This window comes from Ochotona curzoniae, unplaced genomic scaffold (assembly GCF_017591425.1).
Source record: "Ochotona curzoniae isolate NIBS_2020 unplaced genomic scaffold, NIBS_Ocur_1.0 scaffold_4505, whole genome shotgun sequence".
Lineage (NCBI taxonomy): Eukaryota > Metazoa > Chordata > Mammalia > Lagomorpha > Ochotonidae > Ochotona > Ochotona curzoniae.
In genome coordinates, this window is record NW_024467118.1 from 30,147,349 (window position 1) to 30,218,853 (window position 71,505).

Here is a 71,505-nt window from a genome sequence, read left to right on the forward strand (position 1 = left end):
ATTTGGGGAGTAAACCTGTGGATGAAAGATCTCTTTTTGTCTGCATCTCTCATTCTGTTAACTTTGCCTTTCAGATAAATCAACTTCAAAATAACACACACACACAGAAAATCAAGCCCACGATTTTCCAGGTGTTCACCAGAGTGAGCTAGCAATGAAGACTAACAGAAGAAATGACAAAACCAACAAGCAAAAGACCTGGACTTTGAAGAAAACAGGTCTGTTTTAATGTCCTCTTGGCTTTATTTTGTTCTTGTTTGTTTTGAGTCTTTTTACAAATACCACTGCTGCAGCTCTCTGGAGAACTGTTTAAGTCAGTGGAAGTCAGGACTTCTGAGGCAGCCCCACAGTCCTGGGGTTCCGAAGCCAGGGCCTCAGTAACAGCACAGCTGTGTTGGGTGGCAGGCCAAAGGTGGCCAGAGAAGGTGGTTTCCTGGAGAGACCACTTCTACAACTATACCTGGAAGCTCCGAGGCTGGTCTGTGGTTGTGGCATGACACACAGTTGTGTTCCAGCTTCAAGTACAGCAAGGATGCAGTATGAAGAGTAGTTTCCAATCCACAAACCAACTAGCTCAAAGCAACACATTCACCTACTCTAACAGCAACTTCCCCAGGGGCTGTATCCCACATACTCAGTGTTCAAGTTAGGAAGGCAAGTTCTGGGGTGCTGGGGTGGGAGTTCATCCACAAACCCTCCACCCCAGCAACCTTGGGATAGGGCAGATGGATATCAACCTAATTTGCATTTATTTCCAACCCACATCAAGCTTAACTCAGTCTGGTCCTGCAGATTACCCCTTTAAAGGTGACCACTAGTCAAGTACTGAAGAATAATTCTCTCCACTGCTACATGACTGCACCTGGCATTCAGTGACTTTGTCAAAGCTAAAGCCATGACTGTACGGGAACGGGAGAGATTGTACACACAGCCATGCACTCAACACAACTTCACTTGCTCCACTAGACCATCACTTATTCTTTTTATTTTAAAGAATCTATTAATTTTTTAAAAAATATTTATTTTTATTGCAAAGTCAGATATACAGAGAGGAGAAGAGACAGAGAGGAAGATCTTTAGTCTGATGATTCACTTCCCAAGTGACCACAATGGCTGGTGCTGTGCCAATCCGAAGTCAGGATCCAGGAACTTCTTCCAGGTCTCCCATCCTGGTGCAGAGTCCCAAGGCTTTCCTTTCATCCTCGACTGCTTTCCCAGGCCACAGGCAGGGAGCTGGATGGGAAGTAGGGCTGCCGGGATTAGAACCAGCACCCATATGGGTTCCCAACAGTGTGTTCAAGGTGAGTACTTTAGCAACTAGGCCATCATGCCGGGTCCACCATCACTTACTCTAAGGTGCCTGAGCAGCTACTCACATACCCAGTCTTCCCTCAGCCACTTCTCAACCATTTTCTATTATATCCCGTTTGGTGGCAACCTGATCTTCTCTGGATATGCTTGACTAACGGAAGCAACACCAAGTTTGGTGGGCATGGATGCCAAACAGCACAGTTTTGTGGGACGGACACGTGCTAAGAAGAGTTGAGTCCAGGCTGCTGATATTGCTATTACTTTGTTCTGAAAGTCATTACTAAGGGGAAGCGGTAAGATGGTTTCATCGGACAATCAAAGGGGACTCTTGCTCGCTCACTCCACATACAGTTAAATTAAAGCATCTGAGCAATTCTGTCTCCTAGGAAGGTGAAGACAAAAATGAACCACAGAGAGAAAGTTGCAGTCTCCTCTCTCCTGGGGTGCAGCAGCATCTGCCTCTGTTAGGGGACCAACCATAAAGGAAAAGTAACAAGGGCTGCTCAGGACTCCTCGCCAACACACAGCTTGAATTGGGTGGGCCTGGCAATGAATTCATTTATTCTCTGTTGAATGAATTCTCCAACCCCCTCCCTCCACCCTTTCTGCAGGGCAGCTCTAAAACTGCCCTAATTGTTCCTCAAGGAGCCTTAGTCAATGGTCAGGCCAACCTACTTCTAAAGCCCCAGGGTGACCTGCCCAGAGTCCCCTGTAGGTCACTGGCGGGGTTGGCAGAGTGTGCTTTTCCCCACGCTCCCACAGAGGAAGTCCTGGCCAGCTGCCAAAGGGGGACACGGTGGAAATGGACTTCTAAAGAAGCCCACCAATCGGTCTGTGGACAACAGCATTCGCCCCTGAGGGAGGAGAAAGCAAAGAGGAATACAGATAAATTTATTAGTTAAATACTGATTTTACAGCCATTTCACCTTAAGACAATGTTAACAGGTTTCATGGGGACAGGAAGGAACAAGAGGGTGGCCTTCAGGAAGAAAACAATGTAAATAATGATTAAAACAGATTCTTGGTTTAAAAGATCTTCTCTGCTACAGCCAGTAGGATTGGGGTGGGGTGGGTGGGGTAGGACGTAGGAACACCACAGTCTGCTTCAGCGCTGCCGACAACGGGAACAAGGACAGAGTAGTCTTTGCGGAAACCAGTGTGTGCAGAAGGCCAACTCCGGGACAGCACAGAGCTGTCCCACCTGGTCCCCAGCCACTTCTTTCCTCTGTCCTCTTCTTTCTTTCTGAGAGCTTTGCTTTGCTGTTTGTTGACTCTGAGTTTATGTTGCAAGATCTTTGCTCTTTGTCTCTGGGATACCCGGTTTCTGCCGGGGAAAGCTTTCAGGACCCAGGTGCTTGTGGATGCAGGCCACTGTCTGAGTCAGGGTCCCAGGAGAATCCCCTGTCCTCCGCGCAGGATGCTGTCCACCAGACACCATCTCCAAAAAGGTCTGAGATCTCACATGCATGTTTGCCAAACTGAAGCAGCAGAACCTCTTGTCCTGGCTCAGAACAGCTGTGTGAGCAACGGGGTGGATGGAGGACGCTGGGCGGGTGTGTGCTGTTTGGCTCAACTATCGAGCTCTGTTTTTGCAAAGGGAAGAGACCTGTACAGGCTGCAGGCAGAGCTGAATCACTCAGAGCAGGAGGGGTTTTATTTAAGAGGCCTTGGGAGTGAAGAAAAGGAGCGAAGGACGCAGCCCTCAGCAAGGCAAGGCACTCAGGAAAGGGGGTGCTGCCACACTGTGATTTGATGAAGCTGTGGCAGGTGGCAGGTGACACGGGCCTGCTCCATCGTCTCCCCAGGAAGCGCTCAGTAAGCACCCTGTGCTTTTGGAGTCAGATTTGTACGGGGACGGAGGGGAGGATGCAGAGATGTGCCAGGCCTCCAGGGGAGTGTTGGGCAAGGGCAGAGGGCTGCCTGGAGGGGCCTGCCACTTTCAAATCCAAGTCAGACAGGTGCCTTCATTCAGGTTGCACAGGGACTCCAGGCCCTGCCTCCTCTGGCTGCCCTCAGGGCTCTAGGGCTGGGAACACAGTGGAAAAACTACTACCACAGGTCATCACAATGAACAGGAGAGGAGAGAGACCCCTTGTCTCATGAGGGGTGGGGTGGGGTGGGGTGGGGTGGAAAACAGGCAAGCAGTCTCCAGCTCCATGGGAGAGACTTAGTGTGCTTGTGGTGGGGGGCAGTCCCAGCACCCCCACTCTCACTTTGAAAAGGCATCAGAGGAAATCCAGCACCTACATCCCCGAACCGAATCGTCGACTTCAAGTTTCTTCCCAGTTGTTCTTCTGGAGTCATTACCAGACACGGGGGCCAGCCCTGGGGAGTCCAGAGCCTTGCTCTCTGCTGGCCTCCAGGTCCCAGGTCCATGTGGGATTTTGAGGCGGGAAGGAGGGGGCGATTATGCAGTGATGATGTCCCCATGACTGTCAGCCAAGACCAGGCTGTTCCAAGAGTCCTGCTTGGAGCTGGCCTGTGGGGACTGGCTGACAGGAGATGCATAGCCCTGGGGGGACAGCTTCAGGGCCGAGAGGACCGGGTGGATGGAGGGCCCGTGGCCAGACATGGCGCTGACTGAGAACGTCTGAAAGGCAGAAGGCACATGGTAAGACAGGCAGAGTGGCTTCTACGGGGTCAGGAGGGGATTCCAACCCTGTGGGGCATGGCCAGGGGCCCAGGCAAGCCTCTCGCTGTGCCTAATCCCTGCCATCTGGAAGCTCATCAGCTGCGTCTGACACAAATAGGCCAGGGCTGTGCTGCTCAGAAGGCTCCCGGAGTTACATGAGCCGTGCCCTAAATCTCATCACCTCTGCCTTCCAGCAGCAGGTGTCCTCCCCACCCTGAAGGTTCCTTACATCCCTGGCTCCCAGACAATGAGGTGCCCCAGGGCTCATTAGGATGCAGCCTTTTGCATTAATTGCAGAGAAGATACAGGAATGGGGCCAGAAAAGGGAGTGCACGATGAAGCTTGGAGTATCCTAACACCCAAGGAGGCCAGGAGGCAGTGATGCCATTGTGTCACCCATAAGAGGGGCACAGCTCTGTCATTGCTGGATGTGATGAGGGCATCATGGAAATGGCATCCTGTGTTTCTTCCTTTCCCAGCCCACCCTCTGCATTTGCCCTGCCGTGCCCTAGCCGGGAGGATCCTCTTTCTCCTCCTTCACCTGTTAAAATCCTTTAAGGCCAAGGTTCAACAACCCTGTTCTAGAGAGATAACATTGTCTTGAGAAGTGCCCCTCTGCCCCCAACCCCCTCATCCCAACAAAAGCAGGTCGCAGGTGGGGGTGGTCTTCACACCCCACCCCCAGAGTGGGTGCCAGCCCCAGGACTCCCTTCCTGTCTCCACAAGCCAGGTACACAGGAGCTACCAAACACCTGTGTGCCACAGTTCTGTGTCTAGATCACCGAAACTTGGTGAGCTGTGCTGAAACCTAGCCATGAACCCCTGCCAACAGCCTTGGGAGGAGCCCCAAGGGCACCAGGTAGCTCAGAGGCCTGCCTAGGCAGTTCAGCAAGGGCAGCTTGCCACTGGCCACCTGGGACTCTGCAGTCAGTTTTCCCACACATAGTCCTGTCCTCACCCGTGAGCATACCTGGGACATGGAGCTGCTGTGGCCATAGTGAGAGGACAGCCCGGGCTCTGTCTTGATGGGACGCATCTCTTCACTGCTGCTGCTGCTGGTGGCATTGCTGGAGGTGCTGGAAGCGCTGCTGGTAGGAGGAAGGCTCTCATTGCCCGCAGGACCTGGAATAGAGCAGAGTGAGGACATTAGATCAGGGCAGGGACAGATGGAGGGTGGCCCTTTGTGACAACTTCTCTGTATTTACTGGGGAGTGAGGCAGGGGTCTATACCAGTGGAGCAACAGTTTTCAAAATGGGGCAGAGGTGGCAGAATTCCAAGGAGACTTTTTCAAACACTGTGCTCACTCCCTTCCCATCCAGATCCCAAACCCTTGAGGTCTTGTATTTCAGCATTCAATAGGAGCACAAATAGGAGTGAGAGCTTAGCCTACCTGGGGGGGCCGGTACTTGGCACAGTAGGTGGGGTCACCGCCTGCAATGTCAGTATCTCATGTGGGTACTGGTTCAAGTCCCAGTTACTCTGCTTCCGATCTAGCTCCCCGCTAATACACTTGGGAAAGCAGTGGAGGATGGCCTGAGTGCCTGGGCTCTTAAATCTACATAATAGCCCCAGTCAAAGTTCCTGGCTCATAGCTTCAAATTAGTCCATCCCCACCACTGCTGTCATGTGGGGAGTGAACCAGTGGATAGAAGAACTCTGTGTTTCTCTCCTATTCTGTGTTTCAAATAAATAAACACATCTCAAAAAATAAAAAAGCCTGTATCCTATGCCAGAATGTCTGGGTTCAAAATCCAGCTCCAGCTCCACTCCAGTTTTTGCTAATGCAGAGCTGGCATCAGTACTTGAGGGGTCAAGTAATTGGGTTCTTGTCACCTTGACTGAGTTCCTGGCTCCCTGCTTTGGGGCAGCTGAGACAGTTGTGGGCATCTGGGGAGTGAAAAGGCAGATGGGAGCATGCTCTCTCTCCCCCTCAAGCTCATGAGAAAAACCAAAGAGCAAATGCAAAATATTGTATGTTACAGGCTACTTCTAGCAGGGTACCCATAATTACATTCATTAATATTGCTACAGTAAGATGTAAGCATCTATAGTAACTGAGATAAACAGAGACTACAAAGAACTTTGTGTCTGTTCTGAATAGGTTGGCTCTCAAATCTAGCTTCCTGGAGTTGGGAAGGGGTCATTCACCCTCACTAATTGTGGCTCTATCTTTGGGTAAGGAAAGCAGGTTACTAAGGGGCCTTGCTGTGCTTGTAGGCAGCAAGACAGGTGGAAGTCCCCAGGCTTCAGACACTGGATGTTCTTGTTAGAAACAAACCTGCCAGAAGGAGCAAGCCCTAGGTGACCAAAAAGGCACGACCCTGGTCGTCATCTTGGTCGTAGCAGTGGGTCATGTACCTGACTTTGTCATGCCTTTGATTCAAAGATAAACGTCCTATAAGGTCAACAGATTGTCTGCAACAATGGCATTGATGAGTTGAATTTTGAATTTGGCAACAATACTGACTAGGGAATGCTCTTGGTAGGGTTGGTAGCCCTCATTCTTCTTCTTTAAAGGTTTATTTATTTTTATTGGAAAGGCAAATCAGATTTATAGAGAGAAGAGGCAAAGAGAAAGATCTCCCATCTGCTGGTTCACTCCCCAAATGACCACAACAGCCAAAGCTGAACCTATGCAAAGTCGGGAGCTTTTTCCAGGTCTCCCACAGAGGTGCAGGGTCCCAAAGCTTTGGGCCATTCTCTACTGCTTTCTCAGGCCACAGGCAGGGAGCTGGATGGGAAGTGAAACAGCCAGGACTTAAACTGGTGCCCATATGGGCTGCTGATGCTTGCAAAGTGAGGATTTAGCCATTGAGCCATCACATCAGGCCCTGGCAGCCTTCATTCTTTCTGAAAATGCAACTACAGAGGAAAACCCTCACTTTATTCATGTCTTTTTTCTCTTAATTTTACTTACTTGAAAGGGAGAAAGATCTTCCATCCATTGGTTTACTTCGCACATAGCCTACCTAGGATTAGGCTAGAGTGAAGCAGACACCCTTCAAGTCAATCTGCTCTTTCATATGGGCGGTAGGGACCCAAGCACATGAGCCATCACCTCTGCCTCCCAGCATGCTTAGCAAAAAGCTGCAAAGGAGAGTGGAGCTGGGACTCAGCCACTCCTTCTGGGATGCAGGCATCTAGTGGCAGGCAGTTTAACACCTGTATCAAACACCTGCCCCGTCCTCATTCTTAAACATAGACGTTAAGAGAGCCATGTGGTAGATCACACTGAATATGAAAACAGGTTTTGACTCCAGATCTACCCTTGGACATGACTCTGATTTGCACTGTCCTCAATAAGCCACAGTTTGTCCGTAACTAAAATGGGGATTATAGAGATTGCTGTTGTAGTGCAGTAGGTACACTGCTGTCTACAAAATTGGCATCCCTTATGGACTGAGTCCTGGCTGCTTCGCTTTCACACAGTTTCCTGCTAATGACTTGGGGAAACCAATGGAAGATCTGCATGGTGAAGCTCCTGGCTCCTGGCTTCAGCCTGGCTCAGTCCCGGCTATTATGGCCATGTGGAGAGTGAACCAGTAGATGGAAGATTCTCTTTCAGTACCTCTGACTTTCAAATAAACTAATCTTTTAAAAAGAGTTATTATTTTAATTTTTTAAAAAGATTTATTTATTTTTATTGCAAAGTCAGATATATAGAGAGAGGAAGAGAGACAGAGAGGAAGATCTTAAGTCTGATGATTCACTTCCCAAGTGGCCATAAAGGCTGGAGCTAAGCTGATCCGAAGCCAGGAGCCAGGAGCCTCTTAGGGTCTCCCACACGGGTGCTGGGTCCCAAGGCTGTGGGCTGTCCTCGACTGCTTTCCCAGGTCACAAGCAGGGAGCTGGATGGGAAGTGGGGCTGCCAGGATTAGAACTGGTGTCCATATGGGATCCTGGCGCATTCAAGGTGAGGACTTTAGCACCACACTGTGCCCCACTATTTTAATTTTAAAGGTGGATTTTATAAAGAGGAGAAAGAGAGAAAAAATCTTCCATCTGCTGGCTTACTTCTCAAATGGCTTCAATGGCAATAGCTGAGCTGATCTGAAGGCAGAAGCCAGGATCCTTGTCAAGGTCTTCCACATGGGTGCAGGGGCCCAAGGGCCTGAACCATCCTCTGCTACCTTTCCAAGTCACAGGTAAGGACTTGGATTGGAAGTGGGGCAGCCAGGGTATGAACTGGTGCCCATATGGGATGCCAGCATGAAAAGCAGAGGATCAGCCCACTGAGCCACTGTACTGGCCCAAAATTCATTCATCTTTAACAAAAATGAGTAAAACACAAAGCGGGAATAATAAATTGATTCTCATAGCAGTTCTCTAAGGATTGCTGAGGTAGTGTTTGTCCAGAGGCTTGCTAAAGCACAAGACACAGCCTGATATTGGCTATGCATTGATCCACAGTTCAGTCTGCTAGGAGCATGATTAATAGGTCCTGGCGCCTTGAGCCCAGTTAGCCCAAGGAGACAGAAAGCAAATTGAGTTCCTGGGTGATGGAATACCGAAGAGGAGGGAGTAAATAGCATTCCTCTTTCCTACAGGCTGGGCCAGTCCACCTGCTGCAGTCTTTGCGATGAGCAACAAGCAGATGACAAGGTGAGCTGCCCTAGTCCACACCACAGGGATGCCACTTCCTGGGCTATCTGCTCTGACCTGCAACACCAGGGCTGGGCGGTATCATCATTACACCTCTCTGCCTGTGTTGCAGCTCACACACTTTCCCAGTCATCACATTCAGGTCTTTTCCTCACCTGCTGGTGCCTTGGATTTATTGAGATTCTTGGGCTTCCGTTTTCTAGTTTGAATCCCCTCTTTCCGCATTGCAAGAGGCCTGGGGACCTGGAGGATCATAAATCAATACGTCAGGGTTTCCATTTGTACATCATCTGCACACAATTCCAGTTAAGCAGGTGAGCGGGCACACCCACACTGCGGGGAAGGTACTACCTGTGCAATCCCTCCCCATGCCATCTCTCTACAGATCTTGGGGTTGAGACGGCGGGCACAGGATCCTGCCACCATTGCTGAGAAAGAACTCAATGTACTAAGTATCTAGGTTACATGATGGACATTTTATTAGGCCTTGGAGAAGTAGACAATTAGATTTAAAAGTTCATCGTCCAGTGAGAGAGAGACAGATGACTAGAAATAATGGGGCTCTGTTAGGTAGTACTGGAAACAAAGGAGAAAATAATCAACTCTGTCCCTGTGCGGGAAGAGGCTGGAGTGAATCCAGGAAGGCTTCACTGAGGAAGTGACACGTGGGTAGATAGAACACACTCATTTCGGGCAGCAGGAACACTATTGTAAAAGCAGTTGTGCCCCTTCCTGAAGCTCACCTTGACCTCACAAAACACCTGCCTCTTGCTTGCTCCCATACACTTCAGTATAGCTTTTCACAAAAGAGAAGCCATGCTTGAGCAAACTGTCAGTAGTGCTAAGCACACACTCATACTGATCTGTAACCATCACCAGCATCCCTCCCCAGAACTCCTTTCATCTGATGAACCCCAAACACAGAGCCCATTAAATAACAGCTCCCAGGCCTCCCTCTCCTGACCCAGGCGACTGCCTTCCCACTGTCTATGGGTTTGACTGGAACCCTCATAGTACTAGACTCAGACTCTTTTGGTATCTGTCTTTTTGTGACTGCTTTATTTTACTTAGCATAATGTCCTCAAGGGTCAACCATGTTATATCATATGTTAGAATGCCCGTCCTTTTTAATGCAAAACAATATTCAATATTCCCAATGTGTGTGTATATCACATTTTGTTTAGCCATCCATCAGTGGACATTTGCATATTGTGAATGATGCTGCTATGATCTCGGATGCACAAACATGCCTTGCAGCCCTTGCCTGCATTTCTTTTGGAAACACACACACACCCAGAGGTGGCACTGATGGACCATGTAGTAACCTGATTTTTCTTTTATTTTTTGAGGATATAGCGTGTATGTTTCCCTACCAGTTTCTCTTATCATTTCCTTACTAATAATAGCAACACTTCCTTTAATCATTTTCTTCTTGAAAACGGTTTTCTCCATTTAAGTGATTTAGCAAACATCCTATATAAACTTTTTTTTTAGTCTGTCTGTCTCTTTCTCTCTTTCCCTTTCTCCCTCTCAACTTCATAAATTAAAAAACAAAATTTAAATAATAAAATATTATATAATGGAGATTGTTCCAAATCAGACAGTAATGTGGTTTGCAAAAGCTCTTTGTTTTCTGAAAACATAACCCTTTCCTGACATTTGCTTTTACTTTTCGCTGTAACTTTCCATGCTCTAACATTAAATGTTTGTAGAAATCTATTTAACTTAGATGGCTTACATTTTTTAAAGGATTTATTTTCATTGCAAAGTCAGATATATATACAGAGAGGAGGAGAGACAGGAAGATCTTCCATTCAATGATTCACTTCTCAAGTGACCACAATGACCTGAGCTGCACCGATCTGAAACTGAAGCAGGAGCCAGGAGCTCTTCCGGGTCTCCCATGTGGGTGCTGGGTCCCAAGGCTTTGGGCCGTCCTCGACTGCTTTCCCAGGGAGCTGGATGGGAAGTGGAGCTGCCAGGATTAAAATCGGCGCCCATATGGGATCCTGGCGTGTTCAAGGCGAGGACTTTAGTCGCTAGGCCACTGTGCCAGGCCCCGCTTACATGTTTTTAAAACCTGCTTAAGAAGTTCTTTTTCCACACCCAAGGTTATCTAAAAACTCCTTGCATTTTCTTTTAGTATTTTTTACCAGAAAAATATTTACTAAATAAAGAATATTTACTAGAGAAAAAATACTTTTTTATTAGAAAATTATTTATTAGAAAAATATTACTATATTTATTATTGCCTAGAATTTTATTTCAAAAATGTTTTCCATTTAGTATTTTTTTAAAAAGATTTATTTTTATTGAAAAGTTAGATACACAGAGAGGAGGAGAGTCAGAGAAGACGATCTTCCATCTAATGATTCACTCCCCCAAGTGACCACAATGGCCGGAGCTGCTCTGATCCGAAGCCAGAAGCCAGGAGCCTCTTCAGAGTCTCCCACACGGCAAGTTTGAGGACTTCACCCACGAGGCTACTGTGCCAGGCCCATTTAGTATTTTTAATTCAACCAGTTGTGAGGTAGGAAGTGGACATAGTCAATATGCTTAAACAAGCTATTGTATCCACTGAAACAAACCACATGAATTATGAATTAAACTCATACAACATTAAAGATGGAGGGACCAGTAAATTTACTAAGAAATCACCCAAGTCTAAGTGTCTTCGTTAGGGAGGGCGACATGGATTCGAGCCTGAAGGGCAGACCAGTGAGGACTAGGGACAGCAAAGAGAGCTGGCAACCTGCCAGATGGCATCTGGGGATGTGGTGGGTGGCAGGAGGTGGCATTCACTTACACCATGGAGCTTCATGTAGAGGCCGCAGGCGTTGCAAACTGGCTCCCCCTCGGCATTGCGGCGCCACAGTGTGGTGGTGGTTGTCTGGCAGTTGGCACAGGAGAGGCCCACCCGGCGGGAAGCGGACTGCAACACAGAGAGGAGAGCCTTGGAAGCTGCTTCTGCAGAGCTGGCCTCCCTGAATAGGCAGCAGGCTCCAGCCAGGCCCAGTCAAGCCATTTCATGGCAGAAGAATGGCTATGCCAGCAGAAAAACAGCTCTGTAGGCAGAGAAGCATCTGCCAGAGTGGGAATTCACATAGACTGCAGGTGTGGATGGGGAATCACTATATCCTCGTGGCTTCAAAGGCAGAATGGACCTTGGGATTTGAAGAAAGGGATGTATTATTTGACTCCTCTATTCTTCCTCCATCCCCCATCTAATATCATGAAAGGCAGTGGTGCTGATCAAAACTAAGTTACCTTTTAAAGGAGCATGGAAACAAGAACCAAATTTCAGTTCTAGTCAATGAACCTAATGCAAATTGCTTAACCTCTGGGCTTGGGATTTTAGCAACCTTCCTCATGGGGCTGCTGTGAATGTAGGAGACCTTCAAGTCAACACCGGCTGGGGAGCCAAGGAGTCTGGGTCCCGACTGCACGTGGGAGACTCCCTGTTGCTGTGACTGTGGGGAAGCTTCACTGGCTTTCTGAGTCCTACTTCTCACTTCGCTATGTCAGAGGGGTTGAACTTGAAGGTTTAGTACACCCTGGTAATTCATGCCAAAACCAAAGGTGGGAGAAATTACTTACTTCCAGACCCCTACCCAGCCTCTCAACCCACACCCTCAAGCCCCCAAATTCAAAAGCAGAGGCTGTCCAGCTAAGGTGAGAGCCTTGGAGCTAGGTGCTGGGAGGAGCAGGGTGCAGAGGAGCCCCGCTGCGGAAGACTCTGCTTACCAGCCGGCGCTGTGGCTTGATGAGGGGCCTGTTGATGCCGTTCATCTTGTGGTAGAGGCCACAGGCATTGCACAGGTAGTGTCCCGTCCCATCCCGCCTCCACAGCGGAGTGGACATGGCCCCGCAGTTGACACATTCTCTGCCTTCCGAGAAGTCATCAAACATATCTACTGGATGAGAGAAGACAGAGGGGGAAGACACAGAGGATTAACTCTCTGCCGATGTCCAGCAACCTTGTGTTTGAACATCTGGAAACCACAGAAATAAGGCCCCTTTCACAGGAGGAGAGAAGGACCACCTTGCGTTGCCTGCCGCTCCCTTCTTCTCACTCTGACAGACAGGACAGCATTTCCATGGACTGCGACGGGAAGTGGGCATTTCGCCCCAGTAGCTGCGGGTGTAGCAGGCTTTTCAGAGCCGGAGAGGTGTGAGCAGGTAGCAGCCACCAGCAGCCCATGCTGGAAGGCAGGACAAGATTTCACCCAGCTCCTGCCTTCAGGGCTCAGAGTCCCCAAGCCTGAGATCGAAGGACCTTCTCCCACCCTGTCCCCAACTCAAAATTAAGATTATTTTCCCTTTGGAATAAAAACACAACAGCTATGTTCTTTAGGAAAATGAGAAAGTATAAATAAGCATATAGAAAATAATGATTTTTTTTTACCAGAGTTTAAGAATTTTGTTCTATTACATCCTTGGCAAAAGTTTCTAGGTTGACAGACTATTTCTGCCTGAGCGAGGTCAAGCTGTATAATTTGAGCCCTTCTTTTGCATACTACCAAAGTATTTCTCTACATTATGAGTTTTTATTACCTAACTTGAGCACAGTGTAAGATTGTTGCATGTGAACGCTCCATATTTAACTCTTACTGTTCAATGATTACTTTGTCCTTATTCCTTTTCTAATTTTGTTTGTTTTGCAGATCATTTCATGGCTTTGTCTTTATTCCTTAGGATACTCTCCTAGAATTAAAATTGTCTAAGTCAAAGGGAGCAGCTTTCTTCCTAAGTTTTGAAATCCCCAAACTGAGTTCATTTCCCCCTGTTTCTGTATGTCCTGCTAACATACTGGCCATATTTTCCTGCTTACTGGCGTTTAAAGTCAAGGTGTACATTTAAGTAAAGGCACCTTGAAGCTGACCACGTGGGAGTTTACCCTTGCACTCAAGGTTGCCATCCTTCACTTTCACTCATTTAACCCTCCCTCCCCATCACCTGTATCTTCAGAATGGACAAGTTTCACTTTCTCGCTGTCCTAGTGAAAGGAGGATGGGCTAGTTTTCGGCTCCCAGTCATCTGTATAATTCCTGGTTCAGAACTTCAAGAAACCCCTGCGACTCCATGTTATCCTGGGACTCCACAGCTACCTTGGTCTTTACATTATCCTTGTCCTATTGCCAGAGCAAGTGTACAGAGCCCTGCAGAGGGATATATGAGGGGCAGGGGACAGGTGGATGGAGGGTCTCTCCATTAGGATCCAGCTGGACATTTGGCTAGTTCCACAGATCAGCTCCTTGCTGTAAGGGAATGTGGGCAGGAGGAGAATAGGGCAGTGGGCAGGGGGTGGGGGAGTGAGGACTTACCTCTCAACTCTGTGTACACAAACAGTCATTTGCACCTGCAAACAGGTAGCTGTGTGCCCGCACCAAGCAAACAATATGCAGGTGTGAGGGGCTGTTTGCTTAGGCCAGGGAGCTGAGCACAGCTGGCACAAGAAAGGCTATTTTTACACCTGGGTCACACGGAGGGCCAGCCACAAGGTCACCTGCCTTCAGGGGTGACTGCTATCCATGGCTCATTCCCATCTAGACTCTGTCATCTGTGCCATCCTCACCACCTCTGCAGCCCTTGCCTGCAGCCTGTCAGTCCGGCTCCTTGAACTGGACCCTCCTGTGAGGAACCACAAAGATCAGGAGTTTACAAAAGGAACTAGGACCCCCGCTAAGCTCCAGAGGGCAGGGAATGCTAGCGATATCATTTTGTCCAGCTTTGTGTCAAACACTAGATGGCACTACAGTTTCAAAACTGAACCAAGACTCCACAGCCGAGTCTTAAGTCGCACTTGGGGGAGATTCTGCAGATCATCTTTCTAGTCCAAATCTAGCACAAGCCTCTTATTGTATTTTTATTTATCATGGAAAAAAAATACTCAAAAATGGACAGGATATTAAAATGAACTCTGATTTAACTATTATCCAATCTCCAACAATTTCTGCCTAATCTTGTCCCACCTTTATACCTCTGCCCACTTCCCCCTTTCCTGTATTACTGAAGGAAATCCCAGATAGTCTTATCATTTATTCATAAATGTCCCAGTATGTTGCTCTAAAAGATAAAGATTCACATTCTTCCTCTTTTAAAGATAAGCAAGCCAGCTTCTTTCCTACATCCTGGTCTATTTTAAATACAACAAAAAGAAAGAAAGAAAAAAAAAAAACTCCTGGTGTTTTTTCTGGTTTGGAAGAAAGACTGTCCTTTCTCATCTTGAATCCTGTTTTATACACAATGACAGAATCTTATGGAAAGCTCTAGAACTCGGGCAATTTTTCCTCAGCTGCTGCAAAGTTCCTTTAGGCTTGCCTCAGAGAAAGGGTTACACATTCAAGCAGCTATTTCACTGGCCAGGTAAAGTCATTGGAGGTTGGCAAATATGTATTTGTCACTGACAAATATTTACTAAGCATCTGTATTTAAGCACACCCATAGCTGTCACAGGAGCTAACAGAGAGCTTTGTTCTCAGAATGCCAATGATCTAGTGGGGCCAATTGGATGTGAATATCAATAATGAGTAACGCTATTACTCAATGCATTTTCGGAACATACCTTCAACTGACTGGTGAAACTGGTGGCAGGCTCTACCCAGACAGAATAGGAGGTATGGAAGTCCAACCCAGATACTAGTTTGACCTAGATAGAAGGGTCATGTTACAAGAACAGCCAAAGGAAAGATCTGGATGGAAGGGACTGGCCATATTTCCTTAGGACACCCAGTTAGCCACATGCAGGTCACCCTACAACCACACCTGCAAATCTTCAGGAGTTTCCACATTTTCTACTACAAAAACCTGCCTTCCTGCGGTAGACTAGTGGCTAAAGTCCTTGTGTTACACACACCAGGATCCCTTATGGGCACCAGTTCTAATCCTGGTAGCCCCATTTTCCATCCAGCTCCCTGCTTGTGGCCTGGGAAAACAATTGAGGACAGCCCAAAGCTTGGGACCCTGCATTCTCATGGGAGACCTGGAGGAGGTTCCTGGCTCCTGGTTTTGGATTGGCTCAACTCTGGCCATTGTGGCCACTTGGGGAGTGAATCAATGAATGGAAGATGTTCCTCTCTGTCTCTCCATAGATCTCATTTTCCAATAAAAATAAAATAAATCTTTTTTAAAAAATTCCTCCCTACCTACCTACCTGCTCAATGAGATGTTACATACATTTTTAAAATGACATTATATAGACAAGACACCCATGGAGTCATATGTCCCATACTGTTAAATTCAGAAATGCAGCACGCAAAATACCATATGCACTGAGAGTGAAGACTACCAGGAAGACACTTTCATAAGATCAAAGATCAAATTCCATAAACTTTTCTTTTGTAAAAGCAATATCCTAGGAAGTCATAATTTCTTATTTTAAAATTTTTGGACAAAACAGAGGCAGACATTTGGTGCAGCAGCTAAGATGCCCCTTGTAATGCCTGCACTGACACCAACATACCATTTATGGGGCCTGGTTCAAATCCTGGCTGCTATGCTCTGGCTCAGCTTCCCGACAACGTACACCTGGAGAGGCAGCAGAAGCCAGTTCAAGTGGTCTTTGCCAACCACGTTGGGGGTACCTGGATTAAATTCCACATCCTTGGTTTCGGTCTGGCTTCACCCTGGCTACTGTGAGTATTTGGAGAATAAACTAGTAGATGAATGCTCTCTCTCAAACAAACCAAAACCAAATCAAGCATAGCTGCAGCTCCTAACCCACACTGGGGAACAGGTGATTGGATCTCTGACCTCTGACGTACTTTTTTTTCCCTCTTGGACTGAAAGACTGAGGGAATAAATTTCAAACCCTGTTGCCTAAGCACGTAGCTTGGGGGAAGTAGGGGTTAAAGGCTATGAGCCCCAAATTAGAACCTTCCTATACCATTACAGGAAAGGCTCTGGAGGCAACCATAACACAAGGGAGGAAGTCAGAGTTATGGCATCTACTGGAACACAGCCACACCTACCCAGTGCTGGGCAGTAAGGGAATTAGTCCAACCCCTTGGGAGACAGTGGGAATCCAGCCCTGGGAAGCCAGGTCAGCATCACCCCACCTTGGAAGGAAAGAGTTGTAATAATAGTTGTAAAGTCCTCTGCAAATAAGAGGAAAAACTTACAACAATGGCTGTAAAGTGCTCTGCAAACACCAAATGAGATAACAATGATGGATTATTGTTGGGAGCCTGGGGTTGGAGAAGCTGCAGGCAAGAGGGAAGTCCAGGGACAAACCTTGGTGCTGGGTTATTGGGGAGGAGGGAGGTCAGATAAAATAGCTAGGAGATTTGGGAATCTGACCATTTTCAGAATAGCCTGTTGCCTCCAGACTTGCCTAGGGGTTTGAACCTGCAGACTGGGAACTGCCTACAGCACAAGACTTGATAGTCAGTGTGCCAGGATGGGCGAGTTCTCAAAGCTGCTTCTCAGGAGTAATACCAACTAATGATCATTCTAGCAAACAGAAACACTAAATGGGCCCTAACCCAGAAGATGAGGGTCTAACTCTCACTTCTACCCACGCACCACATCAGCCTGATTTCCTAGGCATCTAAGATAGAGTGGATATTCCTAGGAATTAAGGCAAATTACTCCAGCCCTGAAAGAAAATGCAGGCCAGGAGGTCGAAGGATCCCACCCCTGAATTCCCTACAGAGAAACTGCTGCAAACACTCTGACCTCTCCCCTGGCCTGTCCCATCCATCTTGAGGCACCCACCCACTTAGGCTTTGCTGGAAGGACACAGATAGGAGGAAGCAATCCATGGTGAAAGAAAAAAAGTGGAGGATAAAGGGAGAGGGAGAGAAGTAAGAGGGACATCAGAAACCGGGATCATGGCTGGCAATATCTGCCTTGCAGTTCTCTGCTCACTGAAAGGAGACCCTCACCCTGGCATTCTCTACTGGGCTTCATACAGCTCAAACATTTGCTGTGTCTGCTGTTCTAGCCCCTGCAGGGAGTGCAAGACATGCAGTCACATACCAGAAAATTGGGAGTCAAGTCTCCAGGCAGAGGTGTTGGAGAGCTGGAGACACATAAAACAAAAGCCAGGAGAAGCTTCCTGGGGAAGGCCCTATGGGCTACTACGGAGTGGCCGCCTGTCCAGAGAGAGAGACCTTCCTCTGGGAACATAAGAGGCTTCAGGAACAAAGTCCCTGACTCCACCCAGATGTCCCACCCTGAGGTCTCCAGAGACTGGGCCTGGATCTGGGCCTTGGCTGGCGGCTGGGCCTGGGGCATAAGCTGCAAACAAATCCCAAGGTTTTTCTGCCAGCCCTTGAGCCTTTGTTGTTCTGGGCTTTGTCAGGCCCAGGCAGATGCCTGTGACAGCAGGCTGCAAGGGGAGGGCCTGCGCTCTACAGCGCTGGGACGATGGGGATTACAGTGCCTATTTTGGAAGCTCTCGCAGTGGCTGCTCAGAAGTGGTTAGCACAAGGCCTAGCTGGGGTGGCCCGGTGGTGCAAGGCCTCTGCCACTGGCTACAAAAGAGCAGACTGAGGGTGGAGATGGCACTGGGCCACAAGCTACAGGTCTCCCAGCAGAGCTCCAGCATTGGCCTTGGGTTTTAAAAAATCAGCAAAGACATCGTGAAAGGAAGGAAAGCAGAAGCAGAAAACCCTCAAGAAAGGAGGAAAGAAGGAGAAGAAGCAGGCAGAAACAGAGTAGCAGGAGGTGGAAGGGTGAATGCTAGAGAGTCTTCAGTATGCGTTCAAGTCCTAACGAAGGAGGGCTTACACACTGCAGAGAGGACTCCCGGGCCCTGTGCAGCGTCAAACTGTAGTCCATCCCTGTGGGCCATGCAATTCCCTTAGAGGACCAAAAGCTCCCTGTTCCCCACCTGTGCTCCCAAGCAGTCCTGTGGGAGGCTGGCTCAGGAAAGGGATGTTGCTGAGGCTTATTGCTTTCAATCCCTTTTTTTAAATCTACTTGAAAGATAGAGAAAGCAAGAAAGCAAGAAAGAAAGAAAGGAAGGAAGGAAGAAGTAAAGAAAGCAAGAAAGCAAGAAAGAAAGAAAGGAAGAAAGAGAGAGGGAGAAGGGGCTGTGAGCAAAGTTTCATCCTCTGGTTCACTCTGAAGCCAAAAGCTGGAACTCGGTCTGAGTGACAAAAGGACTTAAGTTTTTGAGCCAGCACCTGCTGCCTCACAGAATATTCAGGAAGTTGCTTTGGAAATCAGAGTGGCCAGAACTGGAACTATCATTCCAATATGGAGTGTGGGCATCCCCAGCAACTGAGCCACAATGTAGTTTAGAAAACAAGCCGAGGGCCTGGCACCATGGCCTAGTGGCTAAAGTCCTCACCTTGAACCAGGACTCATACGGCTGATGGTTCTAAACCTGGTAGCTCCACTTCCCATCCAGCTCCCTGCTTGTGGCCTGGGAAAGCAGTAGAGCACAGCCCAAAACCTTGGGACCCTGCACCCATGTGAGAGACCTGGAGGAAATTCCTGGCTCCCGGGCTTCGGATCGGCACAGCACCGGCCATTGCGGTCACTTGAGCAGTGAATCATCAGACAGAAGATGTTCCTCTCTATCTCTCCTCTTCTCTGCATATCTGACTTTGAAATAAAAATAAATAAATCTTTAAAAACAAAAAAAGAAAGAAAGAAAACAAGCCGAATCCAGCACCCCTGCCTTGGTTTTTCAATAAAAGCAAAACAAAATAAACAAAAACACAAAAAGAAAGAAAAAGGAAGCAAGCCTTACACAGGAGCAAGAGCCAGTAAACAGCAGTGCTGAGATTAAACCCAAGCTGGCCCACCAATCTCACAAGCCCAGTACCAACTCCATCAACTCCTGCCTGAACACACCTTGATTATCCTGTTGAGGCTCAACTCTGCCCAGGTGCAGGTTGGGAGTTCAAAACTCACTTGCAATGTACATTGTTGGCAAAGGCTGTAATCAGCCCAGGACCCACCACGCATGCCAACTCCACCAGTTCATCTGCTCTCTGAAACTTTCCATGCCTGTGTCAGTACTCTCTACAGCCCACCTATTCAAGGAAATGCTTCCTCACCTTCATCATTGTCAAGATTAGGCAGTGAGAACTTCAAGAGTCCCTGCATATGGGAACATAATGACAGCATGAAAGATTTCCCAGCAAAACACAGGGTCAGTCACACGTTCCAGAAGTCTCTGCAGGTTTTAGAATCCACACTTGAGCTTCAGCCATGATTCTGTCAGGGGAGCCTGCACTGTGCAGTGCTAAGTCTACACGGGATAGACTGCTGATTACTATTGAGAATAAGAAGTAAGGTGTCAGTCTCAACAGTCACAGCCCTCAGATGGCCAGGAAATGGTCACCTGGGCCCTTCCCACCTGCAAATGATGCACTGAGACACTGTTTCAAAGGTAGAAAAAGTAAAGGGTATATTGAAAAGACTGCATTGCGTTTTAAATTGCTATTTAAATATGTATATATATTTGGAAGATAGAGTCATGGTAAGAGAGGGAGAGATAAAGATCTTCCATCTGCTTGGTTCACTTCCCACGCAACTGCAAGAGCCAGGGCTGGGCCAGGCTGAAGCCAGGAGCCAGGAGCTTGTTCCAGGTCTCTTAAGCAGTTAGCTGGCAGGGACCCAAGGACTTGGGCAGTCTTCCACTGCTCTCCCAGTTAGATCAGAAAAGAGCAGGATAGGAAGTGAAGTAGCCGAGACTTGAACCAGCATCCATATGAGGCAGCTTAATTTGTTATGCCACAACACTAGTCCTTTAAATTGCTAATTTGAAAACTTTAATATATATATAGTAAATATTCTAAATATATGTATATATATGTATGTATATACTTGACTACCTCTATATCTATTTATTTTGTACTTTGCATAAAGTTTGCTTTATATCAGAAAGAACATGTGATATTTGTTCTTTTGGGACTGCTTTATTTCAATAAGCATATGGTCTCCAGTTGGGGACATTATGTTATACTCTCACAGATGATATGTATAATGGAGACTAGCATATTGGGAAGTAGTTATGTTGCAGTACATGTCTCTATTCATGAAACAAAGTAGGACCTCCACTGAAAAATGTAAATATACCTATACAACATGATACTAGATTTTCTACTTTTGCCTATACCTATCATATCATGATACATTTAAATAGCTGAAAGTTAATCTTGTAATTGTTACTAAGGGACTATGCTACCACAATAATTCAGGGGGAAATCGTGGGAGAGGGATTGGGGAGGAAGGAAAGAGGGGGAGGGAGGAACCCCTATATGTACAAAACTGTATCATGGTAAATAATAAATATACTTGAATAATAATAATAATCTTCACCTAGGGCCCAGTACGGTGGCCTAGCAGCTGAAGTTCTCACCTTAAATGCGCCAGGATCCCATATGAGCACTGGTTCTAATCCCGGTAGCCCCACTTCCCATCCAGCTCCCTGCTTGTGACCTGGGAAAGCAGTTGAGGACAGCCCCGAAGCCTTAGGATCCTGCACCCATGTGGGAGACCTGGAGGAGGTTCCTGGCTCCTGGCTTTGGATCCGCTTAGCTGCAGCCATTGTGGCCGCTTGGGGAGTGAATCATCAGACTAAAGATCTTCCTCTTTGTCTCTCCTCCTCTCTGTATATCTGACTTTGCAATAAAAATAAATAAATTAATAAATCTTTTTTAAAAAATAATCTTCACCTAATGTTAGTAAGTTCTAATACATTTCTTACAAACAACGTTTGGTGGCTTCATCTCAACATAGTCTCCTGGCTGCTCCTCTCCCAAGAATGATCTGTCAGGAGAGCCTTCCCTGTACATCCCCCAAGTGCAGAGCAGCCTGGGTCTCTAGCTGCTGTGTCCAGCAGATATGTGTCCTGGCCCCACCCAGTCCCCAAACAGCCTGGGAAGGTTGGTCTTCCTCTTTCTTCCAGTCCCAAGGGCGGCCTAGATGCTCTGATTCATCATCCAACCTGGGGCTCTTCTGAGGCAAAGTATTACTAATTATTCCAGCTTTGGACCAGACACGTGCCTACCCTCCACCACAGCCCATGTACAACCTACATCCCCGGCAAACTGACTCTTGCATTTTTACCCAGAGTCACTGGTGGACACAGTAGGGCTGACTTTTCAGACAAAGTGTGTACAGAAATCTGGTGAAGGGCACATACAATCACAGTCAATACCAAGTTCTTTAGTTGACACTGACACCTCACAGTTCTCTGGGCTTCAGGTAGAAGGCCTTGGGCTCAGCTGTAGCCACCAGAGCCCTGACTGGGATGAGCAAGTGAAGAAGTCTGCTAACGGGACCCTGGGGGCTGAGTCCAAAGTACCACTTCTCTGGAGCTTGTCTTGTTCAGTGACTTCAGCATAGGTTAGCTATACACATTCGCAATCCTTGCTGTGGGAGCTTGCTGCAGGCAAGCTGCAAGGCTGCATACCCCCTGCCCCACCCCAATCAGCAGCATGGTACACAGTCTTAAAACCTGGAAATGGCACTTAGACGATTTCATGGACATTCAGAGAAGGAAAACAAGGACCTGCCAAGGTGAATCAGTAGCCCACAATAGCGACAGACCTATCTCTCCATGTACAGCTCCATGCTGCTCTTGGCTAGGCTGTACCACCTGCAGGGCCCTGCACACCACAGAAACAATGCACGCACACACACCCCCACCCCCCCCCGTGATCTCAACAGAACCCACAGTGTCTGGAGAGGCAGCAGACCTGCAGCAGGACAGTGAGAATCAGAGCGCTTGCTCCAGGCCTGCATGGCTGTCTGGCCACTGAGCTGCCATGTCCCCACACAGATCTCGTAGTTCAGCTATGACAGTCATCTATCTGGGCCAGAGGGCAGAACATAGGTTACAAACATACACATGCTGAGTGCACTAAGACCCAGCCCATTCTTCCCAGAGGTAAAAATTGCTCTCATAACTCATTGCAAAACATTTTTAAAGCGGGAAATGTTATCTTTAAGATGTTCATGACAGGGCATGCACGGAATTTTAAGTTGTCACCTGCAGTGCCTGCTTCCCATATGGGACAGGTTTGAATCCTAGCTGCTCCACTTCTGATCTAGTTCTCTGTTAATGCTGGGAAAGCAGCAGAAGATGCCTCTAGGGCTTGTAGGGTTTGGGCCCCTGCACCCACCTGGGAGACCCAAATGAACGGAATGAATCACTGGATCTTCCTCTCTCCCACTTCACACAAGTAAATTTTAAAAATATATATTATGTTCATGCCAAAACACTAAAAACAACCCAAATGCCTCATGGTAGAGGAAAAATATGGAAATGTGAGTTTTCTTTTCTTTTTTTTTTTTTTTAAGATTTATCTATTTTTACTGGAAAGTCAGATCTACAGAGAGACAGAGGAAGATCTTTCACTCCCTGGTTCTCTCCCCAAGTGGAGACAGTGATTAGAGCTGAGCTGATCTGAAATCAGGAGCTAAGAGCTTCTTCTGTATTTCCCACCTGTACCCATCCTCTACAGCTTTCTCAGGCCAAAAGCAGGGAGCAGATGGAAGTGGAACATCAGGGATATGAACCAGCACCCATATGGGGTTTTAGTACTTTGGGGTGGAGGATTAGCCAGTTGAGCCAATGAGCCATTCCTTGATTTAAAAAAAAAAAAAAAAAAAAAAAAAAAGAATTCTAAGGGCCACAGTCTCAAAAATTTCTTTCCTATAACATGACTTGAAGTAGATAAGAACTTAACAAGCATCTTTGGGTGGAATTGGGAGATTAGAGATGTCTACTCTACTGTATTTTCACTCTTCTAGGTTTTTTCTGCACCTAGGCACCTTTTCTCCTCCTTGGGCTCTGGAGTTCTCCTCCAGATTGCCAGCCCCCTCTGGGTTCTGTTACAGCCTGACAGTCCTTCCCAGCCCTCCCAAGGGTACTGCCTCAGCAAGTGTGGGATTTGACATGAAGTTCTTACCCATACCCAAAGCTGCCTGCCTCCACCACCTTACGATGCACAGGGAATGGGAAGTGTGGGGATGAGCACCTACACAGAGAGTGAAACAGCACAGTCCACAGGGAAAGCAGTTTGGCAGTGTCTACCACCAGCTACAGTGCTGGCACCCCATATGGGTGCTGGCTTTGAGTCCCAGCAGCACCACTTCTAATTCATCTCCTTGCCAACTGCCTGGAAAAGCAACAGAGGATGGCTCAAGTGCCTTGGCTCCTGCACACATGTGACAGACCTGGAAGAAACTGCTGCTACCTAGTTTCAGCCTGCCCCAGTCCTAGTCATTGTAACTATTTGAGGAGTGAATCAATAGATGAAAGACCTCTGTGCATTTCTCTTTGTAGCTCTGCCTCTCAAATAAATAAGTCCAGGTACACATGGAGGTCATGGCAGTACTTTGGAGTCTGCAGAGAACACCTGGTACCACAACAGAAGACAGAGGACCAAACAAATTCATCAATTACCCCAGCCAAGTGTTAGCTGTGAATATTTGGGCAAATGGAGATTTTAAGGTGGACTATGTCAACCAATGAATTCTAGAGAGATTTCATCGTGCTTGGAGTGGTGAGATCAGCAGTAATTCAGAACTGGGGTGGTGTCGGGTGGCTGGACCCAGGGTGCAGAGGCATTTGGGAGACTGGGTGTGGCTTCTCTTCTTATCCACCACCCCCCTTTTCCCCGCAGATACAGGAAGAGAAAAAAAAAAGAGAATGTGGAGATGGTGATCTCACCCACCTTCCTGTAGCCCTTGACCCTTATCACCCTAATCAACTATGCAAAAATCATCAAAAAAATTTAAAAAGTGTATAAGTACACATGATCCAGAAATTCCATTTTCAAGAAGTAATCCTACAGAGATAGCACCAGGAAAGACACGGTGGTCTTTTTTTTTGCAATAGCAGAGAACTGGAAAAATTAGTTCTATGTTCAACAGCAGGGGATTGGCGGATTCAATTAGGATATGCAATGTAGCCATAAAGAATTAGGTCTTACTGTACCAACATGGAAAGCTTTCCAATACAAGCTGTGAAATAGCAGAAGCAAAGAATAGTACACATGATATTCCCTTACAGAAAGAAGGCGAGCAAAATCCATATATGACTTATTGTGTGTTTATACAAAGGTCAGACAAGGTTGTTTCCAGGGAGACATTCAGCAACTCAGAGACATTTCTCACTGTGTGCACTGGGTATTTTTTAATACACGGGGATTGATTCCTAGCTGTAATAAAATTATACGCTCAATAAAGCAAATAAATATGCCATAGCATCCTTACTATTTCATGTAGTGACATATTTAGTTTAAAACAGGCAGACTCCATTTTCTGATCTTTCCATAAATGCATCTGATTTTCTAAATGGCAAAGCAGAATTCATTTTTCAAGGGGGTTCTCAGGTTTGCTATACTGAAGCTGCACCTACTGTCACTTCTCATAGCCCCCTGGTTCCTCTCCAAGGAGCCCCCGGCACCAGCTCCAAAGCAGGCTGGGGTTCCAGCCCCTGAGAGTTTTGGCTCATGGCCCTTGCTCCCTTCTTTATTATACGAAGATCAAGCTGGCCTGCTTTAAAGCATGCCAGTATGAGCTGTGGGACTCTGCAAGCCCTATCCGTTTGTCACAAGCTGGCAGGCTGGAAAGGAAATATTGAACAAATTGCCAGGGCAGCTCCCTTAGGACTTGAGACAATGGGCTGCAGGGAAAGGCCTTTCCTTCCAGGCCTGCAGCCGCCTGTCCAGAGAAAACAACTTCCCCTTCACTGCAAGCAATGGCAGCAGCCAGCCAGCCAGCCAGCAGGGGAGATTTATGGAGATATAATGTGACCTCTTTATTGCCCTGAGTGCTCAGAGGCGTTTCAGAGGAGATTTACGCCTTTCCGAAGGGGAGGTGAGCAAGGGTGTAGAAATTTATACAGGGGGACTGTTTTTCCCTCTCAAGGGTTTCTTTGGGATTACTTAATCAAACCAAGGTTAAGCTCCAATCACCAGCACTTCACATCTTCTTCTCCTGCTAATCCACCCAGTTACCCTGCTACCCTGCAAGCTTATGGCAGGAAACAAGAAACTCAGTGCCTAAGGTGAGTTGGGAGGGCTCTGGTTAGCTCTGACGGCAGTTATCACCAAGCCAAACCAGAAGGATGGAGACCACCTTCTGCAGGGCCAGGAGCTGGGCGGTATACACATTGCTGGTCTAGTCCTCAGGTCTTCTCTGTAGAGTGAGGCTGTTAGATTGCACAACCCAGGTCCTTTTGAGCTCGAAAGTTCTTCAGATCAATCTCAGATCTATAAATTACTGAATCTATAAATTACTCTACAATGCTGATTTTTCTGTCATTTGTTCCTTTCAGCTGTATAACCTTTTATCACAAGAAAATCTTGCTTGAGGAGGTCTGACTTAAACAGGGACAGGAATGTAGCTGATTGGGAAAAAGATAATGGGGATGGCCTCCTCTCCAGTCCCCTCAAGGAAGGTCCTCCAAGCTCCATAGGATGTGGGGAGCTGCCAAGAATTATCCAGGACTCTATACAAGTAAGGTGATTGGAGTCAACATCAGGAGCTACTTATCAGAATTAAAGGCAGGGCAATGAAGACAAATTCCAGAATCAGAGGTGGAAATTTCCACCAACAGTAATTTTATATCCCCTGATCTGGTCTTTAGAACTTGAAATATAAAGTTGATTTTCTAGTTTCCCCACTTAGGGTACCATGAGACTTGGTGCTGCATTAAAATTCTCATTTATATACATACTTTGGGATTTTTTCCCTCTATATATGTATGTGTGTATATATATATATGTGTGTATATATATATTTAAAAAAAAAAAAGATTTATTATCATTGGAAACACAGACTTTCAGAGAAGCAGAGACAGAAAGATCTCCATCTGCTGGTTCATTTCCCAAATGGCCAGAGCGGAACTGATCTGAAGCTAACAGCCAGTTTTTTCTAGCTTTCCCAATGCAGATACAGGATCCCCAGGCTTTGAGCCATTCTCCTCTGCTTTCCCAGGTCATAAGCAGGGAGCTGGATGGGAAGTGCAGTAATCCCCAGCGACCATATAGGATCCCAGCGCTTGCAAGGGGAGGATGAGCCAGTTAAGCTCCTAATTCCTAATTGCTACAAAAATTAAAACAGTGTAGAAAAATAATGTGAAAACAAAATCTTCATTATCATTTATTCCCAGAGGCAATAATGAGGTTAACACTTTGTCTATTATTCTAGAATCTTATATGTCATTATTTCTATTTTTAAAAACTTTAATTCTGGAAAGTCTGAGGAATAATGTCATCATTCTTTATTTCCTTCTACCATCTCAAATGTGACCACTATTCTGAATTTTGTGTACAGCCTTCCAAATTCATTTTTATACTTCTATATATAAATGTGCCACTGTACTATTCTATGAATTTTTAAATGTGTATGAATACCTTCATGCTATACATAACATTTATAAATTTATTTTAGAAAATACAAGCTATCTCAGTCAATGAAAAAATAACAGCCTGGAACCCTCTATCCACTTTTGTGTAATGTTAACATTTTACCACATTTGCCTTGGTTACATTGAAACAATACAATGCAGATACCATCCACTGCTCTGTGTATCTTTTTACTCTAGTCTTTTTTTAAACCTACTGAAGTGTCTGAGTTTTAATTATGCCTTTAATTAGAAAATATACACGAACCTATTTTATGTTGATTTACAGCTTTTCATCATTTTATTTTTTCATTTCCTAATTGCTATGGATTTGAATGTATCCCTCAAAATTCACAGGTTGAATCCTAGCCCTAAGGTGGAACATTTGGGAGGTCCTTAGCTCATGAGGGTGGAACCCTCATAAACAGGATTAGTGACCTTATGAGACAGAACAGCTTTCTCCCCTGACCTGCTCACATGAGGTCAGAGCAACAAGATGGCCAAGGCAAGTCAGGAAGGAATCCCTCACCTGACACCAGACTGCCAAATAAATACCTTGGTCTTGGACTACCTGCATTCCAAAACTGCAAAACAGCATTTATTGTCTAAGTCACCCTGTCTATCCACGGTGTTCTGATATGGCAGCTAAAGTGTCCAAGAAATTTACCAGTGCATATTTAGGTTGCTTTCCATCTTTGCTCTAATGGTAATGCTTCCTCAGGCATCCTTGTATGTATCTGTTCACACATATAAAAAAAGTTTCTCAAGGATGTGTTATACGTTCAGAAGTATATGCATAAAATATGTATATATGCTTCGATTTGGTTCTGCTTAACAACATATTGGTCAGCTGTTTCTAAGTTAAGCTGCAACAAACAGCCCCCAATCTCAGTGGCTTAGAACAGCAAGGATTTTTCCCCCCCTTGTTGTTCACACTATGTTTAAGTTGGCTGAAGTTTTGCTGGAGCCGAGTGCTTCTGTCTGGAAGTCAGGCAGAACAAGAAACTTCTGTCTGAGTCACACCAGCCTCGTAGCAAGGGGCACAAGAGTTGGCAGAACATGTAATGGCTCTCAGTGTTTCTGCAGCAACTTCAGGTCACCTGTCTTGGATCAAAGTTAAGTCTTACAGCCTACCCATGCCTTTGGGGTGGAGGAAGAACAGGGCAGCGCCCACTGATCCTAACTGGAACCACACCACAAATGGCATATACTGAGAAATTTTTCCACATTTCAGCTTTAGGAGGATATTTTAGTTTTATGATGTAAAGGTACAGAACATTCACATTCTACTCCATAATTCCCACAGTTGTTTAGCTATACTTGATATAAGGATCCAATGCTATGCTGGTCTTGTTAATACCATGGCTTCCCATCCCTAATGCTTTGGCTGTATTTCAGCAAGTAAGTTTTCACTGCTGTAATGTGCTGTAATGCACATCACTGCTTTAGTTTCTGTGCCAGCACCTCTTTATTTTGCTTTGTTTTGATTTCTGATAGGGTGAGTTCTACTTTCTTAAGACTTCTTTTTAAAAATTATCCTGGCTAGTATTGTATAATAACTCTTCCATATACATTCTATAATCAGTTTGACAAGTTGCATTTACAAAACTTTTTTGGGACGTTTCCTGGGATTGCATTAAAATGACAGATTTGGGGGAGGTTTGAATACAGAAAACCGCTAACCTTTCCAGCCCAACAGTATAGTACCTTTTCCCATCTAGCCATGGATGTTTTCATGACCATCAGGAAACTGACAGTTTATTTCACAGCGATCTTGCCTAGGTTTCCCGTAATACAGATTACCTATAAACTCTTCATATTTATTTCAAAAAAAGTGTACCAGATAATCTTGCCTTTAAATATACATATACACACACCTGATTTACTTGGAAGCCAGAATGAGAGAGAGAGAGAGAGAAATCTTCCATCCAGTGGCTTACCACCCAGAGAACTGCAACAGCAGAACGGCAGCAGTTAGGCCAGGCCAAAGCCAGGAGCCTGGAACCCCATCAAGGTCTCCCAAATGACTGACAGGGGGCTATATACTTGAAACCAACCACTGCTGCCTTTCCAGTCACATTTGCAAGAAGCAAAATTGGAGATGGAACAGCCAGGACTTCAACTGGCATTCCAACAATGGTATGCTGGCATTGTACCACAACACAGGAAAAAAATTCCATTTTCCATAAATTTTTGAAGTGCTCTCCTATTTATTTACTAATGTTGACCATTAATCTGTAAATAACAAAAATATTAACCCTTCCTTTCCAATATCATTATCATTTATCTTATTAACCAAGATATTTCTGCCAAACTGAAGATGGAGAAGTATGACGACTAGCTCTTAAAGCATTTTGCTCAATGAGAATTTCTTTTTTTTTTTAAAGATTTATTTTTTTATTGGAAAGGCGGATATACAGAGAGGAGAGACAGAGAGGAAGATCTTCCGTCCGATGATTCACTCCCCAAGTGAGCGCAACGGGCTGATACTATGCCAATCTGAAGCCAGGAGCCTCTTCCGGGTCTCCCACGCGGGTGCAGGGTCCCAAAGCTTTGGGCCGTCCTCGACTGCTTTCCCAGGCCACAGGCAGGGAGCTGGAAGGGAAGCGGGGCTGCCGGGATTAGAACCGGTGCCCATATGGGATCCCGGGCGTGCAAGGCGAGGACCTTTAACCACTTGCGCCACCACGCCGGGCCCGAGAATTTCAATTATACTTGGCAGTATCTCTGCAGCTGGGGTGTGAGTCATCCTAACTTCTCCAGAGAGGTCACTGGAATGTATTTTAGGGGCTTTCTTTGCTTGGTGAGGTGGTCTTCCAGAAGAAAGAGGAAAACGCATACCTTTTCTCTGCCATATTCCACAGGAAGTCTCTCCTGTCCCTTGGCCCATTCAGACTTCCTCCTCAAGTTCTCACACCTGCTCTTCCTCTACAGCCTTCCCACTCAGGCTGGTCCAATGTCTCTATGAATCTATAAAGCAGTCAATCACTTACTACTACAAATTGTTTATTTTGCCCTTACCTCAGAATACTATGTGAATCTTTTGATGCTATTTCAGTCTTCTTTTCTAAACTGTATTTTGGTTCTAAACCGAAGGTTAGGTATACAGACATCAGGGTGTATCTCCTCTTTTCCCCCGTGAATTGCACTGCTCTTAGTTCCATAATTAAGTGGCATCATAAAATCTGTCCTTTCATGACTGGCTTATTTCACTCAGATTAGTATCTGCAAGGCTAATCCACGCTGCAGTTCGGGTCAGAACTGCCTTCCTTTTATTTATTTATTTATTTTTTGAAAGTCAGATATACAGAGAGGAGGAGAAACAGAGAGGAAGATCTTCCATCCGATGATTCACTCCCCAAGTGAGCGCAACTGCCGATGCTATCTATGCCGGTCCGAAGCCAGGAGCCTCTTCTGGGTCTCCCACGCAGGTGCAGGGTCCCAAAGCTTTTGGCTGTCCTCAACTGCTTTCCCGGGCCACAAGCAGGGAGCTGGATGGGAAGTGGGGCTGCCAGGATTAGAACTGGCGCCCATATGGGATCCCAGGCGTGCAAGGTGAGGACCTTAACCACTGTGCCACCGCGCCGGGCCCTGCCTTCCTTTTAAAGACTGGAAGATATTTCACTGTTCATGTAGGTCATATTTTCCTTATTTATTCATCCACTGATGGGCACTTGGGTTGCCTCTATCTTGGCTATTGTCTCTCTTTTCTAAATAAACATATACACTTTTACAAAAAAAATTGAAAGTTAAGGGAAGTCATTTGGCATTATAGCTAAGATACCACTTGTAATTCCTGCATCTCATATTAGAGTTTGAGGTTAAAGTTCTAGCTCCACTCCCAATTCCAGCTTCTGGCTAATATATACCCCAGAAGGCTTTAGGTGATGGCGCAGGTAATTGGGAGACCTGCATTGATTTTTCCAGCTCCCAATTCAGCCTGGTGTTATAGGCACTTGGGGAGTAAACCAGTACATGGAAGATACCTTTTTGTCTCTGCCTTTCAAAATAAACTAAAATTAGGAATAACGCAGCAGTAAAATAAATCCATCATGACCATGTGGCTCTCACTGACTAAGCCAGGGAGATGAGACGCCTTGAGGCAATATTTTTGTTAAGATGCACGCTTTTAGAAAGAAACTCAGATGAAGTAGTGGCCGTAGCATGACTGTCTTACTGACTCATAGAGAAATGACTGAAAATATTGGAGTCAAGGAAAGCAAAGAGAAAGGGTAGGAAGGAAGGTAAGGAGAAAGAAAGAGAGAAGTGAAGGAGGAAGAAAGAAAGCAGGAAGGAAGAGGAAGAGGGAGGGGAAAGGAAAAGAGAGGGAAAAGGAGGGAAAGAGAAGAGGAAGAGAGATGTGGCAGGAGGAGGGAAGCAGAAAGGAATGGGGGAAGGAAGAGAGAGAAACAGTGTGTGTGTGAAAGGGGATGGATGGATGGATGGATGGATGGATGGATGGATGGATGGATGGAAAGGAGACAAAAGAAAAGAGTAAGACAAGATGGGACCAAAAAATCCCTGTGGCATCAAGACCTGGAGAGCAGGAAGGTCAGCCAAGTCACCTGTCTGGAAGAAGGATGGGGAGGTGTCCATCTTTAGTGCTGCTGACGCCAGGGAGGAGAAGGTGACCCACCCACTTCAGCCCTTACGACCTTGGTTTCTTCATCTGATCACAGCCATGACCATTCTGTCCACAGACCACTCACTGGAAATTAATACTAAAACAGTGCTAGAAGGAAGTGGGTCATAGACGTGCTGCTGGGACTCCATATCACCACCAGTCAGCACACCTTCCCCTTACAGAAGGGCCAAAGCCCTCTGCTCCTGACAGTCGCGGCACAAGCAATCATCCATCATATCTTCCAATTTTTCACATTTTACTCCCATATATTGTAGAATCTTAAGCTATCCCCCCTACAAGCCTTTACCTCTCAACTCTCAGAGTCTGTCAAAGCTGTAAGCGCCCACAGAGGTCTAAAAGGCCTCTGGGTCCAATTCACTTATTTTTAGAAAGAAACTGAAGGATCTGGGATGCCCACCTGGCTCCTCCAGGATGCATACCAAGCACATATCACTCCTGAGTAAAGATGGAGGCACGAAGAACATTGAATCTTATTCCCAGCCCATTGAGCCGGGCAGCAGAAGGAACTCCAAGGAAGTACATACTTAGATGTTACAGCACATGTTTCAACCACAGCCCAGCAGCAGTGCGGTAACGATGGATGGGTTGGCACCATCAATCCCGCAGGCCCAGGAAAGCAGGACAGTATGCTGCCGCTGTAGGGACACAAGATCCTGCCCAACATCCTGTTATTCCGACTTTGAAGTTCAGCTCCACAAATTCAAGATTTATCATCTGGTAGTGGACGAGAAATATTTTGAGAATGAGGTTAGTTGTCCAGCAAGGCTTGGAGTAGCCCAAGGTTGCAGGTAGAAGTCACCCATGCTGAACTAAGGGAAAGGAGACAGGAAAACAGCAGGACAGCAGGGATATGTGGAGGGTTGAGGTGTTGGAACAAGAGGAACTGTTTTAAATCATTACAAATTATTTATTCTAAAGTAATCTCACAAGTAAGTGATGGATCTTAAAACACACAGGCTCCCTGCAGAGCAGAACCCTTAGATTTATATTTATGGGGTATAAAAGCCTCCTACAGATATGTGGGCCTGGTTGAATTCTTCCTTGATGATGAAGGAAATCTAGATGTGAAGGTAGGTGGAGGATGTGTTATGATTGTCAGAGAAATGCTGCTATTTTTTCTTACAAAACTGGATTGGCAATCCTACTTTTCTCCAAGAAGATCAAGAAACATAAGTTGGGCCTGGAGCAGTTCCTTGCAGCTAAAGTCCTCGCCTTGCGCATGCCAAGATTCCATATGGGTACGAGTTCTAATCCCAGCAGCCCCACTTCCCATCCAGCTCCCTGCCTGTGGCCTGGGAAAGCAGTTGAGGACAGCCCAAGGCCTTGGGACCCTGTCCCCACAGGGGAGACCTAGAGGAAGCTCCTGGCTTCAGATTGGCGCAGTACTGGCCATTGCAGTCACTTGGAGAGTGAATCATCGGACAGAAGATCTTTTTCTCTGTCTCTCCTCCTCTCTGTATATTTGACTTTCCGAAATTAATTAATTAATTAATTAAATCTGACTTTCCAAAATAAATAACTCTTAAAAGAAAAAAAAAAAAAAAAGAAGCAGACGTCATCACTGGGAGGACCATGGGTCTTGTAGTTCTGACAGAGAAGGAGAAAGAAGAGCAGCAGCTGGAGTGTGACGCTGAAGAAATGGAGAAGGTAGAAATCCAGGTGTGGCAGGTACAGAAATTGCAGTTGAAGTCATGACTAGAGAAAGAAGAGAGATCAGGAGAAAAAGGAATGAGAAGCAGAAGATGAGATTGAGACTATGATAAGCAAAGAGGCACTGACCAAGGAAAGGAGAGGGAAGTCGGGAGAATAGTCCAAAGAACAAAACAGTGGGGTGAGGCGGAAGAGAAGAAACACAGTGACAAAGAAGACAGGCAGCACAGAGACCACAAAAAAAGATTCCAGGGAAGGGAAGAAACACAGCAGAAACGAAAGCAGGAGGAGGAGACATGGCAGCAAGGAGAAGGAATGCAGGGAGATGAAGAGAGAAACAGGAAAAATCAAGTGAAACAGAAAAATGAAACCAAAGAAAAACAAATAAACAAAGTAAAAGTGGCAGCCAAGGAAGACCTGATAGTGTCAGGAAAAAAACAAAGAAATAGGAGCACAGCCACAGCAAAGAAAATTTGAGAAATTGTAAAAGAAGCAAAAATTGCTTCCACAAGTGAGATCACAGTGACAAGTTGGATAAACAAAGTTGTGGAAGGAGCTAAAAGAATAAGACCAGAGGGGCCCGGCACCATAGCATAGCAGTTAAAGTTTTCACCTTGAACGCACCAGGATCGCATATGGGCGCCGGTTCTAATCCTGGTGACCCCGCTTCCCATTCAGCTCCCTGCTTGTAGCCTGGGAAAGCAGTCTAGGACAGCTGAAAGCTTTGGAACCCCGCACGTGCGTGGGAGACCCAGAAGAAGCTCCTGGCTCCTGGCTTCAGATTGGCTCAGCTCTAGTCGCTGTGGCCGCTTGGTGAATGAACCATAGGGTGGAAGATCTTCCTCTCTGTTTCTCCTCTTCTCTGTATGTCTGCCTTTCCAATAAAAAAAAATGTATCTTTTTAAAAAATAAATAAGACCATGGAGCCAGGAAAAACGGCATTAAGACAAGAATGAGAGTGTGCGAAGATGTGTTTGCATTTGTGTCAGGAAGTGTCTTGTAATCCCGTTTGCTGCACTGATGTTTTCACCCAGTTGTTCAGCTGAATACATGAGGCACAGGTTGTTCTTGAATTTTGGTTTGCTTTTAAAACATTCAGTCTATAATTATGTCTTGAAATTGTTTGAACCCAGTTGACAAGGCTGCCGCACTGGTTAAACGTGTATGAGGTGGTAAAGTACCACGGATTCTGTTTCGTAAGTGCAGGATCCTGGTGTGTGGAATATGATGAGCATGGCTATGCTTTTCATAACAGAATGGTAAAGTCTTGGATATCTATTAGGAGTAACATGTTAACAACATCCATGAAAGCTGTAATTGTAGAAGCAACGGTTTTGTCCACTCTCTACTAGCCTGGAAGGCTTTTCCAAATACGTTATATTTCTAGAGTTAACTTGGAGAACTTATGAAAAATCAGCTTATGGTGCAAAAGTTCAAACTGGGCTGTGATGTGATTCCAAGACCTTTCTGCATTCTCTGTCAAAGGAATACTGCTAGCATGTTGAAATTTACTCCCTTAGTTTTCCTTATTTATCTGTAAAAAAAAAAAAAAATCACGGCATCATATGTTTTTTGTTGGATGCTTTCTCAGGTTTTTAAAGTTCTCTGTTAAAGAAAACAAATTAGTGTCTAATGCTAAGTATTCTTACAGCAACCCAATGCTAATGTGTAGTTAGGAGAGGAGCAACAAAGGAATAGTGAGCCAGATTCAAGCCTCAGTTTACAAAGCTTTTTTTTTTTTTTAAGATTTATGGATTTTTATTGAAAACGCAGATTTACAGAGAGAAGAACAGAGAGAAAGATCTTCTGTCCATTGGTTCACTCCCCAAATGGCTGCAACAGCCAGAGCTGAGCAATCTGAAGTCAGGAGCCAAGAGCTTCTTTTGTGTCTCCCATTTGGGTACAGGGTCCCAAGGCTTTGGGCCATCCTTGACTGCTTTCACAGGCCCATAAGCAGAGAGCTAGATGGGAAGTGGAGCAGCCAGGACATGAATTGGCGTCCATATGAGATGCTAGTACCATAAGCAAAGGTTCATACTGTTACACCACCACACCAGCCCCCAAAACTTCCCATTTCAAATAAATGATATCACCTTTAATGATAATAGTTAGCATTGTTATTAGGTGACTAATGGCTAATGTTTAGGAGATGTGGCCTGGATGCTAAGTATTATGCTTCACGAATTCATTTTATTTTGCAATAACCCCAAGAAGCAGCTTCTATTCAACCTTATATGTGTGAAAACTGGGAACATTATAAGGGATAGAGTTGAAATTTTAAAGCAGATCTGATTCTGGATCAATTTCCTTAGCCACAAGATTCTACTGTCATTCCTTTATCACCTGCCAATGAGTAAAAACCTTGGAGGTCCCAACAAGAAATATAAGCAAAAGTTCTCCAAAGCAAAGAAAACAAGTCTTGCTAATGGAGTCTCCTTTCCCCACCAACAGCTGGTCATGCAGTCCGTTGTGGCCAGCTCTCTCCTTCTCAGCAGGTCTCTCCGTTGCCTTCCATCTCTCCCCACTGCCCTTTGGCTCTGTACTGGGGAAAGGGTTCCCATTATTAATGCCATGCCTAGAGATGTGTTTACACAGGGCAGGAAACCTAATATCAACATCACCCGCAGGAAAGTGTCTCGTCACTTTGGTGAAGCACTTCAGGCAGGGAGACTATCCTCGAAAATCAACAGGCACTTACACGTTTTAAACAGAGGCTGATGGGAGAGTTTGTTTCTGTAGGGAACTTTTCGAGTTCTGAGCCAGTTTGTTATGATGAGGTTGAGAGGTGGTTTCAGGGGTATACACAAATTCTCCCCTTAGGGCCCCCCGCTAGGCTCTCTGTGAAGGATCTCTGCCATCTACTCGCAGGCAGGAGGAGGCAAACAGCGGACGGAACCCCTCTCTGATGGCAAAGGATAAACTGGATGAGTGAAGGCGCCAGAGTCTAGGGAGAGTGGAACAGACCCGGCCCCCTGGGGGACTATGGGAGAGAGCCCTTCAGAAGAGCAAGGAGGCACCATGGATTCACGGGATGTGGCTGGTGGTTTTTCTGAAGGTACTCACTGGGCCCTCCCCTTGAAGCCTTCTCCCCGCCCCCGCCCCCCAACACCCTGCTCTGTTTTTTAGCATCTCTCTGCCAGCAGGGCTGTTGCTCATGAGGCTCCACGTCCCTCAGCTTCATTGCAAGTCAGCTCTGCTGGGCTTCTCCCCACTGTCCTGGGTACAGTCTTGTTTTAAAAGCTTCAAACAGAGACAACGCTCCTAGAGCTGCACCAGGCGGGAACCCTGAAACTCCTGCCATGACCCCACTTGTCTCCTGGATGCCTCCACCCAGGCAACCTTCTCCCCTGCCTCAGCACCCCTATACTCTGAGGGCAGATCCACCCTCCAGAGGCCTTGCCCCCACTGTGGCAGAAACTGGCTACAGAGATGAGGCCAGCCTGGGCCTGCAATGAGACCAATCCCCCATTCCACATAATTGGAAGGTCTGTCTTCTCCTGGCCCCTGGTTAGTGACAGGCAGTGGGAACTTGTGCTCTCTGATTCTCTCTTTTTGTCTCTAGTTCTTCCATAGTCATAGGTGAGAAAAGACACAACGTGTCTGCATCACAAGATATTATAGAATCTTCTAAAGATTTATTTTTTTCAATTTGAAAAAGAGAGATGTCTTTCACCTGCTGGTTCACTTCCCAAATGGCCACAATGGTCAAAAGCTGAGCTGATTTGAAGTTGGGAGACAGGAGCATCTTCCTTGTCTCTCAGATGGGTGCAGGGTGCAGGGTGCAGGGGTCCAAGGACTTGGGCCATTCTCTGCTGCTTTCCCAAGCCATAAGCAGGGAGCTGGCTGGAAAATGGAGCACCAGGACTTGAACTAAAGCCCATATGGGATACCGGTGCTGCAGGCACAGTATATTAGCCTGATATGCCGTGGAACCTTCCCTCTGCACCCCATCCCAACATGGAATTCTTAAGATGGATAGAGCACAGCAGACTATCAATCACCAGATGGACTGCCGTGATGCTTACATCATTCAGCATCCTGTGAGCCTAGACTCTGATTTTATGTACTTAACCACCGTGACACACTACAGCAAGCCTGACCTGCCAAGACATGAGCCAGGCTCACAAGTTCCACTTATCTTGGCCTTCCCTACAACAACCAAGACTCGTGGCAGCCTAAGCAGTAAAACCCAGGGGACTCTCCAGAAATGTGATAGAATCTGCCTTTCTTCCAACAGCCAACCTGTCAAAGGCAGTTACCAGTTCTTGCACTTTGCCCTCCCGACAAGTGCCCCAAGTGCCTATCCCATTAGTCCAGGAAGCTGGGCAAATGGAAGAATAGGAAATTCTGTACCATGTCTTTTTTTTTTTAATTTCTTATCTATTTCTAATTTATTTTTATTTTTTATAATTTTTTAAAGATTTATTTTTATTGTAAAGGCAGATATACAGAAAGGAGAAGAGACAAAGATCTTCCATCTGATGATTCACTCCCCAAGTGACTGCAATGGCTGGAGCTGAGCCAATCCAAAGGCAGGATCCCAGAGCTTCTTCTGGGTCTCCCATGTGGGTGCAAAGTCCCAAGGCTTTGGGCTTTGGGCTTTGGGCCATCCTCGACTGCTTTCCCAGGCTACAAGCAAGGAGCTGAATGGGAAGTGGAGCTGCCGGGATTAGAACCAGTGGCCATATGGGATGTTCAAGGTGAGGACTTTAGCTGCTAGGCCACCACACCAGACCCAACTTCTATGTCTTCCTTAAAATTGATTCAGCCCCTTATCCAACAGGTCCTCTAGACCTTTTTCAACCCAGCAAACTAAGCAACTGGGAAAAAAATGTCGGTCTGAGTTCCATATGGGTCCCAGATAGGTCAATGATAAGGAATCTCAAATCCAAAATTCTTGGCTTGTTCCAGGATTTATTTTTCTCATAACACGCTTCTCCTCACCTTCCTTGCCTCCATCTTCAACACACAGTTAGGAGGACATTGTGACCCTAGAGGGTCAGCAAGCACAGGATTACAGTTGATTGGATAATATTTGCATGAGAACAACTGAATGGCCACCTTTTGTATACCTGACTGGATATCATTTGTATGAGAACAGTTGAATGGACAGTAGGTGTGTGAGAACACTTGGTGGAATATACAAGACAAAAGGAGTTCCAAACAAGAGTATGGAAACAGTTGATAGGTTTTGTTACTAAGCTCAATACCTCTTTGCTTAACCAATATAACCCTCAGTGTGTAGTCTGAGGCCACTAATAAACTTCGGCTTTGAGCATCAGTCAGGGTCCACGCGTGTTATTATCAGCTCCGTGCACCAGATCCATTGCTGCAGGACAGCGACAAGTGGTGCCTGAACAGGGACTTGAAAGAAGAGAAAGTGCAGCGGAGACCCCACAGGAAGTGGTGAGTGGGACAATGGGCCAGAACCAGTGTAGAGCACAGTCTTTTATCTCTCTTATGCAGAACTTTTTAGTGAAAAGTGGAGCAAAGGTAACTAGGCAGCAATTGCGTTCTTATTTAGAGCTTATTGGTGAATATAATCCTTGGTCTCCAGATGAATGGACACTAGAAACTGGATTTAAGAATTTTACTCAGAAAAATGGTGAAAAGGCCGGAAGGATAGAAGATATTCAAGTTAGTTTTTGGATTATATCAGCTTTAATTAGAGCTAATCAGCTATAATTTTAGAAGGGTAATCTGCAAAAAACTCCTCTAAGAGGAGACACCCCCAAAATGTAGCTTAAAAAGAAGTGGTTCATAATACGGACAAGGAAGAAAGAGAAAGGGAATTCTTAAGGGACCCGCCTAACAGGAAACGCTACCGTAATGTGGCTAAAAAAGAAACGCCTCATAGTACAGATGAGGAGGATGGCAAAGAGCAGCCTGTGAGAGATTTCCCTAACGGGAGACGCCACCTTAACGTGGCTAGGAAAGAAATGGCTTATACTACAGATGTAGAAAGGCCTTATGCTGCAGATGTGGAAATTAGGAAAAGAAAACTCAGGAGAGATTCTCCTAATGTTAGATGTTACCATAATGTGACTGAAAATAAAATTAGAACTAAGAAAAAGAAGAAAATTTTTAGTGTTAAACCACAGGATTTCTCTAGTGAGGTAAATGAGGATGGGATAAAGGAACAGTTAAACATCAGCCCATGCCATCTCACTCTTAAATCTGATCAAAGACATTTCCAAATGTCTGATATTCCCCGCAGACCTCATGAATTCTAATTGCTTTTTCCAATCACAATCATACTTAGTCAAGAAAACAATCAACCTACCTATGAAAGCCTAGATGTTAATGCCATCACAGCTTTTAAAAAGGCTTGCGTGTCCTATGGACCTACTTCTTCATATGTATGGGAATATTTAAATGGCTGGAGCCAGGGAGCAAACTGGATTCCTTATGATTTTGAAGTAATAGCAAAAATAGGGCTTTTTCCTTCTCAATATTTGCAATGGAAAATGTGGAGAAGCGATATGGCTAAGGAAAAATTGCGATCCTTAGGAGCATCAGGTCAGCTACTCCCTGGAGGGGGGCAATTAATTTGCAGGCAGTTATACAAGCCATTCAAGGAGCCAGAGAATCTTATGCTGATTTTGACAAACTCCATAGAAAAACAAGTTAGGGGAGAAGGCACTAGGAAATTGTTATTAAAGCAACTGGCCTTTGACAATGCGAATGAGGACTGCCAGGCTGTTATTTGCCCTATGAAAGAAAGAAAGGATCTTCTGGGTTACCTGAAAGCCTGTCATAACATAGGGACATTTAAACACCATGCCCGCCCAGCAACACTTGAAACTTTTCCCATTCAAAAGCAAATGAATGCTAAATGTTTTAACTGTGGCAAGCCAGGACACCCTAGAAAAAATTGCCAGATGCTTCCTACAACTCAAAGATACCATGTTGATACTTCTAACAGTCACTCCCCAGGAATATGTCCTACGTGCCATAGAGGCAGACACTGAAGAAAAGAATGTAAATCTAAATTTGACCCTGATGGCAGATGCCTGTGGGCAGAAGACTCCTGTAGAGGCCAGCCCCAGGTCCCAAACGTTCAGAGGTTTGCAAAACAGGAACATCCTATTCAATTTGTGTCTGTGGAGAAGCATCAAACTTAAAGCAGCCACTGTCTCAATGCCTCACCTGTGCTCTTCACCCTGTAAGTAAATCCTGGAGGCTGAAATTCCAATCAATTGTAGTGAATGCATGTTATTCATATAGCACTTTTTCCTATACAGCATTGCTTAATCATGTATGCTAATTTTAAGTACAGGTTTTATATTAAGTTAATTTTTATGTTCTCTGTCTCATTAAGTTTTCATTGTTTAAAATTAACAAAGTGATGTTCTTGCTTTAAGGATTATTTGGGTGACAGCATTATATCATAATAAAGTGAAAGTTTGCTGTTTTTTGTGTTAATATACCCAGGTTGTAACTGCATGTCTTTTGGAATATTTTACAATTCTGAGGAAACTGGAATACAGGCCTCCAGTTTAATGGCTAGATTTCAGAATAATGACCAATTTCAAGATCTTTTGTTGTGATAAATGTTTAGCTTAACTGATTTCATCTGCATATTCATCACAACTTTTGGGAACTTGGATTTCAAAGAAGATACTAGGCTTTTGTAAATCTTGATGGTTTTTTGGGGACATTTAAAACAAAAGGTGAAATTTTATCGTAACTTTGCTATAGAATTGAACTCTAACACACTGTTAGATTATTGCAAGGTATAAGTTAAATTAATGTGCTATTCATTGTCTACAAAGTGCATGTATTAATGTAATTCTCGTGGTTTTGGCTAGTTATCAAATCTCTCACACCCTTTAATGTGTCAAGGTTTTGCATTTGTTTTAAAGATATTTCGGTGATTTCACATCAATAACCAATTGTAATATATAATGTATCATGCTAACTTCAATGAATCTTCTTTCAGATATTTTTAGCTATCTTTAAAAAAGCATTTAAGTATTCAAAGGTTTCAAATCCCAGGGCTTCCCTTGGTATTCTTACGAGGCCTCAAGAATGCCAATGGATCTATCTCCCGTTTTGTGGAGACAGTTGACCAGGCTATTGGATTACATTAAGATTATTGCCAAATGCAAAATGGAGTAAAATTTTATTGTGTCAAAATGTTGTATGCATCCATGGAGTTGTGAAGGTTTAAATTTTAGTTTGCATGCTTTTAATGATTTAGCTCTAGAGTTGTATCTGGTTGTTAACCATGTATTCTTAAGATGGCTATATTACTGGATGACTGAAATTTGCATTTTTAAATTGATGGAGGGATTTCATAGCGGTGATCAATGTTTTTCTCTGAGTTTCTTAGTTCAAGACTATTGATTTAATTTCGTTTCACTTACTGGTTTCTGGTGAACGCTACTACTAAGCTTGGTTGAGAATATTTCAAGTCTCCAAAAGTGTGGGTGTCTGTGTGTGTGCACACGCATACATGTGTGTCTTAACATTTTGTCTTTTGTAAAAGTTACTTAAAATTGTTATCATGTGTTGCTGTTTGTTTATCAACAAGAGCAGGTTGCCTCGGGACTATGGCAACCTGCAGCCACTCCCCAGAGCTTTCTGATAGAATTGTAAAAGTATCTACATGATTTTAAACTGTTACTAAATCTGATTTACTTTGTCCAACAATACTACTACTACTTAACACAGATTTCTCTGATTTATGTAATTTGAATCACTAATAGGTTGTTTTCAAAATGTTACATCATTGATACATTTATATTTAAGTTTATTGTTAACCTGTACTCCTGTCTCACTTATAGCAGGAAATAGGCCTTTGGGATAATCTTTTGTAAATCTAATATTTAGCAGTTTTCACTTTATTACTGTTCCTAAGGTAAGCAACATGATAGCTCAGATCTAAGGCCTCCCCCAATATCCTCAAGATTGGGACATAATTAAAAAGGAAACACCAACATAATAAGGTTATATTTTAAAAGCAGAGGGGGGAATATGCTACCCTGTGAGTGCATCAATTTGGTCTTATTCACCTTAAATTTTCTTTAGATTTTGCCTTCTGGTGAGCACCAGCTCTGCATTACTGGAGGCCGTTTGCAGGCCCAACACAGATGCCTTTGGTTCAATGGAGGGACCCAGCCACTCACAAGTGGAGAGGTTCTGACCCCTTGCTAACTGTGGGAAGAGGGTTTGCTTATTTTCCCAGAAACTGAGCTGCAGCCTATGTGGATGCCTACTTGTAATGTAAAGCTCTGGACTCCATTCACCGGAAGAAGCATGTGCAGTAAGACAGCTTCACGACCTCATCCTGAAAGATCCATCACCATCAAGGAAACATTGGAGAAGGAGGCCAGATCCCTCCCAACACCAGGTGACATGGGGGGTTCTAAGAGATTGGTGCATCAAGCACAACTGTCCCTGACCTCATGATGTATTTGATAATACAACTGAATGACTGATATTCTGGAGCACTAGTAATCCATGGGAAAGGTTATACTCTTGTCCCTGGAATTTCCTCATGGATCCTCAAAACTGTGGTTTCTCTATGGCTCATCTGACCTCGGCAGTGCAGCAACTCCCTTCAACGCAACGCTGCCCCTGGAGAAGATGGAACCCCCAGTGGAACTGCCTCTAAGAACTGAAAAACGAAATTAGTTTAATATTCCTATTGTTCCACTACAGGTCAGGAGTGCAGAGAAATTTTCCACCTTCTTAGGATGTTTGAGGAAGACTTTAAGTGTAACTTATTATTCATAGATAACAAATTCTTAACTGCCTTAGACATTAGAAAAGCCATAGAAATTTGCAGTGGGATTCAAGGACAACCCTGACACTCTCTTAAAGGAGGTTGTGTGTACAGAGCAGGAGGGGATCTCAGGGCAGAGGAGGATAAGAGCTCTGTATCCTAGTCCCAGAGACCCCTGGAGGCCTCCCATGTGCTTTCGCTGCAGAAGCAGTGGATACCTACGTGGAGAACCGTATCCCGACTGCCAAGGAGATCACAGGGAAGGCGAGTACCCTCGGAGGCCGAGAACTCTGAGGTCAGTCCTTTCCTATTGAATTTCCCACATGGGATTGAAGCAGCCCAGTACCCTCGTCATAGGGTCTGGTGACATTGGAACTTCAGCCAGGAGTCCCGGGTGGCACTCAGAGACAACTGGACTCAGAGGAGGAGCTTTCTCTAGTTCTTACCTAGCTCCAGCCTTGGCTCCCAGCCCTCTCTTATACTGACCATTAGGGTTGCTTGTGAGCCCCAAAATTATTTTAGACAGAGACTAATAAAGGTCAGCTAACTGATAATCACTCAACTTGTACCTAACTGATCAGGCTTCCTATTTGGCTTTCAGATAGAGAGACATGGATACGGAACATTTGGAACAGTCAGAACAAAGGCCATTAACCTATAATCGCTCAGCATGTACTTAGTGTTCGGGCTCCCTATTTGCTTTTTCTGGACTTTATTAGGTTAGGATGTAGAGTTAAATTCTTCCTCACTCACTAAGTTGTTGGGGATTTCCCTGCTCATCTGCCTAAAACTTCTACTCTTCAATTGTTAAATGCAAAGTTCTGTAAAAATCATGCTTAATCACTATAAACTGCAAAGTTTGAATTGTGGGTTAAGAATCTCCCTGAAAAGCTTTTATCAATTTAAAACTGTTAATGCTAAACAAGATGTAACTGTATAGAAACTATGATGTTAAGTTTATACTCAGCTGTTCCATATGATGGATGTTAACGTTGATCCTGTCACTGTTCCTGTGCTACTCTGATTTAGGTTAAATTTAAAAACGTGTTAGCTCGGGAGAAATTATAGCTGTTATTTTTCTACCTTCTACCAAGAAGCCCTAGATGCATCACCTGGAGAACACCTGGCTGCTGTGGCCCCCTCTATGCCTCTTTCTCAGCTTGAATAGCCAGAGTGATCGCCTGCCCCTATCCCTGATAGGCAGCCAATGGTCATTCTCCGGGTAAAAAAGGATGTTGAGGAGTTAAATGGAATGATAGGCAGTTAGGGTGTGTGGTCCCTGATGAAGTCATCTTTGTATAATATATAATATTGTTTCTCCCCATTTTTCTGCTCTTCCAAGAGCATGTTCCCTCTAGCTACATCTTTCAGGCCTAATTTTACAAAACAAAGAGGGGAGATTTGTAGGAGGACATTGTGACCCTAGAGGGTCAGCAAGCACAGGTTTACAGTTGATTGGATAATATTTGCATGAGAACAACTGAATGGCTACCTTTTGTATACCTGACTGGATATCATTTGTATGAGAACAGTTGAATGGACAGTAGGTGTGTGAGAACACTTGATGGAATATACAAGACAAAAGGAGTTCCAAACAAGAGTATGGAAACAGTTGATGGGTTTTGTTGCTAAGCTCAATACCTTCTCTCTTAACCCACATAACCCTCAGTGTATAAAGTCTGAGGCCACTAATAAACTTCGGCTTTGAGCATCAGTCAGGGTCAATGTGTGTTATTATCAGCTCCGTGCACCAAATCCATCGCTGTGGGACGGCGGCAACACAGGGAATGCATCAGTTAAGCATGAAGGTTTACAATACAAGGAATGACTTGCCCAGACAGCATGAAGGACAGCCCAAAAACCACATGCAGATGTTATTCTGGTAGGGGATGACATGAGTGTGAGTCACTGCACGTGTGACGTGGACAATATGAGGTACTGGGAAGATACCTTACATATGCTCCCCCACACTTCTCTTCTTCACAATGCAGTCTGAGATGCTTGAGAGAATAATGACAGTGACATCCCCCATGGTCTTCCTCTCTCAATGGGACATGGCTTTTTCCTGGCTTTTCCTTCCATGTCTTCTGCCATCACATACTCATTCTCAAGGCCAGATGAAACCTCTCACTGCTTTTCCTCTGACCTCTCTATAGTTAGCTCCCATGCCAATAATTCTTCTGACACATGCATATACACTCCTTATGAGGGGACACATGCCCAATTTGCTGCTCCAATCATACCTGCCCTCTATTCATTAGGTCCCAAAGCTCCCAACATGATTTCCAAGGCCCTATATATCTAGATCCAGTTGTATCGGCCCTTTTGTACCTTAAGAGGAAACGAGACCACAGGGAAGGTGGGGAAAGCTATAAGACATAGGTGATGATGTCCAAGATGCCCGGCAGAGGCCACCAGGTTACGTGCGTCCCCACACACGTAGCAGAAGAAGAATCCAAAATCAAAAACTAGAAAACAGGTGCACAAGATGGGTTTTAGCAATCATACTATGGGTGAAAGTGTTGGTTTTATTACTTTGAGACTGCGTGACTATCATGGCATAAAGGAAATGAGAAATGAGGCTGGAGTTAAGAATGGGATTTTAGATAGGGATGCAAAATTAGTCATTGTGGAAAACAGCCTGGCAGTTCCTGAAAGCCACATAGAATTATTGTATGATATAGAAATACTACCTCTAGATACATATTTACAAGATTAGATAGGAGCCCAAATTGGTAACTGTCCATGTAAAAATGGAGCACCACTTGTAATACTCAAAGTGCAGAAGCAGCCCAAATGCCCATAGAAAGCTGATGGACAGAGAGATGAAATGCGGGCTATTCCTACAGTGGAATATGACTTGTTGTTGAAAGGGAAAGAAACTCTGATGCATGTTGTAACATGGATGAACCTAAGTGACAGAAGCCAGACATAAATGAACAGAAGACCACAAAATCTTCTAGGTACCTAGAGCAGTCAACTGTACAGAGAGAGGAAATAGAGAGGCAGCTGTCTGAAGTGGGGAAAAGAGAATATAGAGATTGATTATTTAATGGCTGTAGACTTTTAGCTGCGGAAGATGAGAAATTTCTGGAGATAAATGATAGTGACAGTTACACAGCAATGTGCATGTGTTTAATACCACTGAACTCTGCACTTTAAAAGGTTTAAAATGGCAGCTTTTATGTTCAGTATATCTTACTACAATTTTTAACAAATGCACAGTGATATAAAATCCCTTTAGTCCTAAATTTGAATTGGAAGCATTGGTACTAGCACATGATAGAGTTTATCTTATCTTTGGGGTAGGCGGGGGAAGTATTTCCTAGCTCTGCTCAGTGACTAACCCAATGGTAATAAGCACAAGTAGGACAGCGAGCGCCAAGAGTGTTCTCCAAGGAGCATTCCTCATGAAAAAGAGCCAGAGTTTCCTGGGGAAATGGCCAAATTCAGGTCTGGGAGGAGAAAATGCATAAGTAGAGCTTAGAACATTTTGTAGTACAAAAATGCAGGAAACTACTAAACTAACATTTTGACAAAAGTTCTCGAGAGCCAATTTGAACAAGTTCCCACTGGCAAAAGCCAGGACACTGAGCATCAGGATAGAGGGTTAAAGACACATCCTGTACTCATCTGTTCAAATCCAGGAGTTCTTAAATGACAGTAAAAGTCCATTTCCCTAGTCATCTTTGAAGGATGCTAGAGTGCTGTGCTCATTTGTTATTTTGAGCAGTGAAGTGAAAGCAACATGCATTTACCCTCCCTTTCCTATACAAACTTTACCTCAGGGTAATCAAATATTTGATAAGCTAAAAACGTATTCATTATTACAGAACAGTTCCAGCTAATAAATAAAGAAGAAATGACAGTGTCGGGACATTATCATTTGCAACGCCAAGGGATCCAAGCCTCCACCTGCATGTGATCAAGCCTATTTTTCCAATCATAGATGTGTATGAAAAATAGCAGACTGAGCAATGTGTTAAGTGGTATTCAGAATAAACAGTCAATAAAACCCAGACACTGGAATTGTTACAAAAAAAGTCTCATCTCCTTAGCAACATATTGCAAGCGTAAGAGGTTGAAGGTGAACCCTACAGATGAAAAGAAACTTAAAAGATGTCAGCAGAGGCAACATGTGCACCTTCCTTAGATCCTGATTTGAACAAAAGGTGAAAGGAATTGGGAAAAATGGGAACACTGATTGGACATCTCAAAATATTAAGCACAATCAATGAGAGGCCAGCATGGTGGCGTAACGCACTAATCCTCTCCCTGCAGCTGTAGCATTCCATGTAGGCACTGGTTTAAGTCTAAGTTGTTCTACTTCCATCTGTCTCCCTTCTATGGCCTCAGAAAACAGTGATGGGTGGCTCAGGTCCTTGGGCTTCTGCACCCACAGGGGAACTTGGAAGAAGCTCCTGGCTCCTGACTAAGGATCAGCTCAGCTCCAGCCAGTGCACCCATTGGGGAATGAACCAGCAGATGAAAGACCTACCTCTCATTCTCTTCTCTGTAAAATCTGCCTTTCAATCAATCAATCAATTTTAGATGGAAAAAAACAGTAACCAGTGAATTTTTTTTTTCAGGCTAATAATACAGAACTGAAAAGAGACCTTTTAAAAAGAGACCTTATGGGCCCTGTGTAGTAGCCTAGTGGCTAAAGTCGTTGCCTTGCACATGCCGGGATACCATTTGGTCACAGTTCTAATCCTGGCAGCTCTGATTCCCATTCAGCTCCCTGCATGTGGCCTGGGAAAGCAGTCAAGGGTGGCCCAAAGCCTTGGGATCCTGCACCTGCGTGGGAGACTCGGAAGAGGCTCCTGGCTCCTGGCTTTGGATCAGCTCAGCTCCGGCCATTACGGTCATTTGGGGAGTGAATCAGCAGATGGAAGATCTTTCTCTCTGTCTCTCCTCCTCTTTGTATATCTGACTTTGCAATAAAAATAAACAAGTCTTTTAAAAAGAGATAGACACAAACGAGCAGTTAGAGGTGTTATGACATGCTGTCTGAAATTTACTTCAAAATGGCAGGTTCAGGGGAAATTGAGTCCGGATATGAATGAAGCAGTGGTCATGGATTGATATTTCTTGAGACTGGGGCTAGATATTCAACTCCCTAATTTTATATATGTTGAAGATTTCCATATTTAAAAATTGGATTAAAAGGCAAGAACTGAACTTAAGGAGCGATAGTCAAAGAAAGGGAGATGCCAAGAGAGGTGAATTCCAGTCCTTCGAGCTGCCCCGCACACCTCCTGAGAGGTGAGCATGCTCACCAGCCCGTGTTGAAGGCTCTGGTGAAGCACACTTTACCTCCAGTGTTTTCTCCTTTGATTATTATCTTTGTTCCTATTCAAGGCCGCCCCGCCACCCTCCGACCCTACAAAGCACAGGGAAGAGGGTAGGGCCACAAAAGGCTCCACCTCCTGCCTCATTCCTCATTTCTCTCCCTCCGAGGAGCAGGGATCCAGAACTGTGGGTTAGAACCACCTCCATTTTCCATCCTCTCCCCATCAGCTTGTACACAAACCACATAGCCATCTGCGCCCAGCTTCTAGAGTTCACACACAGAACTCTCCCAGAAAATGCTGGCAGTGTGTGGCTACAAACGAATCAGAGTTCTTGCTCTGAATAGCCGATGCAGTATGGGACAGGATGTCAAGCACTGCCCTGAATAAAACATGCAAAAATAAAATCAATGACCACAATTTTGGAGCTTTTCATACTACTCACATAAACAAAGCCATCTCTCCAAAGGGCTACTCTAATTCTGTTCTACTTTCTTTTTTTTTTTAATATTTATTTATTTTTGTTGAAAAGTCAGATATACAGAGAGGAGAAGAGAAAGAGAGGAACATTTTCATCTGATGATTCACTCCCCAAGTGACCACAACAGCCAGTGTTGCACTGATCCGAAGTCAGGAACCAGGAACTTCCTCCAGGTCAGCCACGCAGGTGCAGGGTCCCAAGGTTTCGGGCCATCCTTTACTGCTTTTCCAGGCCACAAGCAGGGAGCTAGATAGGAAGTGGGGCTACTGGGATTAGAACTGGCGGCCATATGGAATCCCAGAGGACTTGAGCCAGTAGGCCACCTTGCTGGGCCCAATTCTGTTCTAATTTCAAGTCTTCTAGTCCACTAAGGTCAAACCTCAACTCTCCTTGATGCATTTGCTTACTTTCCAGCCTTGTAAACTTTACCTTACAGCTACAAAGCGACTGTCCCTTCTATACATGGCAAACTCCTTCTCATCCTTTAGTACTCAGCAGAAGTGTCCCTTCTCCAGCAAGTCTGGTCTCAATTTCCTGTGTCATGGCTTGCTTAGGTCTCCTCAGGGCTCCCACGGCAGCAGGTACACCCCATCATAGCTCTTCCTACCCTGCGCTGAGATGATGCACTCACTTTCCATGTCCTCAGCAGACTGTTAGCATTCGGAAACCATCTTGCATATTTTGTATCTCTAAAGCCAAGCACCCAGCTCACAGGAAATAGGAAAGAAACATCTTGGCTATCCAACTGATGAAACAAAGAATGTGTCTGCTATTGGCATTTATTTGTCCCACTCTATCCTCTATGAATCTCCTTCACAACCAAGAACCTAGGTCACTGAATGGGTTTATTAATAAACTGAAGGAACAATAAATTAAGACCATTTGGAGATCACTAGCCCATGGTTTCTCAAAGTTTGCTTTAGGTTTTAGAGGTTAGCTATTTTGCTATATGTAAGAAAGAACAAATTAGTCCAACAAGCCCAAGCTTCACAGATCCTATAGCTTAAAGTGAGGCAGGTAACCAGCCTTAAGTTTTCATATGTCCACTTGATATGTGAGTGTGCTGTGCAGGCAAGCCGATGTAAGCTAAATGGTCATGTGCAGCCCTGCCAGTGGTAACCCTGAATGATTTTCACAGAGGAGCCTATTTCTGGGGAGCCAGATTTCCAAATCCCAAAAGGACTCTGGCGTGGCCCTTCTCACTATGTCTCTGATCTGAGGTCTTTACCATAGAGAAGAGAAAGCAAAAATAAGCCTAGTGAGTCTCCCACCATCATACAGAGAAGTGAGGGCATGGGACAGAGCAGGGTTCCTCAGCCTCAGACAGCAGGGCTCTTTTACCAGCATGGATGCTGGGTTGCTACCGCATCCCTATACTTCTAAATAGCATGTTGAGAGCTAAGGTGGGTCAAACTTCACCAAACATCAGCCTGCGAAGGGCAGGGAGCATCTGCTTGAAACTGAGATACATGCCGACCTCAAACCTCTGTCACTTTCCTACAAACACTCGTTTTAACTCCCAGCTCTTGCACTCAGTGGGCTCTCTTCCACTCGCAGTTCTTTGCTGGGTTTTCCACTTTCGCTCTGTTTAAGGGATAAGTCCTGAGGGAGCCAGTCTGGGTCACTAATCTCAAAGAAACTGTCTTCAGTGCTGCAGTGGCTTTAAACAGTAACTTTTATGACTATTTAAAAATATACTCATGCTTGTATATTATAGTAACTAAGAAGTCAAGGATTAATGCCTAACAGTGGTTATCTTTGGGTGGTAAGATTACCAATTATTTGCACATTGGTTTGCCTGAGTTTTTCATTTTTTCACATTAAACATAAATCAAGTTTAATAAAAAGGATTAAAATTTTACTAATTTTATTTCAGGAGAAGGGGAAAAAATGCTACTTATTTATGTGAAGTCATTTTGACCAGGAAAATGTTTTCTTTTTTTTAAATAAGCAGTATTTTCCTACTAACTATGCGCTCCATGGGAACCACATTCTTTATTTAGGGTCAAGTTAAGTTCTCCTTATATGCCAGAGAAAGGTTTTATTTGTTGTTTGTTCTTCCCCGCCTACTCAATTTTGAGGGGCAACTTGTATTATTGCCTCTCTTTACCCAGCTTGATTTATGATCTTGGAAGTCAGGTCATTCTTTCCTACCACGAAGAAAGAAAGAAAAAAAGTCCCCCCTCCTAATACCTGATAAAATATCTGAAAAGCTCATTGCAGACCTTGACAGAGACACATGCAATTTTAACCCAATCTGATAAAACAACAACTAGGACACTTTTATCAGACGAAAATGTAACTTGCCATTTCCCAGCTCAATTGATGAACTTTTTTTTATCTGAAATGACAGACATCATAAGATAGGACAAGCTGCAGATAAGAAACCAAATTGAGTTGTCTTGAGTCAGATCCGATTGTCTGCCCTCTGGTTCAAACTCCCACACCTGCCTGGAATGGGTCAATGGGTGCCTCTTGGCATGGTCCCTGAGGGGTTTGGAAACACTGCAAAAGGGGTGAACTTTGAGACTTCAGCGTTTATTCTACGATTATAATTAACCTGCTCACCAGTTGCTATCGATCAACTCTAAATGGAGTGATAAAGTTTGACTGAATTTCTAGAAGTAGAAGTGGAGATTTAAACTGTGGCAGAGGCAGAGGAGAAAGATCAAGAAAATAATTTAAGAACTGATTTCTTAAGAAGTAAAATCAGATGCTCATTTGGGGGGGTATAAAAGCTCCTGGCTTAATAATCCTTAAAAATTTAAATGATAACATGTTGATTCCTCAAACAAAATAAAACCTAGCAGTGATTATCCAATACAAAGCGAAAGGCTAACTCAAATTCCGTTGGCGGAAACTTTTCAACAACTGAGTGATATGGAATAACTTACTATCAGAATCAGACTTCTCTTTTAAGAGGAAAATATATTTACAAATACCAAGTCAGTTCTTGGGCTCCTGCAAAATGCTAAGGACCAGAAAACCAAATTCCCTTCATTCTGATAAGAAGCTTGAATACCCTGGCTCAATTCTGATTACAGAGCAGTAATAGATAAAGCCATAGGCTACCTGCCAGAAGCAAGCAAACTTCCACAGATCCGATGCTGCATCCAGCTCAGACCATTTTGATGCAGCTCTTCCTGCCTGCAGCTTCCTTAGCTTCTTGATCCATGACCCTAATCTCAACTGTATTAAAATCAAAACCACTTTCCCTCACATTCTCTGCTCCTACCACAAATGCTCCTGAAACCTTGTTTTTGTCTTTTTAAAGATTTATTTATTTTGACTGAAAAGGCAGATTTACAGAGAGGGGAATCACAGACAGATTTTCCACTCTCTGTTTCACTCCCCAAATGGCTGCAATGACTAAAGCTGAGCCGATCCAAAGACAGGAGCCAAAAGCCTCCTCTGGGTCTCACACATAAACAGAGGGTCCCAAGGCTTTGGGGCCGTCTGCCACTGCTTTCCTGAGCCACAAGCAGGGAATTGGGATGGGATGTGGAGCAACCGGGACATGAACTGGTGTCTATATGAGACACCAGTGCTAGGAGGTGGAGGATTAGTCAGTTGAGCCATCACACCAGCCCTACACCAAGGAAATCTTCAGAGAAAAGACAGAGGATATGCTGCAGATCTTGCATGCCAAAGGGTTGTCTGATCTGGCTGCTGTTTTGAAGCAGCCAGCAGCTTCCTCAGAGTTAGTTTGGAGGAACTGAAGCCTAGGAATTTCTCTTTAATTCTGTGTACACTAAAGCCAACAGCCTGAAAAAGCAGTTTGTGCAAGGCTGGAGTCCCTGACATCGCATTTCCTGACTGACTGTGAGTCCTGTGGGATCAGAGTGGCTCCAGACATTAAGCCTGGGGAGACGCAAACTGTTGTGAAGCAGGAACACATAGAAGCTAGCCTAGGGAAAGGAAGCAGGTGGAAAAAAAGTAATGGAAAATCTTAAGGTTCAACATAATCCTTCAACCACCACAGGCCTTCTGGTTCCAAAACAACCAATGCCTTTGCCTCAAATTTGGCAAACACAAAGTGTTGGGGAAAGGAGAAGGGACCCACAGCAGGTCTTGGACTTCCTGGGTTCTAAGCCACAGCTGCCTTGTTTCCTTCCTGTAGAGACTTGGGCAGATTTTTCTGAGCATCAAATGGAGACCACAGGCTCTACCTAGACGTTTTAAAGTCTAAGTCACTAAGGACTCACCCTGACAAGGGATCCAACAATGACAAGGGATTCACAATAAGATGCTAGGTAAAAACACATGCGACAACTCCCAAGGCATTATGAACTACCATCCAAACACCTAGGCTGCAAAATGTACATATTTGTTTTGTATAAGTCCAATTGGCTTTGTAGAAACTGAAACAGATTCAAGATAATATTTATTGCAATCCCACTCATATAATTTTCCCTGCTCTTCTTTAGAAGATAACAAAGGAACAGTTCTATATACAGCCAATGAAGCTGTTCAAGTAATCCATTCTTGCAGTGTACCACGTCACGGTCCACCAAAGGGCAAAGTAGGAGAGCAGTACTTGTTCCCACGAGGAGGATGTATAGACCAAAGAGGTCCCCAAAACACAACTCTTTGAGTTGTCAAAACAATCCCTTCAAGTATGTAAAGCAGAACCCTAACTCTGCAAAAACTGTCTCTAAACTTTGCTTTTTCTTATGCAAACAGAAACAACATTTGTAAAGGGCATGGTCCTAAAACAACACACTGGAAGGGGTCCCCTACCTCATTCCTGGCCCAATGGCTCAACTGGCTAATCCTCCCCCTTCAAATGCCAGGATCCCATAAAGGGCAGGTGCCAGTTTGTGTCCTGGTTGCTCCACTTATCCAACTCCCCACTTGTGACTTAGGAAAGCAGTGGAAGATGGCTCAAAATCTTGGGACCCTGCATCCATGTGGGAGACCAAGAATAAGCTCCTAGATTCTGGCTTCAGATGGGCTAAGCCCACTTGGGGAATAAACTAGCAGATGGAAGGTATTTCTGTCTTTCTCTGTAAATCTGCCTTTCCAATAAAAATAAATAAATCTTACTAAATACACACATACACCCCTGGAGAAAGGCAACTTGTTCTCAAACAATTCCATCATGGTGGTTTCCTAGCTTGTTCTAGCAGCCCCAGTACAGCTGGAGTGTCTGTGCCTACCAGGGGTCTTAGGAGGCCAAGGGCAAGCCTATGGGGTCAGGGAGCACTTGACAACTGCTAACTTAACATCTGGGACCAGCACTGAGATCAGGAGCAGGGAATTCCCTCCTCAGCAAAACAACCTCCTGTGGATTAAGGAAATTCAAAAGCTCAGTGAGCACAACAGCCAGGAGGGTGCTGATCTACCTGACCTACCTGGCCTGAAAAGGCTTGGGTACCCAGGAAAGCTTCCTAAGAGTTTTTAAAGGATAGGTAAAAACCAAATTCAGACAGCAATGATCGATGTTTTGACTGTATTCATAATTACAAATACAGAATCCCCTTTTTAAGGAAAAGAGAAAACATTTCAGGAAGCTAAAATATGAATATCACATTTTATTTTTGAAAACTTAATTAGTGGGGCTAGTGCTATACCACAGTGAGTTAAGCCTCTGCCTGCAATGCTGGCATCACACATGGGCAACCAATTCCAGTCCCTGCTGCTCCATTTCCCATGCACCTGGGAAAAACATCAAAGCACAGCCCAAGTAACTGGACCCTTGCCACTCACATGAGGGACCCAGATGAAGCTCCTGGCTCCTAGCAATGGCCTGGCACAGCCCAGCCTGACAGTTGCAACCATTTAGGGAGTGAGCCAGTGGACTGAAGATCTCATTCTGTCCTACCTCTTCTTTGTTAACTGCCTTTCCAATAGTTAATATCTTAAATAAAATTCCCACTTAATTGGATTAGTACACTGCTATTTTTTTAAAAAAAGTTTTATTTATTAGAGGACTTGGCATGATGGCCTAGCAGCTAAAGTCCTATCTCATATGGGTGTTGGTTCATGTCCTAGCTGTTCCACTTCCCTTCCAGCTCCCTGCTTGTGGCCTGGGAAAACAGTTGAGACTGGCCCAAAGCATTGGGACCCTGTACCCACGTGGAAGACCCAGAAGAAACTCCTGGTTCCTGGCTTCAGATCAGTTTTATGGAGAGGAGACAGAAAGATTTTCCATCAGCTGGTTCACTCCACAAATGGTCACAAAAGCCGGAGCTGAGCCAATCCAAAGTCAAGATTCAGGAGCTTCGTGTGGGTCTCCCACATGCATGCAGGATCCAAAGGCTTTGGACCATCCTCTACTGCTTTCCCAGGCCATAAGCAGAGAGCTGGATGGGAAGCAGAGCAGCTGGGACACGAACTGGCACTCATGTGGGATCCCAGCACTTACAAGGTGAGGATTTAGCCATTGAAGCATCACACTGAGCCCTGACATCATATCTTACATCTTGGAAGGACCCTAGGTATGCAGGCTCCTAATGGTCATTTTGGTATTACAAACAGTGCTGCAGTACATGAGTATGTGTCTATTTGTAGACTGCATTCCTAGAAGTCAACATCTTAAAATCAAGGTTATCGAGTTCATAATTTGAGGGCCTTCCAAGGACTCCACAGAAAGGTTGCACCAATTTACATTTCCACTCACAAGTATCAGAGTTCCTGTTTCCCCATACCACAGAGTATGTTTGTTTTCTTAGTGCATTCAAGTCAGAAAAAAAATGGAGTGGGATATGGAAGAAAAGGTTATCTAAACCTGTCTCCTGTGCATCCTCCACCTGGGTACCGTGAGGGTGTCTGGCAGAGGTGGCTTGACCTTCAGATAGGACACAATGGGGCAAGTGGCAGGTCTCACTTGAAGGAGTGACATGCCCCTGGCCACTCCAACACACCTTCCTGATGTAACTGGCTGTCAACCTCTGCACCATAGAGCAGCCCCAACACTGACTGACCTGCAGTGGGGTGGTAACCGGAAAGTTAAACAACTTTAGCTTTCTTGAAAACTGACAAATCTTTCTCTAACCAAACAAGCTACTTTAGAGCTGGTCTCACAAAGTTCCTTGCATAAATGAACTGGCACTGAAAGGAACTGGCCGAGGTGATAAGCATTCCAGGAAATACTGCAGTGCTCTCCACTGACCTCCACCACCAGCCGACTCTCCAAACACCTTGAGCAGTGCTCCCACCTCACCCCAAAGGAGGCGAAGCTTCTTTGAAAGACGTGTGGGTGACACTGCATGGTTTGCACACATTTCACTATGTGGCTGTTTTCATCAACTCTTCACATGAGACATTTCTCAGTCCTCGAAGAATAATAAAATGGCTTCTTTTTCTACTACACAAGAGACTTGTTATTCCATAGTAAAATGTCTTTCCCTAGCCTTTCCAGGGAAGGCTAAATACTTCAATGCATTTTGTCACCATCACACTGTATCTTCTGATGTATATTTACAAATAATTCCCATTTCAGTGTTTCCTCACCACTCATTGATATAAAACTAATTCTTTTGTGGCATGTTATACATACAACCAAAGATTCATACCTCTATGAGTATTTCCAAATGCCTAGGCTCATGAACCACTGTATAATTGGATGAGACACTTGTACTCATAACATCCTGGGATAGTGATGACACAAAACCACACACATGTGCACACGCATGCAAACACACATACACACATCCCAGCACTTAAAATGTTAAGCAGTGCCTCGACTGTTTCACAGGCTCCAAAGCAATGTAACCCAGTTAATTCTGAAGACAAGCCACCATTGTGTGAAGAGTCCTTTTTACACCTTGCATCTAAGAGCAACATCAAGTTGAAAGGTCGTAGGCTATTCTTTTTGTCTTTCACATATTTCGGCACTGTTACCATCTCTGCTGCTCTTGTCCACTCAAAAAGTTCTGTGATGTAAAATGTCCGTGTCCCCAATGGCTCCCCAAGGCTTCCAGAACCCACTTCCATGCTGCTCTCTGTTCTCTAGGTATTCCAGTTTGCTGCTTTAAAAAGTCAAGTAGCCATTCTATGTGGTTTGACCAGGCAGGGCACAGTTCTGGGACAACTATTTTCTAGATCTCTACTCAAATATTTGCTAAGTGCCCGGCATGTGCCAGGCACTTAAAAATGGGTAAGACTCTGTACTGGCTAGGAAGAAGGATACAGAATTCCATTAGTGCACCATAATTAACTATTTCAATAGTTGTTTCAAAGTCTTTTGTTCACACTGAACTTGGAATGAATTAAAGTTCACATCCACTGCAATTCAGGGTAGAACAATTTTCCAATGTAAGTGCAGGGCTTCACAGACCATGCTTGCTTCTGTTATTTTGATTTTTGCCTTATTCTAATAACCAACATAAGGACTCTAACAAGATGTTGACTTATGATATGCTGATATTTGGTAGAAAAATAAAGGTATGTATTATTCCTACTCATTGAAATTAAGCCACTTCTGACTTGGGGTATTAGACTGTGTGGTATTGCCTATAGTATCAAATATATTATTTAAATAAAAGCTGCAATATTCTGTGATATCTTAAGGCATTACACACATATCAGTCAACATGGACCCCAGCTTCTCTCTTTGCTTTATTTGTGTGTGTGCATGTGTGTGTGCACGTGCAGTTCCTTTTCCTGGCAAGCACCAGCTCATCCGCTCAAAACCAAATGTGAATGGCAATATAGAGGTGGAGACTTCCAGAAGAACCGTTTCTGCTTCTCCTCCTTGCCTTTCAAGTTCATAACCATGTCACCACGAGGGGATCCTTTATCCACATTCATGTCATAGCCTCATCTATCGGGCACTGCCCAGGTTTAGCACAAAAACCCCAAGTCCCAGGAAACCCCTTAGTCCTGGACCAGAGGACAGTAGCAATTCCATGTGAACAACTGATAAAATTACTGTCGTGGATGAAGGGCCAATGCCAGGTGTTTCACAAATGTTACCTTATCGTTCCCATTCAAGATAACACTAAAAGTTGTGTGATGATGATTCCATCTCACAGAACATGACATGGGACACCTAGAACTGCATATAGCTTTGCCAAAATTCAAATGCTGGTGCTCCTATCTCCACGTGATTACCATGTAATCCTCAGCTCTGAATGAATGCCAATGGAATGTGTGTGACCCTCTCTCAAGTTACCTGCTGGGTTTTCACAGTAGGAGCCCCCAGGATGGGAAATACACCTAAAAATCATGCTCAAGGGTACTGCTTGCAAGCTAAGGTGCTTTTAGATAAGGGCCACCTCCAGAACACGGTCATGACCAAGATGGTAACAAATTCAACTGCACAGAGATACATTGGCAGTTCACAAAGTTTGACAATTGGAGCACTTGGCCAGGGGCAGAATGAAGAATCCAACCACTAGGCCAAGACCTACAAACTGCCTTCTGGTGACACGTCAATGCAGGGGTGAGCACAGAGCAGGGGCCAGAGCGCAGCTCTGGACAGCAGGCTCTTTTTGGAGGTCAGCTTGCCCTTGACCACTCAGGAATTTGGGAAACACTTCCTGCACAGTACGTTTTATGTTTTTAAAAACCTAAGCCCCCACTGTGCACACTTAAACACAACAATTTTTGCTTGATTCTATGCTGCTGAGTTATAACTGTACCCTTTGCTTTTCTTCTTAACCAAAGGCCAAATTCTCAGTCCAGAAGTTACCAAATTCTTCCCCTCCCCATCTCCACCAAAGTGAGAAGAAAGTGGAATTCTAGAGACCACTCCTCCTGAGGTGACATTAGAGTCAACAAAGGCAGTTATGGAATGAATTCAGAATGGCTAGGACACAAGGCCATGGAGCTCTCCACACACACACACACACACACACACACACCACCCCTGCCACCCCATCCCAGAATGCCCAGCCAGAACCGCCATTGTATGGAGATGCTCTGTGAGCTCAGAGGCCTGGGGACTCCTGGCGGAGCCACTTCCTTGGTTAATCAATTTACCTGGGATGTGGATTTGGCTGGACCCCCCCCCCCCCCACCTGGGGGACCTCCCCTCGCTGCCTAATTTAAAAGCTCTTCAAAGCCAGGACCCTTTCTGGGAGCTGGCCCAAGACTGGAGGGCCAAGCTTTGCTCTTCAAAGCGATAACAAAAGTAGAAGATTTAGCACTTAGTAGGCAGTCGGTAAATGTTAACCCGGTGGTCAGGACTGACCATCCCCACCCTTCCCAGTGGGAGCCAGCAAGGTCTGACCCCACCCCCACTCCCCCAACAAAGTCCCACCCCGAAATTCCCCGAGGCCAAGGGCTGAGGCCGCTTAGTGCTTGCTGCCCCAAGACCCAAGTCCTGATGGAAACAGCCGTAGGCGCCAGCCACAGGTTATTTCTAATCTGGCCCCTGTCAGCCCTGTAAATTGGAGGATGCCCTAGTATACCCTTCCCTTAGGCCCTGACCCTGGTCGGCGTCAAGTCTGCACCGCCAGCACAGTTTAAATTCCGGGGCCCCTTCAACCCATCTCCCCTTCAGCCTCTTTTGTTCCCAGTGTGAACCGCCGCCCCCCCTCCCGCCCACGCCCAGGAGAATCATCTGTCCCTTGGAGGGACCCTCCAGCTGGGCCACCAAATGGCCCAGAAGATCTCGGGTACAAGCCAATGTAAATCAGCTCCTGGCGGTCCCTGAGGAAAGGGGCGCCGTCTATCCAGCTGCAACGGCTGCCCCTCCTGGCCCATCAGGGAGTTAGTCGGCCTCCTGCGGGGTGGGGGTAAGGGCTACCCCTTGTCTGACACCTGGGTCTGTGTCGGGAAGGAAACTCACTCAGGCCTCACCGCCCTCTTTAGAACAGCAATGACCCCCTCAGTTCATTGCCACCAGCTTCTTCTGAGTCCCGAGGTTGCCATGTTTGGAAACCCAACAGCCACCAGCAACACCTACCCCGGCCCCAGAGCACACACTAGGAAGAAAAGCAAACGCTCCCCGTCCCCAAAGAGGACCCTTGAGTCCCGGCCCTGTGTGCTGAACACTCACCCAGATTAGGATGTCGGGCAGCGGGGTTGGCCCGTCCAGGCAGACTGTGCAGGACCGGACTGTCAAAGGGGCCCGCAGAGGCGGCTGCAGCGGCGGCCCAGGACGCACCCACGTCGGCCATGTAGGCGGGGTACGGGCTGGAGTAGGAACCCGCGAAGCTGGCACGGCCATACTGCTCGCGGCCTGCCAGGCCGGCGCCCGCCGCGCCGCCACCCGAGCTGTAGGCTGCGGCTTCGCGGGCTGCAGCAGCGGCTGCAGCGGCGGCCAGAGACCCAGTGGTCCCTGGGAAGGAGAAGCGCGGTGACACGGGTGGCGGAGTGTAGGCAGCGCCCTCGGCTCCCGCCTGACTCCACACCGGGCTGCCCTGCTGCGTCCCGGGCCCTGCACCCGACGGGGCTGCCCCAGAGCTGCTGCCCGAGGCTGCTGCGGACGCAGCGCCGCCGCCTCCGCCCTGGAGGTAGGACAAGCCCAGCACCGAGGAGGGCACTCGCGGCGTGGGCACATAGACCGGCGAGGACGCGGCGCCCGCACCGTGCATGAAGGCACCAGGGCCGCCTGCCTCATATGCTCCGGCAGGGGGGCCGTGGTTGGCCGCCATGGCCAGGCTCTGGTACATCGTCCTTGGTCCTGAGTCCTTCCTCCCTCTGTGTTTTCAGATCCGGAGCTACGTGGAGAGACGGAATAATAATAATAATAATAATGGACGTGTGAGAGACTTCTCGAAATAAAGAGCAAAAAATCAAAGGGGAGGGAAAAAACCCCAAACCGCTCAAAAGTATCTGTATTTTAAATCCAGCGTTAATCAAAAAAGACTCTAGGTTCTTCTTTGTTCAGGGGAAAACAAAACAACAACAAAAAGTTTTTCTTCTCAAACTAAATTGCAGGTTGTTCCAGAATGTGGTACAAGACGGGTCAAATCCATGCGGGGCCTGGTGGCGCAGAGCACCTACTGGCGGGCGGCAGAAGTCACCCGGTGGTGCCTGGGCACAGTGTGCCGCTCGGCCTCCGAATCACCCACGCGTCCAGCCAGGAGACCTTGGTCAAGATGCACCTCCTCCAGGACAGCGAGTGCGCAGAATCTGTAAATACCTCCCAGAGGAGGTCCTCGGTGCAGCTGAGGTCCTAGACAGAATGACAAAAGAGAAGTTCAGAACAGAACTTTCAGAGTCCACCTGCTTGCAGAAGCCGCCAGTTCCCGGCCCACCCTGGGCGGGCCCCAGCACCTGAAGAGAAGTGGTTCCCTTTGTCTTACGGGGCTGCCGTGTTCCTCGGTCCGCCCGAGGCGGAACTTCTAGGAGCACAAAGCACCAACACCCTGCGGACATTCCGGGTTCTAGGACGTGCAATCAGTGGTTGAGAGTGAGGTCAACTATTTCTGAACTGCTTCTCAAGAGGGCCTTGTCTTTTACCTTTTTCTTCAAGCATATTTTGAATATTTTTGCTGGGGTGTAAAGTCAGATTTTCCAGTTCCCAGGGAGTCCCATTGCCTCTCCCCTAAGCCTTCTAGTCCAAAAAAAGAAGGTAGGGAGAAAATGACAAACTTCATAAAAACTAGCAAACTATGAAAGTTCTGTTTGCAATGTTAAAAAAAAAAATCTAGACATTGAGTCTAAATGTTTATAAATGAACAAATGTCTGTTAAATTTCCTCAAAAGGCATTGTGAAACCCTCATACACATTACAAGGTATATATCAAACGAGTTTCATGTTCCTTGCAAATACTTACATTTTAGACAATCTGCAGGGTGTGTATCAGGACCAGGAAAGTGACAGGAATAGACAAGGTCACTTTAGAGGACTACTCTCAGGCAATGAACCAGGCTTTTTGTTTACAGTCACCAGGGCCACCCATTTGCAGAATCGGAGGTGAGCCTGCCTAGGAAAAGGATGACAGTGTGTAGGGCTTCCTAGCACCCTTGGTTTCCATGTGATGGGGGACTGGTTTAAAACTGAGGGAACAGGCACTCCTCCTTCCTGAAGCAGCTGCGGAGTTTCCAGATCCTGGTCTGTATCCCTGGATCAAGTAAAGGTGTCTCTCTTTTTGCAAAAGACGGAACTGAAGCATTGGAAAGTTTTGAAACTTGGCTAAGATCAAAGTACAATTAAAGGGTATGGGGGATGGGATCAAGGATTTAAAGCTAGTCTTCTGCTACACCCACATTTTTCTCAAGAAGCTGTAACTACTCCTGACAGTTTTTTTTCTCTTTCTTTCTTTCTTTCTTTCTTTCTTTCTTTCTTTCTTTCTTTCTTTCTTTCTTTCTTTCTTTCTTTCTTTCTTTCTTTCTTTCTTTTCTTTCCTTCTTTCTTCCCTTCCTTCCTTCCTTCTTTCCTTCCTTCTTCCTTTCTGAAATATTCTCACTGACCCATATACTAAATCTAGGCTGTGCCACATACTGAATGAAAGACTTCAAATTACTTTACTTAACACGCTGTGCTTAAGTTCCTCAAATGTAAAATGTAAAAAAAAGAAAAAGATACCTATCTTGTAGTCATTGAAAGGTTTATGATTGTAATTAACATGTGTAAAGCATTTATAACAAAGCCTTTCTAAACTGTTAAAAGAATGAACAAAAAAAGTTACATAGAGATTTCTAATATACCAACTGAAGGTACCTCACCTGCAATATACTCTAATAAATGATCACCTTAATTGTGAAGATTCTGGACATGTGGTCTGTAATACTTATATATCACCCACCACTTTTCAACGGTTTTTGCAACATCACTGGTAACAATCAAGGGATTGGTAAGATTGTAGTACACAGTCCTCTGGTAACAAAATGCTTTATTTTTTAGTTTTGAAATATAAAATAACAACTGGCTTAATGGTCACTCCCTTCCTCAGTAGTTTGGTTAAATTATAGGTGAAAATAAAAATTAACCTGAAGCCACCAACTTTTACCTTTTTAATTTTATTTTTTAAAAAGGCAAATCACCAAGACCTACAGGTTATCTCTGTGTTTCAGCAAGTGAAGATCTAGGCTGATCTTAATTAAATACCTCATTGTTTAATCTTGAAATCAAGTATCAGGGACCTGCTGATTTTCTGCAATACTCAACTCCTGCAGTTCTAAAAGACAAGACTGTAGTTTTCTTTTCTCACATAACTGCAGAAAAGGAAGGATATTTGGAATCTTGTGATACACTTGTATACATACAAGTGCTAACTTGCAAGCTTTAAAGTGTAAATGCTTAAAATATTCTAAATCTAACATGTCTTTATTACATTCTCCACCTTTTCAAATTGCCGACAGATCACCTAGAGGCTGGAAGATTACTGGATCAATAGAAGGTGAAAAAAAATACTCCCTCTATGCCTTTCTAGAAAGACATAGAATGGTTCCTGAAAATGTCTCTTGCCTATTTCTACCCTGGAGCCCAGGGCCGCCACGCAGTCAAAGCCCAGCAAGCTGCTGCAACTGGTGCCCGTCTGGCCTGTACCCCCATTTTCTCTCCTAAACCACACTCATCCCCGTTCAACCCAAGTCCACAGGCCCACAGGAAATGCCTCTTAGGATCAACCACCCCTCTCTGATCTATTTTCTGAGTGTGGGGTGCATGCAAGCCCACCCCACTTGTAAGTCCTTCCTTACCTTTCCACTCGGCTGAGCCTCAGCTTGAGACCTGCAGCGTGCAAAACTGCCACCTAAGCCATAGCGGGGGATCTGGAGGCTCCCACGTGCGGGGGTGGGGGCGGGGGACAACACAGCATTTCCCCCTCCAAAACCAGCGAGCCCCTCTTTATGTAAAAGCCTTTCTTTTCCAGACAACCTTAAGACACTTGCCTGAGGCACTTCGATTTCAATCTCTGGGCTTCACGGGCCCTGTTGCCCGAGCACTTCTACTGTGGTCCCTCGCTATCCACTACTAAAAGTAACTACCCGCTGGCAGTTGAGCACCTGGCACCCCGCTCATCCCAGGTAGATCGCCCACCCCGGGCCCAAACCAAGCGGCCTCGGAGTCGTGGATCCTTGAGTGGAGGCCAGAGAGAAAACATCACAGCCCTTCCCCTGGATTCCAGGCCTCGGCCGGCCGGTTTCTCCCAAAAACAGTGGGGATTGTGGGTGATTAGGGTGTTCACCACCTGGACCTCAGTCAAGAAGCCTAGCCAGAAAGGGTAAGGGAGACCTGGCCCGGCCCCGCAGCGCCATCTCCCACCAACCCTTCGGCGTCCCTGTAGTCGCCGGCGGGCGAGGGTGTGCTAGCTGCCCAGTGGCCTGGCCCAGGTTCCTCGGCTACCGCGATTTCAACGCAGGCACCATCGCCACCCCGGCCGTGGCCTGCGAGGTGCAAACAAGGTCTTAAGAAACGGGACAGCGGAGCAGGACTAGCTGCGCTCAAGTTCACACAGCCAGAACCCCAAACTCGCTCTGCCTCCCTCTCCGCGGCGCCCCCCAAAACTCACTTTAATTTAAAGGAGCTGCCAATCCAAAGTCAAAAAGAGTAGGGTCTGGACAGCTGGAGGGTGGGGGAGTGACCGACGTCTCCTTTCCACGAACCAGCCACCTTTTTACCTCCCAGGCGAACGCCCAGGGAGGAGCGCTGACTTTGGAAGACAGCGCGGAGGAGCAAAGGGAGGTGCGGAAAAGCCCTACCTGCCCGGCCTCCAGCTTTTCCGGGCGCTCCGCGTTCTCGGCTGGGCGCTCCCGGAGCTGCGGCAGCGGCGGCCGCGGAGCCTCAGCGGCCACTGTGCCCGCCGCCCCCGAGTCCCGGGTCTCCCGGTGCGGCTCCCTCGGCCCCTGCGCTCCGGCTAGCGCGCGCTGAGTGGCCTGAGCGAGTCACGTGCCAGGGCGGGGGCGGGGGTGCGCGGCGGCGGCAGCTGCACCTCCACCCGGCGCCCGGCTGCGGGGCTGCTCGGAAAGCTCCCCCAGCAGGCAAAGTCCAGGCGCAGGAACCTCCGCGCGAAACGCCAAAGTGCTCGCGTCGTCAGGGCGCGGGGCTTCGCCCACCTGCTCCAGACCGAGGTCGATTCGGTTTGCTTTTGGAGGGGGTGCCTGAGTCTGCTTTTAAAATGAGTCTTTCCCTCCCCACCCCCACTCTCCTGCCCCGGCCTGGTTTTGCGGCGGTGGGCGAGGGGCGGGGCTGGGGAGTGGGAGACCTCCCGAACTCAACTTCGAATTGCCAGCGGGGCACTGGGTCCCCGTGGTGCCCTGCTGGCCGCAGCTTTCCGCACAGGACTAAAGGGGGATCTTCCCAGCTCGGCACTCCGGGGAGGTTCAGGAAATCCTAAACCTTGGAACTGGTCACTAAAATCTGAGCTGAAGACCGAAGCCTTCCCGGGGAGCTTAGGGGAGAAAGGCCAGGCGCGGAGAATCCCAGCACCAGCCTGCAATTTTACGTTATGTGTACAAAACGTGCACCCTTTCCCGGAGACGCCTGCCTTCTCCCGCGGCGTCCTTCCTCACTCCTGATTTTTCCCAGTTTGCTCAGCAGTCTGCAGCGGCCACAGCCACGGTCTAAAAGAACACGGCGGGGAATTGGGGGGACTCGGCCGACCCGGGGAGCTAGCCCGAGGTGAAGATTTTTGCTGCGACTGCAAGCGTCTCCTCCCTGGAGTGGGGGCAGGGAGGGTGTCAGCCAGAGTTTGGAGCTGGCGTCAGTGCCTGGAGGCCCCTGCGCAGCGGGACTGCGAGCCGGAGAGTCCCTCAGACAGGTCTAAAGGTTAATAGAGCAATCACAGGGCCCTATTACCGCGTAAAAATAACCCATCGATTACCACAGCCTTCAGTTCCAGATAACAGCAGGCCTGTGGCTCTCACGCTTTCGGTTAAACCTCTCTCTCTCTCTCTCTCTCTCTCTCTCCCTCTCCCTCTCCCTCTCCCTCTCCCTCTCCCTCTCCCTCTCTCCCTCTCTCCCCCCTCCGCGAACACAGGTCTCTCCTAAGGGAATGAGAGGCAACGGAAGGGGCTGGGATGCCACCCAACACCAAACCTGCGCTGCTCCGAAAAAAACCTGGGGCGACACCCGCCTCTGCAGTCGCAAATCAGTAGTGCATTCCCGGTGCGCGCGTTCCAGAGCGGGCATTGAGCACCAGGCTAGGACGCGGGGCTCATTAGAAGGAAACCCCCCCGATGGGATTGTGGCCAACTCCTGGGCATTATCAGGAAAATCCCAGAGGAAGGAGTGAGCGCGGCTGCTCGGGGAATTCTCTTTCCTAAACAGGAGGTGCAGAGGTGCAAAGGAGGCCCCAGTCGAGAAAACCAAGAGCGCGGTGGGATGCGGAGCTGGCCGCCTGAGCGAGGCCTAGGCGCCCCTAAGCGACCTCCTCACTTACAACCGCGCTTCCTGGAGCCTTTCGATGTGCCCTAGACCCAAGCCAAGAGGAGTTTCCAAAGGGAACGCTTTTTTGGCCTCCCCAACCCCTAACCAGCTTGTCTGCAGAATCTGGCGTGCCAGATCCGAACCTGGAAACGAAAATGAGTGTGTCCCGGAGGGGGGGGGAGCCAGGGGGAGGGCATGTCCTCTGCACTCCACGATCCGTGCACGGCCACACGCCAGAAGGTACAGTAAGACCCCTGCCCTGTTTGAAAGGAGCCTCCTCTTCATTGAGTTGAGCGGGAAAGACAAGTGGCCAAAGGCCAGCCAAAAGGGTCAGAAATGGTTTTCTGGAAAATTCAAGGTCTGTGTCTGGGGTAACCTGGAACTGCCCCCAACTCACTCTGCATAGATTTGTACGTCCTAAAGCTTCCTTTCTCCCTCCTCCCACATTTGACATTCAGATAGCAAAAAGGGGCTTGCCTATGGACTTGGCGTAGGCAGTAGATTTTTGGGGGACAAGCCAGGAGTTCGGGGCTTAGCGCTGGCGGCGGGCTGTGTCCTTGCCGCTGGGAAGCTCACAGGCCAGCACCCCACGAGGTGCTGGGCTCCAAGGCGCGTCCCCGTCGCCGGGGGTCTCGCCTCCTGCGCAGCCTAGGCGCTCGAGTGGGCGTCTAGCTGGCTCTGCCTTGAGTCTGGTGAGACCCTCCACGTGCAGCGGCCTGAATCGCTGGGCCAAGGCTCTGCGCCAGGTCCCAGAGTATGGTCCCTTAGGCGCACCTTTCGCTGGGCCCAAACCGGAACATTCCCTTGCCTCTCCTAGACGGGATCTGCGCGTCGGTTTCCCGCGGTATTTTCCTGTGGGCCAACATCCCAACTTTTCTCCTGAAAGGCCTCTGCTGCGCAGGGACCAAGAAAGAGTGGTCTGCCCTTACAAGGTGTTCCCCCCACCCCTTGCTCCCAGCTTCACTCCACTGGTTGGCCCCCTTTCTCCCCGAGGCGAGATGGGAGCTCAGCGTTGCCAGGAGCCGGGGGTATGTCAAGGCCTCGCCGGCCCCGCAGGCTGGAGGAGGTTTATCGGCCACCTTTCTAGGTTCCCTGGCTCTGGAGACGGCGGAGGCTGGAGGGGGGGCGGTCTGGGTGCTAGGAGCCGCACCCTCTCAGCTGTTTTTAAGGAGGATGTCTGTGGCCTGGCCTGGGATATTCCTATTTTCTCCACTCCCTGTCTCCTCCCCCCCTCGTTCTTTTTCCGCTTTTCATTCCCATAATCTAATAGGATAGTCTTATACCATGGCCATTTTTAAAAAAAATAAAGGTCAAATTGTAACATTTTCAGACAAGACTCAGATATACCTTGCTCTTTAAAAAAAAAAAAGTATTAAAAAGATCGCTCCAGGACACAACCAAAAATTCCTTCCTGGGACTTGAGTCGGTCTAGGAGAGGCAAAACTATGAGTATGTTACCCGGAGGAATCAAAAAACAGTAAGAGAGCAGATGTTGGAATTCAGAGGGGTTCTGGGGGCTTCCCTGTGGGACGCGCCCGGGTTTGCTTTAAGCAGAATGCTCCGTCTGCCGCCACAATATCAAGTTCGTGCGGGCAGATAGGTCCTCCCTACCCGGTGGGAGTCGTAGAAAAACGGCACCCAAGGTCGCTGGGAGTCTTTTCGTCGGAAACAAGAAACTCCCAGCAAGGGAGGGAGTGCCAGAAGAAGAGCTTGCAGATGCCAGCCAGCCCTCGTGAAGAGGCAGGCGCTCCAGCCGCCGGCGCGCCCCCGCAGGACTCACGACCCGCTCCGAACGAACGCCCTGCGCATTCCCCGCACGCGCGGCTTTCTTTCCTCCCGCCGGCTTCGGGCCCACACTGGGCCTGCCCTGCCTTTAGCGCAATCCTACCCCCACCCCTGTCCCCACCTCCACCCTCGTTTACCCGGGCGGAGCCTATCCCTGCTGCTGGTAAAAGGAAGAACGGATTGATCTAGAAGACCACGCAGACCCACCTTTCTTGCCTGTCTGTTCCCTTGCTTCGCACCCCTGAAATTCTATGTATGTTTTTGAGAAGCATATAGAGGTGCCGGCGCGGCACTTGGGGAACCGAACTCTACCCTGAATGAGTTAGCCGCTAGGACAGAGAGAGAATTAGGGAGCCACGCTTTTGACTTCCCATGCTTGCATAAAATAAACCAAAGTCCTAATAAGGGTGGCAAAAACAAGCCGAGCTCGCTCCCACGCAGCACCGCCAGCACTTCGTGGGGCTTCCGGCCCCGTGGACTGAGTTTGTGGCACACCCCTTGTATTCTGTATTGATCTCTAGGTCCCAGAACACTCTCAAATTGCTCTTTTCTCTAGGAAACGATAACCTTGCCACGGTAGAGGAAAGGAGGAATGTATGACCACATTTCCTGCTGGCGTATGGGGACAGCCAAAGAGGTTAGGACCCTTGCCGCCTCTGGCAAGCCCCTGTAGTAGCAGCCGGCCTGGGTTCCCCAGTCGTTGCTGTTTTTCTATCCTACCTACGTCGACTTTCCACCAGGAAACATCTCTGTCCCCATCATTTTATGATTCAAACAGGAAATCTTTCCTGAGCACGTGTGACATTTAAAAATTCAGACTCAGGTAAAGTCGTTGGTGCCCCACGCAGGAAGGGCCACAGAAGAAAGAAGGGGCCGGTCAGCCACGAGCACGTCCATCCGCCAACCTTGGGAGGATGCCAGCGCCTGGCGGAGCCGGGAGGGTGCTGCTCGGAGCCGGGGCCACGCTCCAGGCTTCCGCAAGTCCCGGCCCTGCAGCCAGCCCCGAGAGCACCGGCCTCGGTCTCCCGCTGCTCATCCAAGGAGCTCTGCAAACCGAGAGCTAGTTTGCACAGCCAGCACCCAGATTCGGCCGCGGTCGGCTGCCAGCCTGCAGGCATTGAGAGCTGTGCGCAAGGAGCGTTCTCTTTGGGGACAGAAGCTGCCACTTCTGGGCTTTCTCTCTCTGCCGTAGGCCCCCCAAATCTGCCGGTTGCGGGTGCTCTCCTCCTCCCGGCCTAGAGCCTTTTGAAGCTCCAGAACCACTGGCTCTGATCGCAAAGCAAGAGCACCGCTGTTCACGTCCCCGCACTGTCCGCTGGCTTTATTCACTGGTCTTTTGCCCCCCTGTAGTTATAAATTCGTTTATCTGCAGTTGGCTGCACACACTGCCACCTCCACCCTCCAGTCCCAGAAAGCAGGTTCCAGGACAGCTGCACAGGGGGTGGGGCAGCACACAGTAGGTGCTCCTAGCTGTGGGACGAACGAAAACTGCAAACTTAGAGCATCCCCCCCCCCCCCCGCGCGGTCGCTGGGAGTTACAGCGACCTTGAACGCCTCCGGTTCAGGGTCAAACACTCAGGTGCGCTGCACCGCTTTCTCGGCCGCGGTCGCCCAGGCTCAGGTCGCAGGCGGAGGGAGAAGTCTAGTCCGCGTGACACAAATGCCACTTGCGGGTTCGTTTGCCATCTCAGCCTCACAGCCGCCTGCAGCCTGGCCTTATCCCAAGAAAGACAGCCTACCCCGCCCCGAAATAACCTGAGTCTTTCAGTCTGGAAAGAAGGGATTTCGGGGATAACTACCTCCACCCCCGCAGTCAGGATTTCGTCAGTCACGCTCCACTGGGGAACTCGGGTAGGCAGGTAATCAGGTGTCAGGTGCACGACTTCCCGCAGCTCCAAAAGCTCAGGACGCACCTCGGGGAGGGTCGAAGCAGACAATTGGACAGAAGACAAAAAGTGCGGGAGAAGAAACGAAAGGAAAGAGAAAAAAAAGAGACAGCGGGGAGTAGGCAGAGGCCAGGACGTGAGAACGGAGCTTCAAGGGCAGTGTAAAGAGGGCCAGTTCCTCGAAATGGAGAGGGATGCAGCTCACTTGACGTTTATTGTCTTTGATTCATCCTCTCTTTATTTCTGGGGAGCTCTGTGCCCACAACATCGGAACTGTGGTTTTCAGCACGTGCGGAAACCAATGAGCGCTCTCCTTGGGAACCTCGCACTGGGAACGTGAAGGCCATTCTACAGGGTGTCAATTAATGCTGCAAAGTGGTGGTGGTGGCGGAGGCAAAACAGGGAATGGCCGGGAGTAGAGAGGAGCAGGGACGGAGTGGGGGGGGGAGGGGAAGCGATGAGAAGGAGACGTACAGACCCTGGGAAAGCAGGCCATCTAGGGCTCCAGGGACTGGGGGGTAGGGAGGAAGGGCAGGAAAGAGAGAGCGTCCCTCCTCCCGCAGGCCAGCCAGCCAGCCAGCCAGCCAGCCAGCCAGCCAGGGCTCTGGCCGGAGAGGAAAGGCGACCAGCCCAGAAAAGCTGCGCCCAGAGTCGAGTCAGAGGGTTGGTGCCCAGGGAGGACAGTGGTGGTGACCGGCGGAGACAGCGTCCCCTAGTCCAGCTCGGGCTCATTTCCGCACAGCCCTCCTCGACCTGGAGGGATCCGCAACCCCCCACCCATCCAGCCAAGCACCCGTCCCCTCACTCCGGAGCCCGAGGTGACCCCGAGTTGGGGAAGACGCCCAGGCAGGCGCCACGACCTGGCTGGACCGGGCGCGAGACAGGAAGCTCGAAGCCGAAGTGCGAAAACGGCGTCTCGCCTGGCACAAGCTTCCCCTCCTGCCGGGGTCGCTGAGGCCCGGGAAGAGCAGGCAGGACTGTGGGGGTGGTACAGGGGTCCCTGAGATCTTCCTCGCGTTTGAGAATCCAGCCAGCCCATGCCTGGGCTATCCTGACCGGAATGGCCCTTCTCTTTCTTTCCCTCATCTCACGCAAGTGTGGCAGGTGCCCGCGCAGCTGCGCTTTGCTCACAGCCTGATGGCTGCAGTTGGGAAATCGTTGGTGTCTTGCAAAGGCAGAAGGCACAAAGGGAGACATGAGCTTGGAATAACTAGCTAGCCCGTGCTTTGTCTGTCAAAAATGGTATTCACTGCTTTCTGAACTGAGTGATTTTAAGACTGGAAGGTTCTTCCATCCGTTTCCCCGCGGGTGACCTCTGCTTGCGTCAGTTTAGTTAGGGGTGTGTGTGGTAGTGGAAGAATCAGGATGCCTCACTTAAGTCTGATATCTTTGGCAGCCCCACCTGCCCTTGACCAGAATGCAAATGAGCAGCGAGCTGTCCAAGCGCGGGAAGTTAGGGAGAGAAAAACCACAGGCGAGGAGTAAGCCGGCCCTGGGAACACCTGGCAGGCAGCTGCGCAGAGGGGCGTCCGTGGGATCTTCCTGCGGAAGGTGCACAGCTATCTCTGCATCTCTGGGTCTTATCTCCTCTTTTCCTTCCCATCACACACCTCTGCTTCACTTCTGGATCTGGGACTTCTCCCTGGTGTGCATGTGGGGGTGGGGAAGAAACACCCCCTCCCCCCCCACAGACACACAGTCTCATCCCTGTCCAGTCCCAACAACCTACGCACTTGATGATGAGGGGACAGTGGGGGGCAGAGGCTCACCATGCATCCAGTAAGGATCGATCTGTCCATCACTGGGTGAGGACTTGTCTTTGCCCCAAAGCCCTACATCCACAGGTTTCCTTTTTCCCCTGACAGTTCCACTCCATCCATAAAGCACTTTATGTTAAGCCTGTGTCCTTCTCATCCATTTCTAGGAACATGGTTCATCAAAGGGACTATTTTCCACTTGC

The 71,505-nt window shown here is 46.8% G+C and overlaps 1 protein-coding gene across 5 annotated transcripts; it reads right to left on the reverse strand.

Annotated features, from left to right (window-relative positions):
- Window positions 1-3,447: 3,447 nt before the first annotated feature.
- Window positions 3,448-60,239, reverse strand: GATA4 (GATA binding protein 4). 5 transcript variants are annotated; one of them, XM_040966006.1, is made up of 6 exons: window positions 59,614-60,233; window positions 12,291-12,460; window positions 11,353-11,478; window positions 8,702-8,789; window positions 4,914-5,065; window positions 3,448-3,901 (listed from the first exon to the last, which is right to left on the reverse strand). In XM_040966006.1, the coding sequence occupies exons 1-6, from the start codon at window positions 60,227-60,229 to the stop codon at window positions 3,719-3,721; spliced, it is 1,335 nt and encodes a 444-aa protein (XP_040821940.1). In that variant the 5' UTR covers window positions 60,230-60,233; the 3' UTR covers window positions 3,448-3,718. The 5 variants fall into 5 exon arrangements, with proteins under 5 accessions (XP_040821940.1, XP_040821944.1, XP_040821943.1 ...); XM_040966009.1 differs by having other exon boundaries at window positions 3,552-3,891; window positions 4,910-5,065; window positions 12,291-12,457; window positions 59,614-60,239; XM_040966008.1 differs by having other exon boundaries at window positions 3,552-3,891; window positions 4,910-5,065; window positions 59,614-60,229.
- Window positions 60,240-71,505: the final 11,266 nt, after the last annotated feature.

What these genes read in the sequence shown, in the direction of transcription:
- GATA4 (XM_040966006.1), bottom strand. Translation starts at nt 60,229, where the DNA reads ATGTACCAGAGCCTGGCCATGGCGGCCAACCACGGCCCCCCTGCCGGA. An exon ending in TAAATCCAAGGCACCAGCAG is followed by an intron (nt 5,066 to 8,701) that starts GTGAGGAAAAGA and finishes GCTCTATTCCAG; the next exon opens with GTCCTGCGGGCAATGAGAGC. An exon ending in ACAGCAGCTCCATGTCCCAG is followed by an intron (nt 3,902 to 4,913) that starts GTATGCTCACGG and finishes TCTGCCTTTCAG; the next exon opens with ACGTTCTCAGTCAGCGCCAT.